The sequence below is a fragment of the Piliocolobus tephrosceles genome, chromosome 2, assembly GCF_002776525.5.
Source record: "Piliocolobus tephrosceles isolate RC106 chromosome 2, ASM277652v3, whole genome shotgun sequence".
Lineage (NCBI taxonomy): Eukaryota > Metazoa > Chordata > Mammalia > Primates > Cercopithecidae > Piliocolobus > Piliocolobus tephrosceles.
The window spans coordinates 176,803,751-176,875,839 of NC_045435.1; the positions used below are offsets into that span (position 1 = coordinate 176,803,751).

Genomic DNA, 72,089 nt, shown 5'->3' on the forward strand with positions numbered 1-72,089 from the left:
GGTTATTTATAGATTCAATGCCATCCCCATCAAGCTACCAATGAGTTTATTCACAGAATTGGAAAAAACTGCTTTAAAGTTCATATGGAACCAAAAAAGAGCCCGCATTGCCAAGACAATCCTAAGTCAAAAGGACAAAGCTGGAGGCATCACGCTACCTGACTTCAAAGTATACTACAAGGCTACAGTAACCAAAACAGCATGGTACTGGTACCAAAACAGAGATATAGACCAATGGAACAGAACAGAGTCCTCAGAAATAATATCACACATCTACAGCCATCTGATCTTTGACAAACCTGAGAGAAACAAGAAATGGGGAAAGGATTCCCTATTTAATAAATGGTGCTGGGAAAATTGGCTAGCCATAAGTAGAAAGCTGCAATTGGATCCTTTCCTTACTCCTTATATGAAGATTAATTCAAGATGGATTAGAGACTTAAATGTTAGACCTAATACCATAAAAACCCTAGAAGAAAACCTAGGTAGTACCATTCAGGACATAGGCATGGGCAAGGACTTCATGTCTAAAACACCAAAAGCAACAGCAGCAAAAGCCAAAATTGACAAATGGGATCTAATTAAACTAAAGAGCTTTTGCATAGCAAAAGAAACTACCATCAGAGTGAACAGGTAACCTACAGAATGGGAGAAAATATTTGCAACCTACTATTCTGACAAAGGGCTAATATCCAGAATCTACAAAGAACTCAAACAAATATACAAGAAAAAAACAAACAACCCCATCAAAAAGTGGGGAAAGGATATGAACAGACATTTCTCAAAAGAAGACATTCATACAGCCAACAGACACATGAAAAAATGCTCATCATCACTCGCCATCAGAGAAATGCAAATCAAAACCACAATGAGATACCATCTCACACCAGTTAGAATGGCAATCATTAAAAAGTCAGGAAACAACAGGTGCTGGAGAGGATGTGGAGAAGTAGGAACACTTTTACACTGTTGGTGGGATTGTAAACTAGTTCAACCATTACGGAAAACAGTATGGCAATTCCTCAAGGATCTAGAACTAGATGTACCATATGACCCAGCCATCCCACTACTGGGTATATACCCAAAGGATTATAAATCATGCTGCTATAAAGACACATGCACACGTATGTTTATTGCAGCACTATTCACAATAGCAAAGACTTGGAATCAACCCAAATGTCCATCAGTGACAGACTGGATTAAGAAAATGTGGCACATATACACCATGGAATACTATGCAGCCATAAAAAAGAATGAGTTTGCATCCTTTGTTGGGACATGGATGCAGCTGGAAGCCATCATTCTTAGCAAACTATCACAAGAAGAGAAAACCAAACACCGCATGTTCTCACTCATAGGTGGGAACTGAACAATGAGATCACTTGGACTCGGGAAGGGGAACATCACACACCGGGGCCTATCATGGGGAGGGGGTAGGGGGGAGGGACTGCATTGGGAGTTATACCTGATATAAATGATGAATTGATGGGTGCTGACGAGTTGATGGGTGCAGCACACCAACATGGCACAAGTATACACATGTAACAAGCCTGCACGTTATGCACATGTACCCTAGAACTTAAAGTATAATAAAAAAATAGTATTCAAGAAGTAATAAAGAGTTATTAAGCTCAAAAAAAAAAAAAAAAACAAACAAACAATAAGTACCACAAACTGGTGACTTAAACAACAGAAATTTATTCTTTCACAGTTCAGGTGGCCAGAAGTCCAAAATCAAGATGTGGGCAGGGTTGGTTCCTTCTGGAGGCTCTGAGGGCGAATCTGTTCCATGCCTCTGTCCTAGTTCCTGATGGTTGCAGACAATCTTTGGCATCCCTTGGCTTGTGTGTGCACTACTCCAATCACCTCTGTCATCACATGACCTTCTTCCCCATGTATCTCTATATCCAATCTCCTTTGCCTTTCTTTTATAAGGACACCAGTCATTGAATTCAGGGCTCATTCTGATTCAGTCATCTTAATTAATGACGGCCTCATCTTAATTAAATCTGCAGAAACCTTATTTCCATATAAGGTCACATTTGGGTTAGGACTTAAGCATATCTTTAGGGGCGGGGACACAATTTGACCCAGTACACCATGCCATGGCCTTGTAAATAATATCTTATTTGGCAATTTAGAGAAGCATTTAGCACAGTGCCTGGCTCATAGTAAGGATTCACAAAATGCTACTTCCCCTCTCTGAGAATATGATGCTTTAGAGAAGTGCTTCTTTGACCTGTTCAGTAGTCAGCATAACTATCAGATTGTGTGTCTCAATTACAGACAAAATACTATTATTTCATTAGAAATCTGTGGATTTCCTAAGTATTTTTTCATCTTATTTAGGAATGTAATAGAAAACTACAGTAAAATTTAAAGAAATGTCTGAGACTCAGCTATTCCTTCTAGTGGAAGTGGAGATGGCTTTAAAAACAATGTGTTACATAGCAGGGTGCAGTGGCTCACACCTATAATCCCAGCACTTTGGGAGGCTGAAGCAGGCGGATCACGAGGTCAGGAGATCGAGACCATCCTGGCTAACATGGTGAAACCCCATCTCTACTAAAAATACAAAAAATTAGCCGGGTGTGGTGGCGGGCACCTGTGGTCCCAGCTACTTGGGAGGCTGAGGCAGGAGAATCTCTTGAACCCTGGAGGCAGAGGTTGCAGTAAGCCGAGATCATGCCACTGCACTGCAGCCTGGGTGACAGAGCAAGACTCTGTCTCAAAAAACAAAAAATAAAAAAAAAAAGTGCTATGAATGTTTCTCACAGAGACAATCACTGTCATGTAAGCAAATACGGCCTTTCATGCCTGTCTGCTTATTGGTAAATATTGAATGGCAGCTAGTCAATGAGACCAATGGTGCTTCAATAATAGCCACAAAAACCTATTTAGGATAAACAATAGAAAAAGCATGTTTTAAAATGCTTATAAAGGGTTAAGAAATACAGCAGAAATATAAAAATTTAACAATTGCACTTGATATTGAGAAATATAAGCACTATTTCTTAAAATTTCAATTGCATTAATTCAGAACCTTGCACAGAATAAGAAAAGAGCAATATGCCAGATTCTTTGACTAAATCCTTCATTGTCACAGTCTTAAACTATTGCAAAGACCTGAAGATTTCAGAATAATGATGATATAGAGCAGTAACTTTCTATCACTGCACAAAATGTACAGAGCTATAAATCTTATTATAATACAACATAGAGTTTTAGAGATGCTTAAAATCCTTTTAAATACCAAGTCAGCTAGTTGGTGAAATGTAGCATCCGCAATTTACTGACGGACAAACTAAGGTGAATGACCTCACTATAATCATGGCAGAGGAAAGGGTAGATTTGCTTAGCTGATTATACTACAACAACTGATCTGGTCTACAACCTCCTCTGTAATATTTATTTTTTAATGAAAAATACAAAAGCTTGCAAACATCTTGTCTGCCTTATAAGTGTTTCCCCCAGGACTATTTAAAGATCAAAAAAGAAAATTTCAAACATGCAATCCGAGAAAAAAAAAAAAAAGCAAGGAAATAAACAGTCAAAAAAGTGTTCTGTCTACAGTAGGCAAACCACCAGCTAATACCTTCTTCTTCCATAGTCTTCAACTCTTTCCTTCCTTCATCAACTCAGTTATTCCAGGGATAGCTTAACATCTTAACATTATGGTCCTAGGACAGTCCACCTGCCTTCTCCTTTCTGATACCTTATTTGCAGGCTCATGAGCTGCCTCATTTTAACACAACCATTTATAATGCTTCCAAAATCCCCTGTCCCTTGCTTTCTGATCATCACTCCTGTGCCTGAGCTGTCCAGCACCAGGTATATACACGATCAATATTGATCAGTGCTGACAATTCCTGGCTCTCCCTGCTTGTCCCTTACTCTTGCTGGGAATACCACTTTAGGATACGCCTCATCCAGGGGAAATGTGTTCTGCCTCTCTCCTTGCCCTGCTCTTGATACAAACCAGCTAAAAGCAATTTAAGACAGTGGTGAGTTTACCAAGAATTCTAACAGAATTGTTTCCTGAAAGCCGGCCTGTTGAAAAATCTTGGAGGCTAAGGAAATGTGCCCAACACAAGAAGTTTTGTTTGTGTCACTACTTACTCTGATGCCCCCATCCCTATCTTTAAATATTAAATCTAGTGGCAGAAAGGAAGTTCTGCAGAAAAAAGTCTGTGTGGGCTTTTTCAAAGGACAAGTGTAGTGAACCTGCCTCGTACACATTCTTCTGGGATTTCAGTTCATAAGAATAATATCAATAATCACAAAACAACTGCAGAAATGACGAAATTCACCACCACACACACACAAAAGTGAGGCATGCAGAGGCATCACCTGCCTTTGTGAGTCCAGGAAAAAGTTTATTTTAGAGTAAAATTCACAAGCACCAATGCAGCTTTGGGGACAGCGGCCTACAGAGAGAGGTCCTGTGCCAGATGTTTGATAGCCTGTGTGAGAGAGTGGGCTCAGTCATGAGTGGAGCTGCTCTTCCTCGAATGTATGTCCTAGAATACTTCCAGCGGCTATGTCCCTTTGGTAATGGTAAACTCAAATTTAGCTTGGGAAACAAGGTTAGGACAAAGCTGAACCCCAAGATGTCAGAAAATCAGCGAGGATTAAGAGCATGTCAGCTGATGCTGAAGTCAAACTTTAGACCAAAGGAGTTGGTGTGAAGGAGTCAGTTTTATGAGGATAACAGGGAGACACTAGGGCTTGATGGCTCTGGGACCCTGGGGATGGAGGGGAACTCCACAACCCCCTGTGTGGGAGTGCCCTCTTGCTTACCCTCCTCTATCTCAAGCTCTGTTGGCTGAATTGAAAGGGAATGAGGTAATATCTGAAAGTGGGACAGGGGTGGGAATGAGAACGATGCTCGGAGAACGCCATCCAGACGTCTGTCCCCTCTCTGTAAAGTGACAAGGGTAGGCACAACATTTTCATATTGTTACCTGATAAGGATGGTAATAGAGACAGACAAGGCTTAGAAACTAAGGATTTCTCTCTCTTTCTCTCTAAATATATATATATACACACACACACACACACACACATATACACACACACACTGATCTGTCTATATATATACACACACACACACACACATACACACACACACTGATCTGTCTATATATATATATATATACACACACACACACACACACACACACACACAAATATATATATAGATAGGTCAGTGTGTTACGGTGTGGTCTCTCCACCCTACAGACATGAGGCCATAATGTTTGTTCCCACAGAACTTAGACTAAAAAGAGAAGGGATCAAATTTGCAACACTATGTGCACAGTGATCTGGGAAGTGTTGGCAAAAGCATATAGACCCTGGCATCAGGCCTGAATTTGAATCCAGCACCCATCACCAACTAACTAGATAATGTTGGGCAAGTTTCTTGTATGTGAAATAGAGGTAATATCATAGCACCCTTGTGTGTTAGTTTGCTGGGGCTGATGTAACAATAAGTACCACAAACCGGGTGACTTAAACAACAGAAATTTATTCTTTCACAGTTCAGGAGGCCAGAAGTCCAAAACCAAGATGTGGGCAGGGTTGGTTCCTTCTGGAGGTTCTGAAGGAGAATCTGTTCCATGGCTCTCTCAACAGAGGAGACAGTGGATTGCAGTGGCATGATCTCGGCTCACTGCAACCTCTCCTTTCCAGGTTCAAGCAGTTCTCCTGCCTCAGCCTCCTGAGTAGCTGGAACTACAGGCATGTGCCACCATGCCTGGCTAACTTTTTTTGTATTTTTAGTAGAGATGGAGTTTCGCTATATGGGCCAGGCTGGTCACTATATATACGCATATATACATATGTATATATTTTGAGATGGAGTCTTGCTTTGTCATCAGGCTAGAGTACAGCAGCATGATCTCAGTTCACTGCAGCCTTGGCTTCTTGGGTTCAAGTGATTCTCCTGCCTCAGCCACCTGAGTAGCTGGGATTACAGGTGTGAGCCACTGTGCCTGGCCTGTCTTAGTATATTTCTTTATGAAAAACCCTCCCTACCATGAATTCAGCAGCCCAGTGGATGGGATTTTGCTCATGTGTTTTTCACACCCAAATTCTTGGCATGTGAAGAATATGCTGCTCACCTATTGTCATAGACCATCTGTGTTGAGTTTTGCTACAGGTGAAGTGAGGAACCTGATAAGCCATTTATACTCTCAATCCCAGTTCTTCTTGATTTCAGGGACTTCATCAAAAAAAAAAAAAAAAAAAGGCCATTTTGCATAAATGTTTGTGAAATAGATTGAAGCAAATGGGTTAAATATTTACATCAAAACTACTAGTTAACATATTTCAGCTAACTAAACTTACTGACCATGTAGGTTTATAACTGTATATACGTTTATAACATTTTCTAACACCAAACAGCTAATATCTGTTTTGAATTAACATAGTACAGTAATGTTTAGCTCTCCTTTTACCAAGATTAATTGTTAATTATTCCAAGGCAATTATTTATGTGCTTGACAGTGGGTTTGCTGAGCCTGGGTCCTCGGTGTTGTGTGTTAGGATGTGTAAGAGGCAAATACGCTTGCATAAAGGCAAATTAATTATTTAGAGAGGAAAGCCTTAATCAAGGCAGTGGGCCACTACAAGAATTAGATTTCATAAAAGGAAGCTAGTAGCAGCACGATCCATGCTTATTCATTGTTCTTACTCCTCTCCAAATAATCAGAATTAGATGTCTAGCCTGAAAATATACACAAGAATGCATACACACCCACAAACACTTGTCTGGACTTGCTGCTTCTCTCTCTGCCCCATCCCTTTTTTATTGTTCTATCCAAAAGACTCAGAAACAGATCACTTACAGAATTTTAGAGCAAATAATCCACTTGGTCATTCCACCAGGCTCCAAAAGACAGACCTTTGAACAACGACAGCTGGAAAATCCTGAGGCATCAGACACAGCTAATAGAGGATTCTCCTCCTGTTTTCAGGAGTCTTTGAAAACCAAAAGGCATAGTCCACAGCAAAACATGTGACAAGACATTTATTTTCATCTATTTGCTGTAAGCCATTGAAAACTAGAAATATCAAATTAGATCAAATGTTTTAAAATAGGTTAAAATCGATCCTTTCCTTGCATTTTGGGTTCTGCCCAAATAGTCCTCAGATTGGAGCCTCTGCAGCCTAAATATATATTTCATCATAAGAGCAAAAGCAAAGCCCCTAATGGTGATAATTACTGTCACCAGAATAGAAGGCTAATTGTCAGAGGAGTTCTTTTCTCTCTGTGCGATGAAGGGCTAGACAGGAATGCCTGGCGTCTTTGGGCAGAGACATTTTTTTCCTTTCAGTTCTTTCAGGACGTTTAAAAATCATTTCATCTATAGACACAGAGTAATCAGATAAAAATCCAGCGAGAATTTTGTCAGACAAAGGCTTTATTAGGTGTTTTGTTTTGTTTGGTCCCCACCAACCCTCTTTGAGGAATAGAAAACGTGGAAACCACAAGGCACAGAGCCCTTGCGACTTTGGCCTGGACTGCTCGTGTTTATTCTTTTATTTTTAGGACTCTCATCCAAGGGTAAGCAGCACCTTTCTTAAAGAAACTCCAGACCCTTGACTGCCTTTCTCTTATCATTAGTCCTCACAACTTCCTGGAGAAGCTGGAAAGAGACAGCGCTCTGCATCCTCCTTTATAGATGGAGAAGCTGAGGTTTGGGAAGGTTAAGTGACTTGCCCAAGGTTATTTAGCAAATTAGGAGAGACCACTTGGGAATGGAGCTTTGGGTTCTTAGGTTCTGGGGCTGCAGTCAGGAAACCCCAGCCACAAAGAATCTCTTTTGTGCTTGATTTTGTTCACGTGCCTATTTATACAGAAAGAAAATAAATAAATGTTTCAGTTCATCTGCCCTCCCCCTTTATGCCACACCAACACACACATGCACACACATGTGCTCATATGCACACACACACACACACACACACGCATGCACATACACACCATTAGCCATGGGGGAAAGAGATATCCCTAAATTAGAACTTCCAAATAAACTCACTGATTTGCTGCAGTGATCTCAATGTATTCTATTGTTTTAGACCCTATTGCATGAAGGTGTCACTCGTACTCCCTGTCCTCACTCTGAGAACTGGGCTCATATATCTCATTATAGCCATATTTAAAGACTTGGTACAAGAACAACCACTCCAATGATATAGAATTTCTTTAAAAAAAAAAAAACTTTAAAGGGGATTTATTGCTGTTATCATAGTGGAGAATAAAGATGGTGTGTAATTCATGGAGAAGAAAAAAATTTCCTACAAATCAAGGTGCTTTTGCAGGCTGCATTGGATTCGCATTCAGGAATGAGACTTGATGATGCGAAGCCCTCATGCTCAGGAGTGAGTAGTGTCAAGGCAGGGAGAAGAAAGAGACCACATCTTAAGGAACACATTTTTCTACTCAGTCACAGGGCTGGGAATACAATAATGACACGCTCAAAGTTTTAAAGGTGAACTCACACAGAAACACTGACTGTAGGGAGAAGTGACCTGTCCTGAGGAAGGAGGGAAAGGAATATCAAAATCTGGTAGAAAATAAAAGAATACCATCTTCAGGGCAAGTAGTACCTTCTCGCTTGTGTAGATGCAGTTTGTAAGTACAATAGACCCTTTGGTAAAATGTTTGTACCGAAGAGGCCGAGTTATTTTCTTTTTGAATTGCAAGTTCTCCATCTAGTGGTCAGTTTCTTGAACAACAAGTTCATGGTGTTACTGATGTCATCCTTTGGATGCAAATTATTTAGTTCGACTTTTTTTTTTTTTTTTTTTTTTTTTTTTTTTTGACTAATGCCTGCATCAATCATAGCAAGCTATTGAGAATTTAACTTCCGGCAGGCACAGTTGGCAGTGGATTGCAAGAACTAAAAGTATTTGTATATTGGCAATTTAAATCACAGCATTTTCTACTGCTGAGATCAACTTCCCTGACTTATTATTTAAAATTTAATTATCTTGACATTGTTTCTGAGGTGAACAAAATAGTCCATAAGAAAATTTATGAAAATGTATGCTTAAATTCCACATGTATTCTACAACATGAGAAAATGAAAGTGAGTTAGGCGTTCATTGGGTATCTGGTCATTAAACAAAATGTCTATGAACCGTTTTTAAGTTTAATATTCTTGATGGGGCCTGCTGGGCAAGGAAAGGTGAGGAGTCTGCTGACCTCTAAAGAAACAAGGGGATCTGTCGTGGCTACATTGTTCACTGCAGTGGTCTCCAAGTGTGAGAATTATACTACTGAGTGTATTGGAGAAAAATTCTTCTCACTGATATAAAGATGACATTAGATAGCATTGGAATCAGGTCCAGAATCAGATTCGGTTTATTCCTCTTAGGTCTTTAACATCCCTGAAACCTGGCAATCATGCTTTCTAATAAAAAAGAATGGATTTCCAGCATGGTTTCTTTGCCCAGGCAACAATACAGTCACAATTTCATATACTATTTTGCATTGTCTTTAGTTAATAACTTCCTATGAATGGCCAGTGATACTGCCTTTTCACAAAGTCATGACATAAAATTTCCCTTTAAGATAAATTTATTCAACTAAAAATATGAGTCAATTTGAAGAAAAAAACATTGGATAAATAATTGTATAGAAAGTATATGGACACGGGGAACATCTCACAGATGCAGGCCAATAGCAACATGAGCTGAAAAAGATTCCACTTTGGGAACTTCGGGGCCTGTTCACTCCTCTGGATCTGCCACTCACCCTCTGTAATTACCCACGCGTGTTACTTAAATCTCTTTGGACCTCCATTTTTCTCATCCACAGAGTGTGGCTTTGGGTTTAGGTGAGCTCAAAACAACCAATCAGACTAGAGCTTCTTAGAGCAACTTTTAAAATAGAATTATTCTTTGCCTGAATTCAGAAGACAGGCATGGAGATGAGGAAGCAAATAGAACATCCTAAAGCAATCTTCGTCAAAGAATGAGTGGGACACATGGAAGACCCAAGGACACACGGCGGTAGTGAATCATGTCCAGCCTCTGAGCTGTACTTAACTACAAGCCCCAAATTACAGTCATGGTCTCTAAAATTCTAGCTCATGCATACTAAAGACCTACTAAATCAAAGAATTATCAAAATATATCATTTCTTATTATGGGATATCAGAAACAGAGTAGAATCCTGCTTCTTAAAGCCATGCAAAGGACAACCCAGTGGGCATACAATGTGACTTTGGCCCCCCTGAAGGCAGGCTTCTCCTGGAGCAGAAGCAATACTTGCTGGGGGAAAGCGGGGCATCAGGGAGCCTAGGGGCTGAGGCCTTCATAGCAGAGAAGCACCACATGTGCACAGAGCAGTGTCCACGTGGGTTCACATGGGCTGTGGGAGCTTGAGATGAAGTTCTACCTTCTTCTTCACTGAGCCCCGGCCTGGGCCTCATGCCCATGGTCTGTGTATGCTGTCTCATCTAGCCGTGACACCAACCCTGAAATACAAGTATGTTACCCAGCATTAATATAGGTACAAATTGGGGCTCAGAACGAGTGAGCTCCTTGCCAGAGGGCACTTGGCTTATAAGTGGCAACACTAAACTTGAGCCTGGGTCTCTGTGATCTTGGAAATGCAGATTCCACTGCCAGCTGGGACAGAAAGCCTGGGCTCCACATGGGAAGCCATGACCCCCTGTCCCCACCACCATAGACAAAAGCACTGGGGCACAGAAAGATTGGCCTTTCCCTTGTCTGGGATATGATTGATGAAGTTGATCAGCCCTGAGTCTCTAGTATTCATGCTGTGATACAGCACACACACACACACACACACATATGCACGCATGCACATACACACCAAAGTTACCAGTTCCAAACCTTTTGTTTTCTTCCTCTTAACCCTCCCCTACCCATTCACTCCGATCAGAACTGTGGCCAATCCTGTCCAGGCTTGAAGAACTGGATCACAGATGACCACATGGAGTGACTGCCCCCATCCCAAAGAAGAAGAAAGGATTCCCCCCATCTTCCTCCCCGTCTCCAACAGGAACCTACATGATGCTTCCTTCTCCTGTGGCAGACGACTCTCCTCTGTCCACACTAGACTTGATCTCTGAAATATAAAACTAAGTCACCAAATGAGAGAATAGCCAATTGCAAGAAAACACAATAAGCAGCTGTCTTGTGCCCTTCTGAAATGAGTCCCAATATACTCAGTAGGTACCATGTGTCAGGCACTGCAGTAGGCAGGGGGTGCAAAAGAAGAGGCGTAGGGCTCCACTCCTGCTCCCCTAGAAGGGAAGATGCAAAGTGGTATGACTTACTATAATCCATGGTGGAGTGAAGTGTCATGTCACCTCTTTGTGCATTGGTTTTTCTTTTCCATTGTCAAATGGAGATAATAACATCATGTACGTTATAGGGTGGTTTTGAGGAAAAAACCCATACACTTAACACGTGGCCTGGTATATAATAATACATGCTATTGACCAACATCCTCCTCATCATCAATACCATTGAGATACTGACCATGTTAGACTTTGGGTTACATTAGGGGTAAGCTTTGATGGCTGGATTTGGGCAGATAGAGAGGTTTGTAACAAGAGCAGTGTGGTGCTCTAGGTGAGGAAACTACTCTGAAATAATGTCAATGGGTGAAAAAGCTGAAAGAGAAAGGTTAAGTTTAGGGAACTCTTAGAAATGTGACTTGTTAGGAAAGCAGGCCTGTGAAGGGAGCAGTGAGCCAGTGTGATGAAGGACCTGTGACTCTGAGGTGAGGAGTTTGAATGGAAAAGCAGTGGAGACCCACCAAAAACATCTATTGATTAGGGTAAGATAAGGAGATAGGTATTTCCTCTGAGTAAAGAAAAGATAGATAGGGAAAAATCAAGGCAAGGGAGACCAGCCAAGTAGCAGTAAATCATCCAAATGACCGAAAGGTAAGCACTTTGACCTGGTGTATCCTGACCAGGGCAATCGGAGGTCCAGACACCATTCCTACCTGTTCTTTCTCCCCTGAAGTGTGGTTTTATTCAGACAGAGCAAGGGGAGTCACCATTGTTAGAAGCTGAACTCACATGCCCATTGCCCGGTACCCCATACAGGAGAAATTTAATGAAAACTCAAGTCCATTTCCTCTAAGGTTGTGACATCTAGTCTTTCCTGGAGCTTAAAAGGAAATCTGAGACAAAGTTCGGATGAAGGTTTGCAGAGCACCGCTGACCTCAGCTCCTGGTCTGAGGACAGCCTGTCTCAGAGACTTCTTTGCCTCTTCTTTCTAGGATTGTGATTGGTGGGTGCAGCCTGAGACGTGCTTGGCTGGAAAAGTCTCCTCTTGAGAGAATGAAGCTACTGTGGCTTCATAAGAGGTCAGTCCCAGAGCCGTCTCCCCTCCCATTTACCTTCATCCTCTCCTATGGTACTGGTGTTTTCCTTAGTCCCAAAAGGAGACAGGAGCTGTGAGATAGGGAGGTGAGTTTTTGTTTGTTTGTTTGTTTGTTTGTTTTATTTTGTTTGTTTGCTTGTTTTTGAGATGGAGTTTCACTCTTGTTGCCCAGCCTGGAGTGCAATGGCGTGATCTTGGCTCAATGCAACCTCCACTTCCCAGGTTCAAGAGATTCTCCTGCCTTGGCCTCTCAAGTAGCTGGGATTACAGGCACCCACCACCATGGTCAGCTAATTTTTGTATTTTTAGTAGAGGCAGGGTTTCGCCATGTGGGCCAGGCTGGTCTTGAACTCCTGACCTCAGGTGATCCACCTGCTGAGCTCGGCCTCCCAAAGTGCTGGGATTACAGGCATGAGTCTTTTGAGGGGATCCATCACAATGGTTGGGCAGAAGCTCATTGATTCTAACTTGGTTCATGAATGGCGTGGGGGTAGGAAACACAGCCAAAATAAAGGCTATGATTTGAACGTGTCCCCTCCAAAATTCAAGTGTTACAGTGTGATAGTATTAAGATGTGAGGCCTTAAAGAAGTGATTGGGGCATGAGGGCTCCTCCTGGTGAATGGGGTCAAGACCCTTATAAAAGTGGCTATGCACTCCGGCTCACTTGCTTGCTCTTCTGCTAGCCCCCTTCCAAAGGATACAGCCTCCACCAGACACCAAACCTGCCTTGATCTTGGACCCTCCAACCTCCAGAACTGTGGGAAGTAAATTTATGTCTGTTATAAATTACCTGGTCTGCGATACTCTCTAATAGCACATAGCACACAAAACAGACTAAGACATCATCCATATTCACATCTGTGTATTGGTTAATTTTTACTTGGAAAAGAGTTTTAGTTCACTCTGTTAATATAGAATGTGGAGATTCTAGGCCTAAAATATGGCAGTCAGTGTTTACCTCCTCACCCCCACCCTGGTTTTTGTTCAATACGATCAGCTAAGAAACCTGCAGCACCTCGTGGTATGGCAGTGGCCACTGGATGGAGCTGGGAATGAAGTGCTGGGTTCCCAGGCTCTGCTGACCCCTGCAGTGCCGCTGGGTGAGCCATCTCACCTCCCTCCTTTTCCTTTCCTCGTCTGCACAATGACGGGGCCCTCTTGCCATCTAAAACTCTGTTCTAGTCTTAGAAAAGGCAAGGGCCAGGCATAGTCATGTCAATTTTAGTTTTATTCCCAAACTGTTTTCCTCACTGATAAATTAGAACAGATTTGGGACTGTGAGAAAGAAAAACATGAATGGTGAGGATGAGGTGCCACCGTGCCAGGTGCTGTCCTCAGCACAAGTGAGTCTGGATGGCGCAGGTTTCCTGGCAACTGGGTGGCACAAGCCAGCTCCCAGAGGGTAGCTATTGGTCAGATGCCTTTTCTCTATGCTTGATGCTAAACTACAGAGAAAATAAGCCCCATGACTCTTTGGAAATTTATTTTCAAGGACAATGATGATCATGAACATCTTTATCAAATAAAGAAACCGTTTTTAAAAATCTCTGTCTTATTACACTTACATGACTATGTGGAGTTTTTACAGGGGCTGACAACAGAGGTGTCTGTCGCCCCTTAACTGGCCCCTTCTAAGACGCTGGGACCAGGGCCTCAGTGTTAGAATCTGTAGGAAATGTTGGAGTAGACAGTCCCTGAGGGACACTTTCTCAGAACATGGTATGTTTCTGAATGCACATTTAGATGTAGCCCACCCTCCACAGAAGCAAGAACACTGCTGGGCAGCCAGCTAGGCCCATTTACTACTAAAGAACTCATTTCTGCCTTTCTGCGAGGGTGATTCAAATTCACCCTTCCACAAGATAGTCACGGGTCTTCCACAGCCCACTTGTTTGCTGAAGATCTGCAGTCCTGCCTGACCCCACAGGTGAAGCAGTGGGGAGAATGTCCTGCAGTTCTTCCCATGTGACTTTGCAGCAGGCCTTTAACTTCCTGACCTGTGCTGTACTGGAGGTGGGGTCTACACTCTGAGCCTAAGTACTGGAAGTGGGGTCTAACAGGCCTAAGTGATGGCTGGGGAAATAGAGACTCCTGCCTGTGGGCTGTTTCTTCTGTCCCTCGGTGCATTGTTGCTCTTTGTAGTACCAGCGGGGAAGGAGCATATGCTTGGCCTGACACTGGCAGAAGAGAAGCCATGTCAGTCTGCCCAAGAACAGCCGGGCCCCGAACAAAGCTGGAGGTTCCTGTTATGCATGCTCCTTTGGGGCTGCTGATCTGCTTTTTAAAATAAACCTGTTTCCAAGTATCAGATCTGAGATGGTGCCAAGATTAGAAGAGCTTCCTTTCATTTTCCTTTTTCCCTCTGGGATGCCATCATGGAGTAAGAAGCTGTCGCCAGCCTCACCTGGATTATTCTCTAGAAGGAAAGACATCTGGTGCTATTTTTTTCCTTCAGGATAAATATTTTACTTAACTTATCAAAGCCAAATTTTTGGCCTCTTCCTCCCATGACTTTAATCCAGTGTCTGTCCTTTGTGCAAACCTGATTTTGGATTTAAAGTCCTGCAAAGCTTCTTTTGTGGTGGGTTCATGGGAGTCTTCAGAGGAGAGTGAGAGAAAGGAATAGGGGCTATTTGCTTCATATCGCCCCAGAAGGAAGCTTTGTCTCTACTCTCTTGAGAATCCTCACTATTGTTTTTATATTTGGGGTCCCAAACAGATGCTCCAGTACTTTCCTTTTATTGTTCACCCCCCTGCCACCCTTTATTGAGACTGCCATTGCATTAGATAATTGCATTTACCCTCCCCGAGCTCCCCCTTCGCAGATCTTCTTGGAAGGCTGAGCTCATGACTCATGCTTCTCTGATATAAAGTGACTCTCTGAATTCATCAATACCTGACACAGGGCTGCCCCTGTTCCCATTAGGCACTGCATCATTGACTGGTTGGTTAATTTCAGAATCTAGTTTAGGGTCATAGGAATGGTTGCGAATTTTTTTTGACATCAAGGCTCCTTGAGCTCATCAGTTTATCCAGGATTCAGGAACAACTCTCAGTATGAAGTATAGCCAGTCATTGGAAATTTCCAGGTAAATAGCACTAGAGTGGGGATGAACCACAGAAATGGCTGCTGCTTCTCCTAACCAACATGCCCACATCTTCACAGGGTCGGGCTGCCGCACATGCAGAGGACTGCCTTGGGGCCACTGGCCCCCTCTTTTCTTTCTAGAAATGTCTGTCTCTCTACTCTTAGCCAGAGCAACTGCCTCTAGAGAGCTCCTCACTTGTCTCAGCCCTCCCTCCTTTTTCCTCTTTTGCCTCTGAAGTTTCCAGGTTTCAAGACCAAAGCCCACAGCGATGACTTCCTCCTCTCTGTGGTTTCCCCAGCTCTTCTCATGACACAGGCGCCATGTCTGGAGTCTCCAATTCTCCTGCCTCTGCCACTGCCTCCCAACCCCTCATGCTTGGGGCCTCCACCTCTATACTAGTGCGTTCTCATGCTGCTAATAAAGACATATCCAAGACTGGGTAATTTACAAAGGAAAGAGGTCTAATTGACTCACAGTTCAGTATGGCTGGGGAGGCCTCAGGAAACTTACAATCATGGCAGAAGGGGAAGCAAACATGTCCTTCACATTGTGACAGGAAGGAGAAGTGGTGAGCAAAAGGGAGAAAAGCCCTTTACAAAACCATCAGATCTCATGAGAATGCATTCACTATCACAAGAGCAGCATAAGGGTAACCACCCCCATTATTAAACTACCTCCCACTGGGTCTCTTCCATGACACATGGGGATTATGGGAGCTACAATTCAAGATGAGATTTGGGTGGGGACACAGCCAAACCGTGCCAACCTCCAGGAGGAAGCATCTCATCCTCCAGCCCCACCAGCTAGAGTCTTTACCAGGAGAGGTCCCACGGCCTCAGCCCTTTCCTGTAAGAATTGGTGGCTGGATTGACTTTGTCGAAGGATAAAGTTTCATTTTTACAGGGTTCATGCAAGGAGCGATTCGGTCCTGCATTCTCAGGTCAAATGCAGGGTGTGTTTTCTCACAGAGACAATATTTTCAAAGGAATGTATGCTGTTTATTAATATGAGGAATACAGTTCACATGTATTCTGTATTTGTGGAATGGCCTAGGTAGCAATCCACTAGTGAACTAAAAACTGTCTGTAAATCAGTTTTGCATGTGGACCAAAAATCGTACTGATTGAGCCAAGCCTCTGCCTTATACCTGACATAAACAAGCAATGGCAGTGTTGGACGTGGGACGTGGGGTCAGACACCCCTCATTAGAAGCAGCTGTGCTACAACAGAAAGAATCCTGAGACTTGGGGCCAGAAATTGGGGTTCAACTACTCGTGTGTCCACTTTGGACAATGCTGTCTTCTGAAAGACTTCATTGTCCTCAAGGGTAAACAAGAGCGGTCATGAAGATGAAGTGACATGGTGATCAGGAAGAAGGTCGTACATGGTAGGTATTCAAGAAGTGTTAGTTAAATATGAATTCCAAAAAGAACCATTAGCAACACCGTGAGCTCCGAGGCTATTTGTAGATTCTGCAACTCTGTTTCCAAAGGCCAACAATTTTCCTTATTTGAAGCCTCATTCCCTTCCCTTTGCACAGCCACAGCCCCTCCTTACCTAACTGAGGAGTGTCAGGCTGAATTCGGCCTTCTACCCTTTGCTTTGTGTCAAACACTCTGGCATGCTAGAGACCAGAGTGGCCTCTGCCCACACTCACTCCCAACTCAGAGAGGGGACACAGGTAGCATTGCCAGACTTCACAAATAAAAATATGGGATACTTATTAAAATCTGAATTTCGGATGAACAACATATAATTGCATGCGTTGTTCTTATAATTAAAAATCACTCGTCGTTCATCTGAAATTCATATTTAATTGGGTAGCCTGTATTTTATCTGTCAACTCTAGGCATAGGGTGAGTTTCTGCTCCCTTCAAATGATCCCAACCCTTGGTCCCTTTAGAGTCCGAGGCCTGGGCCAGATCTGACGGTGGCTACTTGTCCTCCTTCTGCTCAGCCGACCCCCATCTAAGCCTTACTGTCCTTGAGCCCAGTGTGTCCACATCATGTGGACAGATGTCCTCAAGGTAGTGTCATCAGAGTCACTGAATGGCATAAGCCTCTCCAACCTGGAGTAGATTCAGGCCTTGGCTGTGTCCCTTCTACTATTTATTTAGGGGTCAGGACCCACTGACAGTCTGAGAGCTGCCTCACAGCCCTTGGAGCTTGTGTCATAGAGGGAGTTAGTTTCCCTCTCCCCAGGAACAGCCCTCGGTCAATGAAGGGTGGGAATTGGAGGATCAATACCACAGCTCTCACACCCCTGAGTAAGGACGGGGATAAATCAGAGGTGTGTACAATAATCTACACTGTCTTCTCCAGTTCCACAGTGGGACTGAGCCCCAGCTGCCCACAGTGGAAACTGCCTAACAATGAATGCACCCTTTATAGGCTTCTCTTTCTTCCCTTCTCTGACTCATTTTCTGACTCTCTTACCAATACTCCTTGCATTGCCTCCTAGATAAACTCCCCGCACCCAGATACATGACTCATGGTGGGCCTCTGGGGAGCTTAACCTAGAGCAAAGCTCTATGTCTTTTATCACACTACAGTTTCCTCAGCCACCTCAGCACCTGCAAGTCACCAAAGGTTAAAATCATAGGGTGCTTACCAGAAAATACAGACCCAGGAACCCAAGGATGATGTCAGGAGTCTTACAACATTGTTTGCTGAGATTTGTAAAGACCCCAGCAACAGAAAGAGAAGGCCCTTTCTAGCTTGGAAGATACTCCTGGGACAAGGGTTCAGCACTAGCATCTTAACAGGAGCTTCAGACAAGAAGAGCCAGTGTTCTGTGTTCACGGCAGGGGAGTGAGGTTCCATTTCCTGGTCCTGCCCTACAGAGAAGTAGCACAGCAGCTCCTCCACAGGTTATTACTGTCAAAGCAGACTTCCCTGCCTGGCTTCCCAGGCTCCCCAGGAGCTGATCTCTGAGGAAACAGAGGCCAACATCTGTGGGGTTTCAACTGGCCTAAGCCACTGGGAAGGGGAAGGGTTTAGGGCTCAGAGAACGCGTCTGTCTGCCTCCATGTACCTGAGTGATCTGGATAAAATGAGCCTCAGTTTCCTCATCTGTAAAATGAGAGTAATGATGCATCCTGGGGCTGTTGAGTGAATTACATAAAACAAGGTATGTTAGAGCCTAGCACTATGTAAGACATCCCACAAAAGTTAATTTCCTTCCCTGGTTTTATTGTACCTGTGAAACCGAGGCGGTAAGAACTCACACTCTTGTATGATGCTGTCTGTACTAACAGCTTTCACAAATCTTGTCTTCCCGGTCAGATTGGAAGCTACGCTGGAATCAGGCGAGCTCTTGTTAATTGATTCAACAGCCTTGACCTGCAAAGCTCTCTCTCCCACCTTGCCTTCCACTTGGTTATCAAGAAGGTTCTGCAAAGATTGCCATCAGCAAGGCTGTCCAGCCTGATTCTTGAGTGGATCATGCCAGTAATTTGCTGTGATGGATAGAGTGCCTTAAACTGCCTGTGTAATTGTGGTGAGCAGCCGCCACAGTGGTGGAGCGACTGCGTTTAAGAAATTCAACTTGCAGGGAACATGGTGCTGCCTAACCCACCGTCGTTCCGAAATTAGACCTTTCCTCCACTCCATCATTACATGGGTAAGCAGTCAGAACACTTCCTGAATACGAACCACAGATCAGAAGTGATTTATAGAAACATCCACATGTGTGTAGATGGTTGGCAGAAGGAGGGAGGGTGGGAGCCCAAGGTTGGCCCCAGACCAGCCACAGGCCTCCTCTACCGCAGCTCTAGCAAAACGACTGCTCTCAGTACTACAGGGACAAGGAAGGACTACAGTCTCCTGCAAAAAAGAAATGTGAGCTTCTTTTGGTTCATAGACTTGCCAGATCATAAGGCCCACTTGTAACGCATGTTAAAAATTCAGTCACCCTGGATCCTCTTTAAAGACACTGATTCCGTGGGTCTAGCTTGGGGCCTAGACATCTGTGTTTCTGAGAGCCCCCTCCATTAATGGTTCTCAGACTGTGCTGCACATTACAGCCTCCAGTGGGGCTTTAAAATATCCTGATGCCCAGGCCCCACCGCAGACCAATAAAATCAGAGTCGCTGGGGGCGGCACCTAGGCACTGGGGCTTTTTAAGGAGCTGTAGATGATGTTGATGTGCAGTCAAGTTTGAGAACCAATTCCCAATCTGTAAAAGCAAGCAAGTCTGGGAAATACAGGTTCCAGGGTAGAAGCCTATTTAGAAGAACCAAGTAATTATTTTATTTGGCATCATCAAACTGAAATTCAGAGCCCTTGCTGGTTTAGGCAAATAAAATAGGGTTATGGAGCCTCTTTTCAAGCAGTTGTTCTGAAATCAGTTTCTAACACAGTTGCCTGGACATCAACTCATATCAGCTGAGTCACACCTATGTTTTTTAAAGGTTCTTGGGTCATGCTCCTCTGGGTCTGAACCCACTGACTTCAGAGAATTTATAAAAGGTCAAATCCTTTAATTTATAATTATGTAGGATGCATATTTGAGCTCTGCCACAAGGAAATTTCATGGGACTGAGCATCTCTAGGCAAATTTTTACTTTTTTAAAAAACAGTTTTTAAAATAAAAGATGTCTGGTCTACAAGTGGACATTATAAAATACATTTGCAACCTGGTGTTCCCTTAACTCGCGAGCCCCTAAATAGAAGATATGGTAAGATAACTCAACTGTTCCTTTCCCCACATTCCTGCTACGTCTAGCCAAAAAAGGAAAAAAGCCCAAATATCCCTCCTGGCCTCAACCTTTGCAACAGCAAAGGTGGCTGAATCTGAAGCTCTGAGGTCCCCCGAGTCCCTCCGCAGTGTTCTTGCAGGCCAGCACCTTCCTGTGGGGGCGCCCCCTGGTGACAGCACGTGGGATAATTTCTGATTAGAAAAAGATCCCTGGGCTGGAAGGGCCTTTGTACAGCTTCCTGCAGTGGCCAGGATGGGCTAGGTCTGGGTTTATCTGAGTCAGGGCTTCTCTGAGGCATGCGTTTCTCAGCGAGTCTCCCGAATTTTATTTCCAATCCTGCCAAGAGCAGATTAAATGGCTACATGAATGGGAAAATGCAGGAGGCTTTGAAACAGATGGTTGGCTTGTGCAGGCTCAGTGACTTGCCAAGCAGTGGATTGTGTTGCCATATGAATGAAAATCCCACTGCGGCTGGGTTTTCATTTTTCCAACCTATGGATGACAGCGGCTCCCTTGTCCCCCTGGCAGTGAGGCCTGGAGCAGTTACCTGCTATTATTCGCCTCCCATCAGGGTTCAGCTTCTTGCCTCTCTGGATTTTCCTGGTTCCTTTCTCTGAAAGGGAGTGTCATTCTAGACTAATTTCCTGATGGTGTAAATGATTTAGCAGGGCTGATGAATATCAATAGAGCTGCAGATGGGTTTAAGGCGCCTAATGAATGTGACAGTCACTGGTGCCAAATATTTTTCCAACTTGCATTTAGGATGCAAACAAGCTTGAATTGTACCCACAAAGGGTACTTCTTTAATTATGCATTATAAATTCTAAAGTCAGTAGTCAAAAGTGTCAGCACAGTATGGCACAGATGAGAAACTGTGTACATGGACGTGTTCTCAATGCACATGAGCCAGAGAGACCCCGGTTCGAATCCCAGCTCTGCTACTAATGAGCTGTATGAATTTGGACACGTTATATAATTTCTCAAAGCCTGCTTGTAAGATGCAGATAAAAATCCTTGCCCCTGGGCATTTAAAAAATAATGAGCATGAGAAAATGTAGCATGGATGGCATTTGTAATTCAACAAATAGTCAGTAAGTACCTACTATGTAGAAAGGGCTGTACTAGGTGTGGGGAATTCAGAAGATTCTGGAAATTCACAGGTTAAGGAAATAACTGGAATGGTAGAATGCCAAGGGCAGGACAGAGGGAGGATGCACCAGGTGTAGGCAGTAGGAGGTGTTTTCTCTGTAAAGAACTTAAAAACAATAATAAAGCTGACTAAAATTTTATTTGCAGCCAGGTGCAATGTCTCACACCTGTTATCCCAACACTTTGGGAGGCCAAGGTAGTAGGCTTGCTTGAGCCCAGAAGTTCAAGACCAGCCTGGGCAACACTGCAAGACTCCCATCTCTACAAAAAAGTTTAAAAATGAGCTAGGTGTGATGCTGCTAAGGGAGGAGACCACCTCTCATATTGTCTTATGCCCAATTTCTGCCTCCAAAGAAGTAAAAGTAAAAACTAAAAGGCAGAAATGAAATCCACAAGCAGACAGCCTGGCACCACACCCTGGGCCTGGTAGTTAAAAAATGACCCCCACCTAATCGGTTATGTTATCTATAGATTACAGACATTGTATAGAAAAGCACTGCGAAAATCCCTATCCTGTTTTGTTCCGATCTAATTACTCATGCATGCAGCCCCCAGTCACGTACCCGCTGCTTGCTCAATCAATCACGACCCCCTCATATGCACCCCCTTAGAGTTGTGAGCCCTTAAAAGGGACAGGAATTGCTCACTTGGGGAGCTCGGCTCTTGAGATAGGAGCCTTGACGATGCCCCCGGCCAAATAAACCCCTTCCTTCTTTAACTCGGTGTCTGAGGAGTTTTGTCTGCGCCTCGTCCTGCTACAGTGCGTGACTGTGGTCCTAGCTGTACGGGAGGCTGAGGTGGGAGAATGGATTGAGTACAGGAGATGGAGGCTGCAGCGAATCGTGATCATGCCACTGCACTTTAGCCTGGGTAACAGAGTGAGACACTGTCTCAAAAAAAAAAAAAAAAAGTTGATTTGCTTTTTATTATCAACATAAGCCAACAATTCTAAACAATGTCAGTGATCAAGTTTCTTTCTCCCCAAAATCTCTTGGTTTCAGTTCCAGGGAACTGTTGTGGTTACTATCGAGTTTTAATAGAATATATGTAAGCTATGTATTCTTGTTGTTTATTATTTGTCCTTTAATAAACATTGTATTCTTTATTAAGGAAGTCAATTTGAAGAATGCCCAGTTATTCAAGGTGCCTTCCCCACTCCACTCCTCAGCACGAGTGGACTCAGCCTCAGGAGTTTTGTATAAAGCAAGTGTATAATGGTTCAAAATTGCTGGACCTATTGGTTCCCCTGAAGGTTTTGTCTCCAGCCCTGTGGCATCATCTATTCCTGTGTTTAAATGGTAGAATCAAAAATGATGGTAGCTCAGTGATTGTAGAAACAAGGACACAAAGATCTTGAGTTATACCAGTTCTGTCATTTCTGTGTAATCACTCAGAGGTTTTATGTTTCAAATTTAGAAGAAGGAAACTCTGAACTTCAAGATATAATATTTTAGTTTGGCAAGTGCAAATTTTAGTTCATACATGAAATGTTTTACTGAAGTTGAATATATTTAAAATTGAATGTTGCTTTTCTAATAAAATTGTTATTTGTTTTCAAAACGAAGGAACAATTTGAGAAAAAAAAGATTATTACTAATCCTTATGTGATGATTACCGAAAATAATTTTATCACAGAGAGGAAGAGATGTTAAAAAATGATCCATTCCAGGCATCAAATACGCTAGGTATGTCACTGCAATGCATTACACAGTAAGTTTTTAAAACATTGATATTGACATCAGTGGTGGCCTTTCTCTTCTAACATGGCACTTCTCTGAGATGAAAGATAGGAGTTCACAGTGAAAGAACTAGGTGTCTGCAGTCTTTTGAAAATTTGATTCTGCAGTTTTAAAAAATAATAGTAACTACTATCACTGAGCCCTTCCTATATGTCAGGTATGGAGCTGACATGTTACAAACATTGTTTAGTACTTTATCCAGCACTGTGAAGTGGATATTATTATACCTATTTAAGTGACGAAGAAACTGAGGTTGGGAGAAGTGTGCTGCAGGTCACAGACCTTGTGAGTGACAGAGCTGGGCTGACACTGTGGATTACCTGATTCTAAGGTGGTTTTCTTAACCACTACGCCATCGGGAGAAGGAGAAGCTGATGCTGATTTCAGTTCCTGAGTAGATTGCAGGACCAGCTTGAGGCCTGCGAGATTCTAGACTTTATTTTTCTAACAACCATGCAATTAGATAACACTGACACTCGCAAATCAAATCAGGCAGGTCTGAAATCCTGCAAACATCAAGGATTTACAGGAGATGAAGCTGAAGCCCAGAAGGAATCATTGCACCAATGCTCACACAGCTACTACTGGATCAAGAAATCAGGTTTTTTTTTTTTCTTTTCTTTCTCTCTCTTTTTTTTTTTCTTTGGCAGAGGGTGGGGGCAGATGCTCAGTGTCTTGCTCTGTCACACGGGCTGGAGTGCAGTAGCAGGATCATAGCTCACTGCAGTCTTGAACTCCTGAGCTCAAGAGATCCTCCCACTTGAGCCTCCTGCAGGAATGCACCACCATGCATGCCTGGCTAATTTGTGTGTGTGTGTGTGTGTGTGCGTGTGTATTTGTAGAAATGGGGGATCTCACTATATTGCAAAGCTGGTCTTGAACTCCTGGCCTCAAGTGATCCTTCCACCTTGCTGGGATCACAGAAGAGAGCCATCATGCCTGGCCAGTAAATCAAGTTTCTATCTGCCTATACCATGCGGCCTCTGGGCCTAAATTATACACAATCAGCTGTTTTACTTTTCCAACTATCCCACATTCTTATCTGCATAGGTTTTGGCTTGGAAGGAGGGAGATTTGGGTTGTATGAATTTAGCCTTGAGGCAGCAGGCTGATGGTGTCACTGACAGAAAGGAGAACTGCGTGGGCGGAAGTTGCTGTAAGTCCTCTGTCCGGGGATGATTTTGGAAACTGGTTTTCCTCCTTGGGCTACAAATACTCAACTTCTCAGATGCTGCTGAATATTGACTATGTGATAACGTGCTTACACTCTTGATAAAGTCTCATCTTTCAGTGCTCCCCAGGAGATTGTGTAGAACCACGCTCCTTCTTGACTCATTCTGTCAAAAAACGCCTCTGGAATTTTATTATAGCCTAGTTCATCTTCTTGGCTTCAAAAGATTTCTATTATTTTCCCACAAGTCTGTCTCCTGATCTAAAGAATATGAACCCCCAGCTTAATCATTTTACAATTGTAATTCATATGACTATGGCTAAATTCAGGTTGCTGGACTTCCCCCCAGATGTTCAGATTCAACGGGTCTGGGTGGAAGTCTTGGATCTGCATTTTCCATGAAGGTGAGTCGCAGGTCCCTCACTTTATAGGCCCCACTTTGAGATGCTCATAAGCAATGGTATGTTCTTAAGTTCTTTCCAGTCCCTTGCGAATGACAAGCCCTTGGTAGGTGTCTGCTGACTGAAAATTAAGGCCACTTCTATCCTCTACTGCAAATACACACTATTGGGAAGATTTCATTACTACTTCAGGCAAGGTTTATTTTAATGATCAGTGGTGTTGATTGTAACATCATCTTTCTCAGACCTGTTAGTATTTTTTATTTAGTGTTGTTTTGTTTAAGGATCCAAAAGTTGTGTACGAAAGGGGAAGCTGCTGAATCAGCAATCAGACTTAGAAAAGCATCAGCAACATTTCGTAAACATTTCATGTTAACTGTTAAGAAATAGGTTGAAAGGTAGTCCAAGAAATAATAATCAATGTGTAAGTAGTGCTAACAAGAAAAAGATTAAACTTAAAATAAAACATTGGGTTTTCCTTTCCTGATAATATAGAAGGCATTTAATATTTACAGTCAAAAGAATTGATTAGAGGGATTCATATAAACCAAATTCAAAGAAAACCCAACAGTCATTTTTGCAATGAGATCTCCCAAGTATAATGTAGGTGGCAGAAATCGGAATATGATAGAGTCTAGGAAATCTAGGATAGTCTCTTAAAATATAAAACAAAATCCCAGAGTTATCCTGCTAGTTTTTGTGACAATCATTATTTTTACAATTACACAAAAAAGGGTTTTTTTTTTAATGTGGAAAACAATAGGAAGCATATGTTTCTCTTGTCTGTCAATAGTTTGGGAAACAAAAATTAACAGAAGACTTTGCTGATTTGCTCTCAGTCATTACAGGGCATCAGACAAGATATTTACCAATTATTGTAGCATCTCCTGGTATTAGTGGACTGTTGGAGGTTTTTATCCATTATTTTCAAGGAATTCCACCTGGGAATTCATTCATCCTGTGCTATTTCATAATCAAATTGCTATACAAATAGAAGCACTTGGAAGTTCGTTGAGCAGAAGTAAATTGATTTCCCTTTTTACACAAATCTCATCTAAAAGCCAAGGTAAATCATTCTAAACTACCATCCATGTGGTTCTAATTACAAAATAAGAATAATTAAAAAGTCAAAATGCTCAAGAGCCCTCTTTCCCATGTTCTTCCAACCATGCCCTGCCCAAAGCTTTCTGAACTTAACATCTAAATTACTTAGCTGTGTTACTGACCTCTGATATGTCAGAGAAATATTTTGCTGGTCACCTGCTAGACTCTATCTCAATTTAAGGCTGCTGAAATGAGGAGTCAGGTTAGGACCAAATGCATATTTTGAAAAGAAAAGCTCTAAATCCCCTTTCTTTTCTTGAATAGAAAAGCTCTAAAAGAGCAAAGACAATATTTCATTTTAATTTCCCTTGATGTTAAAGAATATTCTCAAGAGATGCTGATCTAAAAATAGAGTGACTATCAGTTATCCATAACTTAAACTGACTTATATTTTTTCATCATGAACTCCAGATTCAGGACATAATCTCCACGGCCCCTCATTTCACTGGATCAGATTTCCTATCAAGTGAGGGAAATAACTTTCTTCATAAGAAGCACTGCCTACTTTAATTTTTTCCCAAAAGTAATGCTGGATGTAAAGATCTCTGTTACCCATGTCTTCAGGAAAAAGGAAAATGAAACAAGAACATTATCTCGTGTTTACATTTCATGATGACTTGATATTCAATTTACTCACATTTACAGGCAAAACAACCTTTTGACAATTCATTCATCTAAATTAATGAATTGTTCTTACCCTAGATGTATATAATATTGCTCTTTAAACATTTGCCTGACCAAAGATAAAGTGATTCCAAAGATTGTGCTTTTATTTGGGCTTTAAAATGAGCTGCAAATGGATGTGGAGTTTTCTCTGGGTCTTGTGGGATGTTTCACTCTTCTTCCAAGCCATGTAACTCAATCTAGCTCTTCCCTGGCGTTTGCAGGTGGCAAGAGCTGTGCTGGAGGTTGACGCCTTGCTTGAAGACACTTGCAGGTGCCACTTGTCTGAAAAGTTCTGACCTATAGTTGGTAAAAATCACAGCAGGCTGAAGGCCAGGGGATTTCTCCTGGGCTTTCCACTTTACCTTTGTGATTTTGTCTAAGTCATTTAGCTTACTAGAGCCTCAATGTCCTCATTTGTAAAATAAGGAGATATGCCCATTCCTTTAAGCACTACTTTTCTAGATTGTGTGACATATTATCTGCAAAGTGCTTCTATTAGTCAAGAGAGAGATACAAACTCCCACATAACAGGGCCTCTGTGGTTTATAATGATACTAGCTAATATTTATTGAGGCCCTACCATGTGTCATGCAAAATGCTAAGCACTTTACATTTACCGCACTACTGGAAAATAGAAAGATAAATTTTTTAAAAATTCTACACATTTTGGTATAGAATGTCCAAGAAGCCTTCACTGCTTTTATATATGCCACTTGACTCAGCTAATATACAAATCATAGTTAAGTTATGGTCATATATATTTGTGCATTCATTTAATAAAATGCTGAGTCTCAAGTCAAAATAAATCTTCTCTTAGAAGTATTTATAGGCCGGGCGCGGTGGCTCAAGCCTGTAATCCCAGCACTTTGGGAGGCCGAGACGGGGAGATCACGAGGTCAGGAGATCGAGACCATCCTGGCTAACATGGTGAAACCCCGTCTCTACTAAAAAAATACAAAAAACTAGTCGGGCGAGGTGGCGGGCGCCTGTAGTCCCAGCTACTTGGGAGGCTGAGGCAGGAGAATGGCGTAAACCCGGGAGGTGGAGCTTGCAGTGAGCTGAGATCCGGCCACCGCACTCCAGCCTGGGCGACAGAGCGAGACTCCGTCTCAAAAAAAAAAAAAAAAAAAAATTTATAGTAGTATGGCATAAACAACTGTAATACCCATATATGCTAATTTCACTTATCTAAAAGAATATGGGATATATACAAGGCATAGGACCGCCCAAAGTGACAATCTGACTTTCTCTCTGGTGATGGAGTCTTTGAATAACTGAGGCTGGAATATCCTGGGGAAAGAAGGGAACATTGAAAATAAAATATTGCTCAATGTTTAAATTTCAATTTCAACAAATGCTGACTTCCATCCCAAAACAAAATACCAACTTGCAAAAGTCTTGCCAATAGTCCATGAAAATTTTGTGAACTAGATTTGCTAGTTCCAAACAAGGCTTTTTGGCATCGCATCTCTACTCACTTAAAAAAGGTAGTTGATACAGCAAGAGCTGGATGAGACGAGATAACTTTGTATATTCAAGGTATGTTTATGGCAGTCAACATGCTGCTAATGAAAACTTTTTAATCATTGAAAAGTAAATTGAATACCAAGTTATAATGAATTATAAACACATGATGATAATTATGAACCAAAATTCTTTCATCATAAATTTTAAAATGTGCTGTAGATGCAGTACGTTTAAAAAAAAACTTTAACATTCAAACCAAATTGTAATTAGCTTTCATACTAAAAAACAAAACAAAACAAAAAGTGAACATTATGAAGCTCAGTTTCTTAGTCTTGAAAGAATGTTAAATTTTATACTTAGGCCATTTTAAATCATCAGTTTTGATTTAGTTTCAATATTTTACTAAACACAAAACAATGCACATGTACAGGCATGTGCCTGTGTCCCTGGCTCCTGCCCTAAACATTAAGTTTTACTACCTAGTTTCCGAGCTGCATAAATAAAATGCAGAACAATGAAAAGGGGGAGTAAAGTTACTTTTATTCTTTGCATACATCTTAAACATTTGAAAATATAAAGAATAAATTTTAAACTTGTCAGTTCAGAATTAGGCCAGAGAGGCTCAGGAGCAATGATAGGGTAGTGGAAGGAAAGACATGAAGACATGAAGGTAGAATCGTGTCCTTTCATAGTGACCCAACACAGCTGTGTCTCCACCTTCTTTAAGCCCTGGCAGACATGTTACCTTGTGGAGATATAGTACCAAGTGAAAGTGGTTAGGATGTTTTCTTGCTCCTTTTCCTCCAGGCCTCATCTACATAATTCACTGACCATTCATATGACAAAATTACGTGAACTACTCTGAGGAAAATACCTATTTGTTAATATGCAAGTGTGTCCCACTAGACAGAGGGATGCAGCTCACCTACTAAAAAATGGGCAGACACAAAGTGAGCTTTCCAAAGAATTCCTGTATCAGACCAACGAAGGGTGTGGTTTCAGGAATCTAGGGAAGGGCTCTTGCTCTAAGGACGGCCATGGTTAATGTTGGCATGCCAACCACTTTAACACCTTTGGACAAAGACTTGCCATTTTTCTACAGTATTTTAAAAAATATAGAGCAAAAGTCTACCCAGACTCCTGGGAGAAGCTATTCATTCTTTTTTTAAATTTTATTTTAACAAATATTGATTGACTGCCTACCATGCTTCTATAGGCTATCCTGGTATCCAACAAATGGACTAAATCTCAGCCTCCATAAATCTTATGTAACAGTGGAGGAGACAAGTAGGTCATGACCAATGCATTTATGTGAATAGATTTTACCAATTTCTTCTATAGTAGTATCACCCCGAGTACCAAGACAGAATTGGGCACTTTAAACCTGAGAAACTGACTATGTCCATGTCCTAATTCCTCAGCCTTTCTGTGGCTTTTTCATGTCCCCATTAATGGCACAATTCTGAATTTGTGTTTTTGCCACTAAGATACGTTAGAAACATATTTAAGCTTTTGTGGCAGAATAACAGAGTGAAGTATTAATCAATGTTTTCCCCCAGTCTTTGGTATTTCCTTTTTTCACTAGTGGAGAAAAACTTAAATTCATACTGTTCTTTAAAAGTATTTCTGTTAAGTCTCAGAGTTTTTCCAACATGATTACAACGAGAAAGCTAAATGATGGGCTGGATGGTTTTTAACTAAATGAAGTCAAGACCTTTGTGTAAGAGTAAAATAACAGAATGAAGTTAGAGAGGACACAGAGCTGGTGTGTACATTACACGTTTAGGTGAGTGACTTGATTTCTAGCAATAAACATTCTATCAAATTCAATTTCCTTTCAAAAACTTATAGTGAGTAAATGCAATTTCCCATTCCAAGCAAGCATGTCTCTAAGATTAAACTTATAGTCCATAGAAGATAACAATAAAAGTTTAAAGTCAGTACTTCTCCAAGGAAATTACTGCAAACCAGTTAGGGAATAATTTTATGAAAAGAAACAGAAGAAATATAAACATGAAGAAAAGAGACCTTCATCCGAATCTTGCTGTTTATATTCTTAGCATGTTTAAAATAATCTTCTTGTATTTTTCTATTATGTATTAAGGATTTCTGGCTGAGTCAGTGCTTCATATTCACCAATTCCTATGCCAATAATCTCCCATTCTTCAAAATTAGTAATGAAACTGAGTACTGAAGTTTGTGATCCTCTAGCTTTGGTCACAATTTCAGCCAAGGCTAAATCAAATGCATTTCAAAGAAGGTTTAACCTTCTAGTCCCATTACTCCTTAGTGTTACCCACACACTTTCAGCTGAGTGCCTTACTGCCTTCAGAAACAAGTGATGGTACCTAAAAGAGAAAACCAAAGCATGTTCTCTGATTTTTCAAAACTCTAACCTTTGAAGGAAAACTGAAAAGATACGTGTGCATAAACAATGTGACAAATCTGTGAGGATGCTTGATTGTGTAAGTGCAAGGCTTGCTGCCCCAGAGATTAGGAAATATTCCGCACAGCAAAGGAAGGAGCAGCAAGGAGTCAGTAAATACTGGGGGACTTAACAGAGGGCCCCCAGTTTGCAATTGCAAACACACAGAGGCTTAGAGACCTGGTAAAAGAGGAAACCCATCTCTGTTTCCTGGCAAGAGCCTGGGGAGTAGCAAGATCTCAGGGTACTGCCTCTTGTATCAACATAAATTTGCCAGAGGCAACCACATAGTTTAGCCCTGCACAGGACAGAGTGGGAGGAGCAGGCTCATCCTCTTGTGTCTTGGAAATGCATGGAAATTAGTGAAGACCCAAAGACTTGCACTGGGGTGTGAGGTATGACATAGCAATAAGGACCAAATGGGAATGAGGACATTTCAGTGGATGCCAGCAGAAAATATGATAATCCAGATGAGATGGACACCCTCCTGTGCACCCCCCACCTCCCAGACTTACTATGATTTAAATTCCCAGTAACTTACTGCAATCCCTAGGAAATAGGTAGAATATACTCATTATTGACTAAAATTAAGATTTTATCACCTACTTCTATGGGAGCTTGAAATAGAAATTGACTTATAGAAAAATAAATGTCCATTTCTTCCACACGTAAGTGTATGGACAATATTCCCGCCTACTACATTTTTGTAAGGAGTTTAGAATTTTGGCTTAATTGGGATTAGTTGGGGTGGTTCTGGGCAGGGACTTGTATTGGCAAACAGATTTTATATCTTTCATTCAGGTTGGTTGTTTGTTGTTTAGAGGTTGAAGGAATCAAGAGTAAGAGAAGGCTTTAATTTACAGCTGAAAGCAGAAGTGGCCATTTGTAAGTCACTAGTTTGAATCCTGGATTGGCAAAGACTTTTTCCAAGATAAGCCAAAAAAGTGTTTAAAATTAGAATCATAAGAATTAAAATATAAAATTATTTGGTATCAAATATAATATTGCTCTCAGAAGTGTTATAAAAGTCTAAAAAGTTGCAAGTCATCAGTGATTTCTCAGCCCTAAGTATATGGCAAAGTCATCAGTAGAATTTTTTTGTAAGTAGATATAGCCAGGTCTTATCCCAGACCTGCTGAACCATAATTTCTCCTGATAGGGCATTTTCTGGGCCGTTATTTAAAAAATGTCACAAGGCTGTACAATAGTTAGTGACAATGGATGTCTGAGAAACTTCTTCTAATGCAACTGACTACAAGTTTTATCAAAAACTGTGGAAATGGCCATTACTGTTTTCATTCAAAAATATTTATTAAGTATCAATAATTTCACAGGCCCTCTAGGAGAGCCTTCTGCTTTCAACTCTAATTTAAAGAGGATCTTCTCCTCTTCTTGATCTCCTTGAGCTCTAAACAACAAAAAACAAAAGACATAAAATCTGTTTGCCAAAACAAGTCCCTGCCAGAACCATCCCCAAATAACCTCAATTAAACTGAAATTCTAAATTCCTTATAAAAATGTAGCAGGTGGGAATATTGTCCATAAACTTAGATGTGCAAGAAATGGAACTTTATTTTCTACCTTGCATGCAAGATAAAACACTGTTTCAACTTTAACACCTCAATATGAGAAACGTCACATCAACCCACAGGTGAACTGAAGCCTAGTTCTTCACTCACAGGCTTGGCTGGGACTTTTGAAAGAAGCACAGAGCCAAGCATACTTCCTTAATTCTGCCACTCACATTGTCCCCTCCCTGCTCAACTAAGAAGCAAATAATGTTAAGTAGTCTGTTAAGCCTCTCTTTCAAGGGGAGGGCAGGATGTAAGTTTAGTAAGGCAGTCATGCTTTCTTATGGTTCTGCCGTAGCAAGTTCTAACCTTCTCCCACCCATCACCTTGCAGCATCATCAGCCACACCAGGGAGCCAGACAAAGTCACATTGCTGACAGCCATAAAGGACTTCAGCACGTAGCAGACAGCCTTCCCTGACAGCTCTATATGAGACAATGTCTCCAAAATGCTGCTTTGATTGTATCTCTCCATAGCCTTCAGTGACTCCCCACTGCCCACAGGTGGCCCTCAAGGCCCTGCAGATCTGTCCTACCTCTTCTAGCCTATTCTTCCATTCCTTTCCTACATTGACTCTCTCCTCCAGCCAAATGGTCTGTTTTTTATATTTTGAATACTGGCCCACTTCTCAGTCTTTGTTCTGACTCTTCCATCTGCGTCTAATTTCCTTCCTCTCATCTTGGGCAACTGATAAATTACCCATCTTTTAAATCCCACATCAAATACTCCCCGCTCCTTGAAGGCTTCTGTAGTCTTTTGTTAGAGATGCTGTAACAAAGTACCATAGACTGGGTGGCTTAAACAATAGAAATTAATTTTTCGTAGTTCTGGAAGCCGAAAAACTTGGTTTCGTAGTTCTGGAAACCAAGATCAAGGTGTCGGCAGGCAAGTTTGGTTCCTTCTAAGGGCTGCGAGGGAAGCTCTGTTTCAGGCTTCTCTCCTTGCCTTGCAGATGGCCATTTTCTCTCTGTGTTTCACTCGGTCTTCCGTTTGTCAATGTCTGTGTGCAAATTTTATCTTCTTATAAGAAGACCAGTCATATTGTATGAGCACCGCTCTCCCCTCCACCCCCGACAAATAACCTCATTTTAATTGAACTACCTCCCTAAAAATCCTATCTCCAACTGTGGTTACAATGTGAGGTACTAGGGGTTAGAACTTCAATACATGAACTTTTGGAGGGACACAATTCAATCCAAAACAGCTTGCTTCTGGTTGCTCATTTCAGCCACAGGGATTTCTCCTCCTCTGTGCCGACAGCCTCTACTGCACACAATACTTAGCAGCAATTGTACTTCTATCTTTGCTCCCCAATTAGGGACTAGCACATTGCAGAGTAGAAGCTGCTTAATAGGCCTCCACTTACAAATTCTGCAGATGAATTGTCCCCTCATGCCCTCTGCAATTCTACCTTTTGCTTGCCCCTAGTGCCCCAAGGGCCAGCAGAGAGCAGGCTTTCTGGAGCTTGTGTGCTTCTCCTCTGGCCAATTGAGCTGTAAGTTTACCAAGACTCAGTTGTGCTTGATCTGAACCCTGTGTATACCCTGTTGGACTTAATATATTTAAATAATGTAACTAAAAATTGTGTGATGCAATGAAATATGAGTGTAAAGGGAGAGACTGTTTATGAAAAATTAAGATGGTTCCTCTGAAAAGGCTTGACAAAAGGGAGCTCCTAAAAGTATTCCTGAATTATGAGTAAGTGAAACAACTGTAAAGTCAGAAGAAAATAATAATTACAATCTAGAGGCATCTCTTCTCAGATTATGAGTGTCTTTAAGTTCCTACTCTAACAAAACCATAACTTTAAAGAAATCAAAAACTAGAAATTGTAAATGATGTATTGTAAATGTGGTTTATGAAAGACAACTCCAATATCAGACCTAGATTCCAAGAAAAGACTTCGCCTTCCTACATCAAATTATCTTGAATGAATATACAATTTATTATTTTAAGTTAAAATAAATGTTTATAGTATATATTATGTATTAGGATTTTTAAAATTGACTCTTCAGCTTATTTAACTTTTCAATTAATCATCCAACTACCCATCCCTCTTGCATAAGCTAACAGGAACACGCCTGAAAAAGCTGCCGTGCCAATGAAGGATTGTACCAAGGTGTGATTTTCATAAGCAAAGAAGGCACAAGAGCTGCCTTTAGGACTTGCTAAGCTCTGGGCAGCATCTGACAGACTTGAGGATTAATACAGTTTCTTTCCAAACAAAGAGTTCAGGGCAACTGCCTGTGAAACACAGTCATAACAGAGCCATACTTTCTGGATAAGTGCTTATAGTTACATCACAGCTCCCTCACCTCACTGACCCGGAGAGGAATGTCTGCACTGGGGTCTCCTCCCAGCCATGCCTACCTGCACAGGTTGAAGTCCACTCTGCAGTGTTTCATCCAACATTTGCAAAGGACCTACTCTCCATCAGCCACCTGCACTTTGAAAATGCTTGCAATCTTTTCCAGAATGAGTGGAATCCACAGTTCAGTGATATGTTTTATTTATATCTATAGGAAACAAGACATTTTATAATTACCTGCAACAGAAAGTATGTGCAACACCATTCAACCAGAGTCTGCTTTAAGAGACCAGGGTGTCATAAAAAACACATCTGAGTGATTTTTTTGTACATTTTTAAAAAAAGAAAAACCACCATTGAATAAAGTTAGAAACGGAGATAGTAATTTCTACAGATTTTCAGATCAACTACAATTTTTCAGTTGCAGAAAACCTTAACGATAAACATGTTCTTTATTCTGTCACCAATGCCTGTGGTTGGGGCAGAATGTTAGAGAATGAATGTGTTGCAGGGAGAAAAGGCATGAACTCATCCCTTCACCAAGAAAAGGATCAACACAGCAACATTCCTCACCACACCATGGACAGAGGCTGCAGTGCAGGCTTTAGGATTCATCCTCATTAGCAGGTAATGGTTCCCCTTCCAGCACCGCAACCAAACTGGGTCATCGTATCCTCTGCCTGTAGTACGGAATGAACTGTGCACTCACCTGGTGTGTTCTTCTTAAGGGAAAAAATTAAAGAGCTTATTAATTCTGACATGACTTACAAAATTATGTTGCAAATCATCAGCTCTTTCCCCCTCATATTAAATCTGAGATACAGGAAATTGATCCAATTCCCGTAGTTCTCTCACCCCATTACTTATCTATAAGCTTATTTCCTTTTGTTCTTCTCCAAGTTCTTTTTCACTCTCGTTTCCCTTTCCTGATCTTTGCCTTCCTTGCATGTTCCCTGGCTTGCTTGTTTTCCTTTAAGTCCTACACCAAAGAATTAAAACAAAAAATTAAAAAAAAAAAAAAAAAAAAAAAAAAAAACCTCTTGAGTTGAATATAGAGAACAGACAAAGAATTCTAAAGCCAGAAAGACTATTTAAAAAAGATACAATTCAGTTATTTCCATTATTGACTAGCAAATTGAGGTGTAAAGAGGCCAAAGCTGGTTCTAGCAGTATTCTTTGGCTCTATTTGTTCATGTTTATTGCTCTCCAGTTGCTACTAGTACAGGGACTTGGTAAAGCATAGACCAGGCTGTGCTCTCTTTGAATTCACCGAGTGCCTTTCCTCCAAAAAACAGCAAGTCTCAGGTGTCATGTGTAAAACTGCTTTGTCAACTAAAAAACTTTTTTAGAACACTGTTATCACCATAAACTGGGATGACATTTGCATCTCAGTTTTCTGAAGTCACATCTAGGCAAAGTTAAGGGCTTGTGAATATGAAAACTTTATTTAATAAGATTTCTGGTGTGCATTCTCACTGAAAGGAGTTCAATCAACACCTCCATAGGTCGCACACTTTAAAAATTCTCACACTTATCAAAAAGCCCCAGAACTTTTAGGAGGAAAAAAACAAGGTGGGTATCACGTGCTTGGATGAAGTGTTACTCCTGTCAGCTCCCTGGATCACTCATGAATCCATTGTTTTGGGGGAAACAGACTTACTTTTTTCACTTTAAACTAGAAGAAAACTCACCTTTTGAATACTCTGAACATCTTCCCTCTCCCTTTTGTTTATTTATTTTGTTTTTGATTCACATTAAGCCAAGCCACTCCCTGGCCTTGTCTCAATTTTGACATACTCTGCCTTTGGGTCCAGAAATTTCTAGAATTAATGTTATGGCTGTGCAGTGTTCTCCAGATATAACATTCCACATAAGCAATGAAAAATACTATATGGAGCTCCTCAGTCTTTTCTATCTGACAGTCACCAAAGGGATACTGCCTACACTGCTTTCCTTTATTTAAAATGAAAGGTAAATTTTGCTATTAAGAAATGGAGTGGAATTGGGCTGGGCATAGTAGCTCATGCCTGTAATCCCAGCACTTAGGGAGGCCGAGGTAGGTGGACCACCTGAGGTTAGAAGTTTGAGACCAGACTGACCAACATGGTGAAACCCCATCTCTACTAAAAGTACAAAAATTAGTGTGGGCATGGTGGCGGGTACCTATAATCCCAGCTACTTGGGAGGCTGAAGCAGGGAATCACTTAATCATTTGAACCTGGGAGGTGGAGGTTGCAGTGAACCGAGATCGCACCATTACACTCCAGCCTGGGCAACAGAGCAAGACTCCGTCAAGAAAGAAAGAAAAAGAAAGAGAAAGAAAGAAAGAAAGAAAGAGAGTGAGGGAGGGAGGGAGGGAGGGAGGAAGAAAGGAAGGAAGGAAGAGAGAGAGAGAAAGAATGAAAGAAAGAGAAAAGAAAGAAAGAAAGAGAGAGAGAAAGAAAGAAGGAGAGAGAAAGAAAGAAAGAGAGAAAGAAGGAAAGAGAGAAAGAGAGAAGAGAGAAAGAAAGGAAGGAAAAGAGAGAAAAGACAGGAAGAAAGAGAGTGGAATTGTACTAACCTCTCCTGTCTCTCATCTGATCACATAGACACTGAAGAGTTTCTATGCGACTGTCATCTAATGTTAGTTTAGATTTAGACGATTCATTGAGAGGAGGCAATGAGAGTGAAGACAGTCTTGGTTATCTTTCAAGCTGGCTGAGCTCAACTTAGTACTTCCGGGATCTGAAATCCCTCTGCCATTTTTTAGCAGAGCCACAACATCCTGGTATAACATGAGCATAACATAGGCTACAGAGATTCCACCTGACGCTAGGGTAGGATCCCACAGGATGAAGGGAAGAGATCTGACCTAAAGATGAGGGGAAAATTGAGTGAATATTTTTAACCTTAGCCACTGAATCAGGAACCAAAGCAGAAAGCAGGGGGAAAATGAATCCAAATAATATCATTCATTCTCAATTTAAAATAAATTTCAGAGTTTGCTAAGAACAGAAATTGTCACCAAGAGTGTTGGAGTCAGGCTAGCTGTAGTTTGTGACTGGTCTGACAAAGGCTAACTCTTACCCAGCTGTCCAATAAAAACACTTAGCAAGTATCATTTCCATAAGGCTTTGTCTACTTGAAACACAAGCCAATTGTTTGGGTCCAACTTATGAAGCAAGGTCTTACAAAGGTTATGGGGTGAGGAGGCCTGATGACAACTAAATTGCTTTAAATGGAGCTCAAAATACCACCTTAAATATTCTCCTCTCCCAAGAAATGCTTAGTCATAAATCAAGTAGTTCAAAACATATTAAAAATGACAAATAGAGCAAGCACTTACATCTCATTTTTTTTCTTTTAATTCACTGATGCATCAAAGATTTCTGAAGGATATTATTACGCACAAAAAAGATGAAGTACACCAGGAATGCAAGATTCCAGGGATAAAAGAGGAGATTAAAAATCAAATGGTGGCCCAGACTTAATGCTAAAAATTATTCTGAAAATAGACATGTGCACTTTAAGACAGGGAGATGAGGACTATCTGCTCTGAACTTGTAAGGAGTGGCGAATCTCACAATAATTGGACACATGTTTCTCATCTTTGAAAAACTTATGAATCCATTTTAATGTATTAAAGTTCATAGGCACTATTTGTCTACAAGTAAGCTTTCTTCTCTCTCTTCCCACCAAGCATTCCTTAATGGGGTTTTGATTTCAATGGGGGAAAAAAGTAAAAACGTTCCAAAACTCACTAATGTTTTCTGAATTGCCAGTAGGCTAACTTTAGAAGGAGTTTTTAAAAAATGTGCTAAATGAAACTTTCTGTGCAAGAATCCCTGATATGCCAGTACTTCTAGAAAATAAGTTATTTTTTAATGTGTCCCTTCTGCTGTATGTAGAAATAAATTCTCGGTAATAAGAATTATTAAGTGCCTAACCCAAGATTCAAATTTGTCCTTACCTGGAATAAATCAGAAAGTGGCTCAGGTAGAAAAATCTAGCCTGGCAAATCATAACACACCTCCTTAAAAGACACTGTTTCTGAGCACTTGGATGACCCAGTGTGAAAGGAAGAGCGAACTCTCCGGAACAGCTCTGATTTCTCTCTTCCTTATGATTATAAATACCTAGAGAATTCAACCAATTCCCAAGGCAGTGAGCCTGCCTTTTCTTTATAGCCTTTTTTCAGTCTACTTGGAAACATCTGTTTTTAATTGAATTTGGATTTGAAACTAATTTCAGGAGAGATTGGATTCAGGCTCCAATCAAGTTGGAACAGAGAGATTATTGCTTATACACATATCCTAAAATTCAGGGAGGCTTGAGGCCAAGGATACCACACTTCCTGAATGCAGGCATAAGGCACATACATTTAGAAATGAAAAAGGAATGGTCTAATTATCTTGGGAAAACCTCTTTAAGACCCATGATTCTGGGTTTTAGGTTTCAGCTTTTAGACAGGATTCAATTTTGGGAAAGGTCAGATAGAGGACATTGCCCTCCCATGCACTCCCTATCTGGAGCAGAAGATTAAGCATTCCTATAATCTAGTTAAAATAAAAACAGAATTTTGGGTTGTTCACTGAAAAGATCATAAATCGACCCTTTCTGCTAATTTGTTGTATTATTATTATCATTTGTATAAATTTAAGGGGTAGTCGTGTTGCATGAATATATTGCGTAGTGGTGAAGTTGGGTTTTGAAAGAAATGGAAACACTATCACCTAACCACAATTTTTCTCTGCTAGTCTCTCAATGGCAAGAAGCCCCTGTCTTCCATTCATGCTCGCCTTCCCCCGATTCCCATCTTACTAGAAGGTTGAAGAAGGGGAAATGATTCAAGATTTCCCCTTTGTTCTGTTCTGGGACTCCCTACTGAACACAGGTGCTCAGGAGTCATCCAGACCTTGTTGCTAACTCAGTGTATTCCTAACTGTCTGCCTCAAAGTATTCTATTTTAAATGAGGCTCTTATTTTTCTGCTTCTCAGAAACATCTTTGGTGAACTCATTAGTGATCTGTCACAAAGTACTGAAAATCATGAAGAGCTGCTAAAGTGCAAGTGGCCATTTTCATTTTCTTTAATGACTGAGTCCAAAAAATAAAAGTAGAATTCATGCCAAGAATTATTCAGTGATTATTTGATTCTTTGACAATCCATAAAATAAACCTTGGATTCCTCACTTCACAATCAGACTGACAGCTTATGCCAATTTTATCAAGCCTATCATAAATATACACCCCTATGTTTCTTGAAACTCGAAGTACCAATGAGCAAGAGAACACAGAGATATTTCCGTTTAACTATATAACTATGATAAATTTTAGTAATGTATTAGTCAGGGTTCTCTGGAGGGACAGAACTAATAGGATATATATATATATTATATATGAAAATATAGAATACATGAAACATATAATATATTTTTATTTATATTTCATATATAATGTATATGAAAAATAAAAAATATATAATATATATATTATATCTATAAAGGGGAGTTTACTAAGTATTAACTCACATCATCACAAGGTCCCCCAACGGACTGTCTGCAAACTGAGGAGCAAGGAAACCAGTTCGAGTTTCAGATCTGAAGAACTTGGAGTCCAATGTTCAAGAGCAGGAAGCATCCAGCACAGGAGAAGGATGTAGGCTGGGAGGCTAGGCCAGTCTCTCCTTTCACATTTTTCTCCTTGCTTATATTCTAGCTGCACTGGCAGCTGATTAGATTGTGCCCACCCAGATTAAAAGGCAGGTCTGCCTTTCGCAGCCCACAGACTCAAATGTTGATCTCCTTTGGCAACACCCTCACAGACACACCCAGGATCAATACTTTGCATCCTTCAATCCAATCAAGTTGACACTCAGTATTAATCATCACAAGTAAGTTTAGATATTGAGAATAGCACCCTTGTATTTGTTTCCCACATACAAATGATAAATGTAGTTTTAAACATTATTGCCAATTTTCATTAAATTCATTAACCAATTATTCTAAATGTATTATTTACCATAAACTATTAATTCATGAGACTTACTTTTATCAACAAAAGGCAAGGCATCAGTTGTCATTTATTAATTCAAAGTGTTCTCTGTAGAGATTTTCAGAGATGGCATGGTTTTTTCTTAATATCTGCTATTATAATTTTAATAAAATTTAATATCTAAGATGTGTTAATTTCAACACTTCTAATCTTGGCCCCACTTTTTTTTTTTTATCAGAAGAACCAAAGAAACCAAGAAATCTTCATCTGAATTTGATCCTCTGCTAGAATAATAATAATCTAGTATACTTTGGGAAAGAGAAGACTTTCTTTATAAATGAATATTTCAAATACAATAATGAAATGGCTATAGCATTAGCTATTTACACTTCTTAGAAGATATATATATTTTTAGGTGATATATTAAGTATCTATACATGTTTATTCTCTAATGGCAATCTGATGGCAAAGACACAAAAAAGTTAAGGAATAAGACTCCAAATGTTGCAATAAGCCAAGGAAGATGATGCACAAAGTAAGTACTCTTGTGACACTTAGCAGCTGGTACCTTTAAAACCACACCGTACGTGCAGTTCCCAATCATGGTCAATACAAACAGCAGAAATGAAGTTCCTCAGAAGATCTTCAGAACTAACAACAGAAGCAAAGATGACAGTAGTTGTTATTTTCTCTTCCCTATACAATACACAGCTTCACAAATCACCCAAGTTTTAAATTGTATTTCATTATCATAAATATCTTCTGATTGTTGAAAAAGAAAGTTTCCTGTACAAATGTTGGAAGATGTGGAAAACATGAAGGCTAAAACAATATCACCCATAATCTTAATACTCATAAAATATTCTAATTCATTTCTTTCTTTTTATGCAAGGTACATGACTATACACAGTATACATAATATTTTGTAATATCCTTTTCTCCAGTATTATATGTTATAATAATTTTTGCATGTCATTAAAAATTATTTATCAACATTTTAAAATTGCTTCAGAATATTCCACTGTATTCAGCATTTGAGTGTCCCCAATCTTATAGATGGCATTTTTACAAATTCCTCAGTACTTACATATTTTTCCATCTTTCTGGTAATTTCCTTAGAATTGATATCTAGATGTGAAATTCATACTTCTGAGGATGTTGACACAAACTGTCAAAATGTCTTCCAGAAAGACTTTTAGACATCTATTCAGCAGTGTATGCATGTGCAAACAAACCCTATTCTTATCAGCTATGATTCCTATAATTTCTTTATTTTGCTAATTTGGTGGACTAAAAAGTTGTTATTTTATTTCACATTTATCTAATTCCTAGAGAAGTTAAATTATTTTTCATTTTTTTTTTTTGTTTTTTGGTTTTTGATTTTTTAGAGAGAAAGTCTCGCTCTGTTGCCCATGTTGGAGTGCAGTGGCGCAATCTCGGCTCACTGCCACCTCCATCTCCTGGGTTCAAGCATTCTTCTGCCTCATCCTCCCAAGTATCTGGGACTACAGGCGCACGCCGCCATGCACACCGTCACATCTGCCTAATTTTTTTTCTTTGTATTTTAGTAGAGATGGGGTTTCACCATGTTGCCCAAGCTGGTCTCGAACTCCTGAGCTCAGGCAATCCACCTGCCTTGGCCTCCCAAAATGTTAGGATTAAAGGCGTGAGCCACTGCCATTTCTTCTTTTTGAATTATCCATTTTTGAGTCCTATGTAAATTTTTATATAGGACTGTTTTTTCCTTTTGATTTACGGAAATTCTTACTAAAATTCTGTTCTTTGCCATATGTGCTTCCTATCTATTTTGTATGTTTTGGTTTTACACCTATATTTGATGTACAGACATATTAAATATTTATAGTTAGTTCTATACATTTTTTCCCTTATCCATTTCTTTTAAGATTCAAAATTACTAAGATTTAAACATTTAAAATATTATCTATATGTGATAATGATAACAATTATTATCCTTTTAATCATGCAGTCCAGTACTGGATTGGGAGTTAGTAAATGCTAATTCACTGTGAAGCTGCCTCTTGGGATCATTTTTAAGGCAATTCTGAGGGAGAGACTATAATATTCTCCCCTGAAAAAAGTACTGCTTGCATGAAGCTTCTTTATTCAATGTCTGTAGTGTACCCTCTTGCAATACTTCATTTCAAAATGTTGACAAACATGTGAGACTATTTTGACCAGATGGAAACTCAAATGAATGAATTAGATAAAATTACTCTTTTACTCCCATTAAACATTCAGAAATTCAGTTCGAGTTTTCAGTTTCCAGGACCTGTGGTGAATAAAAGAATATACCATTGGAAATTCGAATAAACCATGGGTGGTTGAAAATTCAGAGAGATAAAGTACACATGTACACGTTCGGTCCCTTCTAGGTTGCTACAGTGAAGTATATTGGTTGCAAAGTGCAAGGGAATCATGACTTTTTCACAAGTTGAACACAACCACAACATCCATGCCAAGTGCTTTGTATAATTTATTGTGATTTCATTACACTGGCACTAATATGCAAACCCAGGAAAAGAAATTTAGACAACAATTCCAGCTGATCTAAATTCTGCTCCCTAAACTTAAAGGAGCTTAATAAACAAGCAACAAAAAATTGATCAAGAATAGATTCTTGTGACTGTGACTTCCATATTGTTGGTCCGAAAAGCACTACTCAGAATTCCAAGATCTCTTCTAAAGGTAGACACAAAGTCATAAGAAGCACTTTGATTCATCATAATGAACAAAGCAAATAACGTACTTACATTTCTATATAGTTGGGGAAATCGAGATCCCAAGTAGAATACACAAAATACATAGCCGCAAATAAAGCCTAACATTTCAACTATGCCAACAGTGTCCTAAAAGCAGTAACACAAAAAGGGTGATAGTATTAAGGAGCAATCTAAACATACATTAGAATCTCAATATTTCAAGGGAAATGGAGGTTCATTGGATAAAACTAGGGTGGAAGTATTTATTCTCTGCAGCCTTGTTATTTTGGAGGCCAATGAATATTAATCATCTTTCTAGGATGGGTGGTATTCCCTAATCAAGTAGTAACATCATTTATTCATGCATGTGGATATGCTAAGTTGTTTTAAATAATGGCAATTAAGATTTGGAAAAAATAACTTCAGGATAAGTGTATCTATGGGGTTTCCATCTGGATTTCTGGTTCAACCCCACAGAACCCTTTCTCTGCTTGGAATATATAAAAGTACCTGCCTGTAGATGGGCCAAGTGGGCAGGTTCACCAGAAGAATGGGTCTCTCCAGTCTGGGACAAGCCTTTCTGCCCACCAGCCTGCATCCCAAAAGGAGAGAAGGTGCTTTCGGGATTTTCAGGATCTTACTGAGCCCTGGTCAATTCTAATATATTAAAATCACTACCTGCGAAATCCCGAAGGACTGAAGTTTCTTAGAAGTTTTTCTAAAAGTTAACAAAAATTCTTTCTTGTATTTTTTATTGAGAGAACATGGAGAGAGGTGGGGATGGTGCCCTGGCATTCTGTCATTTCATTTTTGAAATAAAATACTTCCTGGACTAACCTCAGCACTTCTACAATATTTTTGTGGAGTTTATAAAATTAACAACAATGAAAAATTCTGCAAAAATATTTCTAAAGTGACCAAAAAATGGATCCATAACAAAGAGTTGATGGGTTTTTCATATAAAGATTATCTTTTTTGCTTCTGTTGAAGTCTCAGGTTGATTCTTCATCAAAAATAGACTTGGTATTGTCACTGACAGCACAATGCACACTGGCACCCAAGTCACATATAAATTCTGCAGGCTTCTACCCCCTAGTGCTTAAAAACAACCAGGGCAGTGGTGGACAACTGCCACAAGCTGCTGAAATGATGTCCAATGGCACACATATTTACTGCAGCTAAATACCACTTATCTGGTATTTAATCTCCAGAATACTTGAGTTTTCAGAATGGTTACACAATAAATGTCATCCAGAAAAAATATGCTATTTAGTTAGAACTCAAGATCACTAAGTGCATCTGAGAATAGGAAAACCACAGAAAGCAACTGATGGACGGTTGTGATTGGCTGGATCAATTGTAGGAAAGGAAAGTGCTACTTTAATTGCCCAGCTACACATTTACAAGCTCAGTGCATCCATTCTAGTGCTGACAGGCCTTGGGAGGGAACAGCAGACAAGAAAGAAGAACACTGGAGAAATGAAGTAGGACGATAGCACAGAATAGGATCAGAGGAGATTAAAAGTGGTGTCAGTGGCAACAGTAGCCAACAGAAATTAAAGGCAGCAACAGGGAGTGTGATTCAGGCCGCTGAGAGAAGGAGAGAGGAAGCAAAAAGCCCTGAGCTTGAGACAGATAAAAAGCAAAGAGACTATGAAAAACCCAGGCACCACTGGAACATGCCAAGCAGGTTTCCAGAGATGTAGAAGAGGAGTCATTTAATTGACAAACTCTTACTAAACACCTACATTCTTAGCAACCAAGAATTCAAAACTAAATAATTTATGCCCCTACTCCAAGAGACTGTAAATTAAGTCATTACATCCTATGGATCTTATCTCCTAAATCTGCATCTAGGTGACTCAGAGTTTAAATCAGCAGAGCCAGGTCAAGGTACATTTTGGAAAGCTCTCTGAGGAAAAATCAAAAAGCACTTGATCCATAACTGTTAACTATACAGAGCAGTGATTCATTCTCCATGGGCAGTGGCTGGCTATATTCTTACTCTATCAGTTAATGATTAAAGCATGAGAACTTCCAGGAGTAATGGTCAAATTGAACACTCTTGTTCAGGAAGCTAGGAAATACTGGGATGTAGAATCTTAGTAAAAGTGAAAGACAAAACCAAAAACCACAAGCAAACAAACATACAAATACCTATGTTTAAGTAGAAAACATGTTTCCTTATAAGCCAGACAATCATCTACCATGGGTTGGTAGGGGCAGGGTAGGTCCATGCAGCTTTAACCTCTATATTCTATTTTTAATTTTTTAGTTATGTTGCATCTGTACGAGGGTTAATATCAGCAGACATCAGACACACAGATATCTGACTGCAACATTCTGGCTAAATCATTCCCACTTGTTTAACATAAAAACTGATGAAGCATTTATTTTAAAACATTTGTAGAGTTATAACTGCAAAGGTACAGCTCATGGCTTCTCATATATTACAACCACATGTTAAGACAATAGAATTCAATAAAAAATTACCTTCAGACACATTTTGTATTTGAGGGATTCGCTTTATCCCTCAACATTCCAGGTTGGATAGCCCATTGAGCACATGTTCCTTGGTGAAACTTAATTTTTTTTTGAACTCTGCATTGACCCTAAGTTTAACAGTATTCCAAATTCAGTCTACTTTGCCCACAGAAGATATTGCAGCTAAGCAAAACTCTGTTCCAGAAACCTCATAAACTGTGTGAGTTGCTCAATTTATCCCTGAGGGAGTAAATTGAAGAGAGCTGGCCTGTCATACTGTTTTAGACTGTTTGCCACAGAAATTCAGGGTTAGTTCCAGATTGATTAAACTAGTTATGGTGGTGGCTATATATATATATATATATATATATAGTTTGGTGGGGAGAGGGAGCGACACAGGGGAGGAAACTGATTGGGTGTCCTTTAAGTACCAAATGCTTTACTGGAGATTTCCATATCTTTTACAATTCATTCATTCCACCACTATTCGCCGAATGTCGGCTATGTACTCAGTCTTGAACAAGACTGAGACAGTCCCTGTTCTTATAGAGCTTATGATTCACATAACACCAATTACACTGTAAATCAGCTTGATACATACCTGATATCACCTTAGGTTGATTTTGAAATCTAATTCCTCTACCAGCTGGCTATGTGACCTCAGTCCAGTTTGTTGATGCCTCAATTTCCTCAATTGTATAAAGGAGTTTGCCATGGAAAATAAGTGAGTTCAATGAGCACATATAAAAGGTCTTTCACCATGCCTGGTACACAACTGGGGGTCATCTTCCTGCCTTCCTCACTTTAGTATCCAGTGGGATTTGTATTTGATTTGTAGATTTGAGTAGCTGTTCTCACCCTTGTAATAGTTACAACCACCAGGGGGCAGTAGAAAAATATGCTTCACACGTCCCAAGGGGAAAAATGGGGCCACTCTCATAAGTACATAGCTAAAAGTAAATTTCATTGTTGGGCTGGCTCATAAACACACACGTGAAGAAACAAACAGTCGTTTAAAAACACAGCAGTCAAAGCAAAAATAAAAATAATAGTGTTCAGTTATTCAGTGAATCTATACTGCAGGCCTATTCTGTGCCAGCCTCTGAACATTAAAATAGTGCCTGTCCCATTGGGTGATATGAAGATTAAATAAGTTTCAACAGGACTGACAAATGGTAGGCACTTAAAAACTATTTGTGGCTATCATCTTGTGGAGAATATGTTCTTAGATTAGCCACAAGAGAAAAGTGGTACTGCTTATCACCTGGAGAAACCTCTAAAAGCATTTGACTATTCCTGCCAATCTCTCTTTTACCTTTTTCTGATTAATCATTTCTGTTTATTTTCCTATAACATAGATGTGTTAATGTGTCCAATGGCACAGACCAATTGGAAAAAAAAGGTAATAACATGGAATCTAAATGTGCCACATCTAAAAATTCTCAAAGGATTCACTTGGATGGTTGAGAGAAATGTTATGTCTTATCAAAATATGCCTTACTCGTTAGAAATAACTCAAAGATGCTCTATTGGTTTTTAAATGAGAAAACGTTCTATTACAAATAGAAGTACTGGAATGAACTATTACCAATCTTACATTTTGTTCTTATGATTCTTTAACCTGTAATACATGAATTGTGAGAGTATAATTATATCCGTGTTCATGTCGAAGATGGCTGTCAAAATCTGGAGTGGTAAATAAGGATGGACATCTATAAATATAAAATCCCAGGCCACCATTATCGAATATATATAGTACAGTGTATGAAGGTGACAAGGTCATTTACATGATTAAATACATTAACAAAGTTTTCTAAAAGCTTACAAATATTCCACTTTATTTTTTCATTTGAATACTATCATAGAAATATTTGCCTATAGCCACTGACTATATTTTTAATCATGACTCTCATTGTAGACTATGTGTCAGCATCAGTGGATTATTGTTCAGTCTTAGTATAGAAAAGAATAAGAATCCCCTAATGGCAACATATCATGTTCAGCTACCTTGAGGCAAGAAAATATTAAAACTGTATGAAGAAAAGGAATTAAAACTGGATGTAGACTTTAAAAATATATCTGAAAACAGACAGGCCTCTATTCTACTATTTAAAAAAATGCCACATTAAGAGGATTGTCAGATACAGAACACTTATGCAATATTTAGAGCTGTCTATACTAAAAAATTATTTGTTGTTTATCTGAAATCCAAATTTTACTGAGTGTCCTGTATTTTGTTTGTTAAATTTGTCAACTCTACACATGAAGCTCTCCATGCACACATAACCCAGAACCTTCACTCTTTTGAAGATAAATCTGGAGAAAGTTTTACCTGAATAGGCAGCTGGTTACTCAGGTAGCAGCTTTTGAAATTTGTCAGGTCTCCACCTATCCAGCAAAGCAGAAAACCCAGAGAGACTGCTTCATCCACTCTTCCATTTCTGTAGGCTACAAAGAGCTGACTGGAAAGTGACAATTGACAAATAAACACGTGGAGCACAGAACTTAATGAGACAACTCAACACCAGATAAAAACAATACCGATGATGCACAGCAATAAAACATCTCATTCACTTCCAGTTAAGCCTCTAGGACTCTTTTTAACCTGTCTTCATTCACAGCACACAGCAAACATATCTAAAACCTAAAAGAAGCTCAGTGACAATACTAAAACATTAATGCCTCTTATCTCTGCCTTTTCTTTTATCTTTCCCATTGGAATTTATATATATGTCCTAAGCACATGTTTATTCTTTCTTGGCCTCATAATGGGGGAAGATATTAAGTCATGTAATTAGAAATACTAGGTATATCACTAAAATGTAAGAGTAGAGGTTCAAAATGTTTATCAGTGATTACATTTTCAGCCAGTACCTATGTTTTCTTTTAAATTTACTTCTAATCAAGTTGCCCACGTGCAGGTGGACAGGTGGACAAATAGCAAAGTCAATGTGAAAATCTATTTGACTCCCTATGATGCCACCTCTTATGTGGAAAAGTTTTTAAAAATCTTGGGTCCTGGGATCCAAAAGACCTGAAGACATGGCTTGTCACCTGTGGGACATCAGACAATTACTTAATCTCTCAGAATCTTACTTTCCATATCATAAAGTAAGATTAAGTTTCTAAACCAGAAGTGTTTATTGCAGGAAGTTGACCAAGGTTTGAAATGGGTGGCCCCACTTGAGGCTAAATGATGTCCATAAGCCACCAGTGGTAGAACTGGGAATCAGCCTAAATCTGCTGACTCCAATTTTATAATCTTTCACTAACACATATACTACCTAAAAGTTAATATTTCCGGAATTCACATAGGAGACCATAATCCCACTCACATCAACGCCGAGTTATTCCTCCATTAAGCGGTGGTGAATGGTATATATATCAATGTGGTTTTCAAAAGACTTTTTGTTATGTCTCAGATTTCCAAAGCATCTGAGGACTGACTGTATTCTCTACCTTTTCCCAGTATTTTATAAACAGATGACCTATCTAGGCACACATATTTTACAAATTCCTTTGAAGCAGATCTCTTTTGCTTGATTTTTTTTTTTTTTCTAGGGTAGATATAGTTGGTACCTGACTTCTAATTATAAATAAACTTAGCAAAAATGGAAAACTTTCCCCTGTAGGACTAAACTGCTTGGATTTTTTTTTGAAAATTATCCCCATGCCCACAAGAAAAGAATAGCATAATGTAATATCTCACCAAAGACTATTTAAATTTTTGCTCTTATCAAAGAACATATTGAAAAGGAATTCAACATAGGACGGTGAAGAGGTAAGGTATATATGCTTTATTGCCTTTCTGATTACTAAATATAAAAGATATTTATATCTTAACCAAGAAAAAAGTAGTCAGTATAACGTATTAACAACCTGTTATATTCTAAAACGTTTTAGAGTGATGCTTTTTAGCACCTTCAAAATATAAAATACAAAGAGAACATTTGTTCAACAGCAAGCCCAAGTAGTTTGAAAAAATACTTAATATAAAAATATTTAAATTTTTTTTAAGAAATTATGAACAAGAATGTTACATTATAGATTTGAAATCCAAGATTCTTAACTTACGGGAGAGCAACAGACAGAAAACAGGCAATAGAAACCAGTTCTATACTCATGCTCCAGTATTGCCAGGAGTTGGACACACATCTTGCAGGAGATGCCAAATCCATAAGGTCCCAGTCACACAAATCTTCCCATCCTCTACTGAGGAGACACACAGTTGCAACTGTGATTCTATAATTAAAGTCTGGATGGTTGATGTTGCTGGTTCTTGGAAAGTGCAATTTAATGTCAGAATGAATATTTCTTTTTAAAATAATACTTTGATTCATACTGAAGTTTGGCTACAAATTGTCTTAAAATCTGTAAAAATTAAATATAAATAAATAAATATTGTGTAATATTTTTTCTTAGAAAACATTGTTGAAAGAAATTAAAGAAGACTTAAATAAATGGGAAGACATTCCATATTCATGGATTGGGAGACTTAATATTGTAAAGATGGCAAAACTACCCAAAGTAATCTACAGATTTAATGCAGTTCTTATCAAAATTCCAACTGCCTCTTTTACAAAACTGCACAAGCTGATCCTAAAATTCATACAGAATTGCTAAGAATATCAAATAGTCTAAACAACTCTGAATGAAGATAATAAAGTTAGAGAACTAATACTTTTTAATTTCAAAATGTGTGAAAAGACAGTAATCAAAACAGTGTGGTAATGGCATTAGAAAAGACATATAGATAAATAGAATAGAATGGAGCATCCAAAAATAAAAATATACATCTATGGTCAATTGATTTTGACAAGGGAGCCAAGACCATTCAATAAGGAAAGAATACTTTTTCAACAAATAGCAGTGGGACAACTGGATAACTACATGCAAAAGAATGAAGTTGAACTCTTACCTCACACCATATACAAAAATTAACTCAAAATAGATAAAAAGCTTAAATTTGAGAATCTATATAACTCTGTAAAATCTAGAAAACATAGGGGTAAATATGTACGAGCTTGGATTTGGCAACAGATTCTTAGACATGACCCCAAAAGCACAAGCAACAAAATAAAATATAAATTAGACTTCATCAAAATTTAGAAACTTTTGTGCATCAGAGAACATTATAAAGAAAAGTGAAGAGCCAACCCAGAGAATGAATAAGACCTAGTATTTGATATACAACAGGGTGGCTATAGTCAACAATAATTTAATTGTACATTTTGTAATAACTGAAAGAGTATAATTGGATTGTTTATAACATAAATGATAAATGCTTGAAGATATGGATACCTCATTTTTCATGATGTGATTATTATTTATTGCATACCTGTATCAAAATACCTCATGTACCCCATAAAAATATACATCAATTATGTACATCAATTAAGTAAAAAATAATACAAATTAAAATTTTTTTAAAAGATCACAATGGGACACATATAATATAACTGTCAAAAATCAAAGACAAAAAATGAGTTTTGAAAGCAGCAAGAGAAAAGAGTCATGTCCAAGGGAGCCCCCAAGACTATCAGTGGATTTCTCAACAGAAACCTTGCAGGCCAGAAGGAAGTGGGATGATATATTCAAAGTACCAAAAGGTTAAAACTTCTGACTAAGAATAGTCTATCTGACAAGGTGTCCTTCAGAAATGAAGGAGAAAGAAGACTTTCCCAGATAAACCAAAGCTGAAGTAATTCATCATCATTAGACCTGCCTCACAAGAAACACTACGGAGAGTCCTTCAAGTCGAAATAAAAGGATGCTAGAAAGCAACATGAAAGAATATGGAAGTATAATACTCATAGGAAAAAGGTAAATATATAGACAAATGCAGAATACTGAAATACCATAATGATGGTGATAAATAACACTTAACTCTGGTATTTAATTTAAAAATAAATATAACTATAAAATGTTAATAGATATACAATATAAAAAGATGTGATTTGGGAAATCAATAATCTAAAGTGTGTGGGGTAGTAGAAGAAAGAAAATACAGTGTTTATATGCAATTGATGTTAAGGTTGTCATCAACATAAAATAGATTGTCATAAATATAAGATAGTTTATGTAAGTCCCATGGTAACCACAAAGAAAACATCTATAAAAAATACAGAAGAGAAAATAATCAAAATGTGCCACTCAAAAAATAAAATCAATGAAAGACAAAGGAAGATAGGAGAAAAGGGACAAAAATGTAAAATAATTAATATAATGTTAATAATAAGTACTTTACTATCAGTAATTGCTTTAAATATAAATGGATTAAACTCCTCAAATAAGCCATAAAGTGGCTGAATGGATTTGGAGAAAATATTCAACTGTATGCTGTCTATACGAGACTAACTTCAGATTTAAGGACACGCATAGACTGAAAATAAAAGGATGGGAAAAGATATTCTGTTTAAATGGTAATTGAAAAAGACCAGATGTGGCCATAGTTATGTCAGACAAAATAGGATTTAAGTCAAAAACTGTCATAAGAGACAAAGAAAAACAATATATAACGACAAAAGATGAATTAATCAAGAAAATAGAACAATTATAAGTTTGTATGCGCCCAAATCAGAGCATCCAAATATATGAAGCAAACACTGACAGAACTGAAGGGAGAAATACTTGTGCGATAATAGTAGGAGATTTCAATACCCCACTTTCAATAATGGATAGAGCAAACCTGATAAAAGATTAATAAGGGACGAGAAAACTTGAACAAGGCTGCAGACCAACTGAACCTAACAGATATATATAGAACATTCCACCCAAGAGAAACAGAATCCATGTTCTTTTCAAGAGCACACAGAACATTCTCCAGGATGAATCACCTCAGATCACAAGCAAGCCTTAACAAATTTAAGACTGTAATCATACCAAGTATTATTCCCAACTACAGTGAAATGTAACTAGAATACAATAGCAAAAGAAAGAACTGAAAAATTCACAAATATGTGGTAACTAACATAATGCTGAATAACAATTGAGTCAAAGAATAAACCGAAGGGAAATTAGAAATTACCTTGAGACAAATGAAAATGGAAACACAACATGCCAAAATTTATGGGATGCAGTAAAATCAGTACTAAGAAAGAACTTTATAGCAGTACATACCTACATTTAAAAAATCTCAAATAAACAGCTTAACTTTACACCTCAAAAAAAAAAAAATTAGAAAAAGAAGAACAAATAATGCCCCAAGTTAGCAGAAGGATGAAAATAATAACAATTAGGGAAAAATAAATAAAATAAGAGAATAGAGTAACAGTAAGAAAAAATCAACAAAACTAAGGATTTCTTAAAAAGATTAACAAAATTGACAAACTCTTACTTAGCAAGACTACAAAAAATGAGAAAACTTAAATAAATGAACTCAAAAATAAAAGACATTGCAACTGATGTCACAGAGATAAAAAGGATTATGAAACACTACCATAAACAATTATATGTGAACAAATTGTTTAACTTAGAAGAAATAGGCAAATTCCTAGAAATATGCAACCTACCAAGACTGAATCTTGTTCAAATATAATACATGACTATACCTACAATGAGTAGGTAGATTGTATCAGTAATCAAAAACTTGCCAACAAAGAAAAGCCCAAGACTAGAAGCATTCACTGGAGAATTTTATCAAACATTTTAAAAGTTAATGCCAATCCTTCTCAAACTTTTGTGGAAAAAGAGTGCTATCCCAAGTGAAATAAGGCAGTCACAGTAGCACAAATGCTGCATGATTCTACTTATATGAGGTATCTAAAGTAGTTAAACTCATAGAAGCAAATTATAAAATGGTGGTTACAAGGGTGTGAGGAGAGGGAATTGGAAAATTGCTGTGCAATGGATATAGAGTTTCGGCAATGCAAGATGGAAAAGTTCTAGAGATATGCTTTACAACAATGCACATATAGTTAACAATACTTTACACTTAAAAATGTATTAGGAGGGCTAATATATGTGAGGCGTTTTTTTTGTTTGTTTGTTTGTTTGTTTTTTTTACAACAAAAAGAAGTAAATAAAATACTGTGAGAGTGAGAAACAGAAATTACAGTTCAGAGTTCTTAAGAGGAGGAAGCTCCAAAAAAGAACTCCAGAAATCTGCACATAGGTCACCTGTGCCTTTGGCTGAATAGGAAGGCAAAGTAGGGCAAAACTCCTTTAAGTCAGGCCAAAAACAAATACCAAGGAGAGAAAAGCTACCAGGGTACTATTAACTGAAAAATACTGCAGCTCACACAAGACTAAGAGATATTTGAATTCTGAACAGGCAGGGGAAAGAGATTATTTAGAAGACAAGGAACATTCGTAGAGCACCCAAAAAGACTGCCTTCAGAGTAAGGGTAGAGGCTATGCTAGACCCACTCTAATACAGTTTAAAAACAAGCCTTAGAATAATCAAACTTATTTTCAAATAAAGTAGCTGCTTGCCCAAATAAACACCAATACTCTTTAAAGTTTTCAAGGAAGACCGTCACAATGTTGAGCATAATGTCCAGCATCCAACTGAATATTGAAGACATTCAAAGAAGCAGGAAAATGTGTCCAATAATGAAGAAAAACAAATTAGTCAATAGAAACAGACACCAAAATGATAGAGATGTTGAAATTAGCAAGCATTTAATTGTTATAGATATACTCCATATGTTGAAGAAGCTAAAAGAAAACATGAACATTGATATGATTTGGCTCTGTGTCCCCACCCAAATCTCATCTTGAACTGTACTCCCGTAATTCCCATATGTTGTGGGAAGGACCTGGTGGGAGATAATTTGAGTCATGGAGGCGGTTTCCTCCATACTGTTCTCACCGTAGTGAATAAGTCTCAAGAGATCTGATGGTTTTATCAGGGGTTTCCACTTTTGCATCTTACTCATTTTCTCTTGCTGCTGCCACGTAAGAAGTGCCTTTCACCTCCCACCATGATTCTGAGGCCTTTTCAGTCATGTGAAACTGTAAGTACAATTAAACCTCTTTTTCTTCCCAGTCTCAGGTACGTATTTATCAGCAGTGTGAAATCGGACTAACACAGGAAATTGGTACCAGTAGAATGGGACATGGCTGAAAATATACCCAAAAATGTGGAAGCAACTTTGGAACTGGGTAACAGGCAGAGATTGGAACAGTTTGGAGGGGTCAGAAGAAAACAGGAAGATATGGGAAAGTTTGGAGCATCCTAGAGACTTGTTGAATAGTTTTGACCAAAATGCTGATAGTGATATGGGCAATAAGGTCCAGGTTGAGGTGGTTTCAGATGCAGATGAGGGACTTATTGGGAACTGGAGCAAAGGTGACTCTAGTTATGTTTTAGCAAAGAGACTGGCAGCATTTTGCTCCTGCCCTAGAGATTTATGGAGCTTTGAACTTGAGAAAGATGATTTAGGGCATCTGGAGGAAGAAATTTCTAAGCAGCAAAGTGTTCAAGTGGTGACTTAGGTGCTGTTAAAGGCATTCAGTTTTATAAGGGAAGCAGAGCATAAAAGTTCAGAAAATGTGCAGCCTGACAATGTGATATAAAAGAAAAATCCAGCTGGGCATGGTGGCTCACACCTGTAATCCCTGCACTTTGGGAGGCAAAGACAGGTGAATCACGTGAGGTCAGGAGTTTGAGACCAGCCTGGCCAACATGATGAAACCCTGTCTCTACTAAAAATACAAAAAATTAGCCAGGTGGTGTGGTAGTGGGTGCCTGTAATACCAGCTACTCAGGAGGCTGAGGCAGGAGAATCCCTTGAACCTGGGAGGCAGAGGTTGCAGTGAGCTAAGATCATGCCACCATTGAACTCCAGCCTGGGCAATAAGTGTGAAACTCAGTCTCAGAAAAAAAGAAAGAAAGAAAAAAGAAAAATCCATTTTCTAAGGAGAAATTCAAGCCGGCTTTGGAAATTTGCATAAGTAATGAGCCAAATGTTAATCCCCAAGACAGTGGGAAAAATGTCTTCAGGGCATATCAGAGATCTTCACAACAGCACCTCCCATCACAGGCCCAGAGGCCTAGGAGAAAATGGTTTCGTGGGCTGCGGCCAGGGTCCGCATGATGTGTGTGGCCTAGGGACTTGGCACCCTGCATCCCAGGCACTCCAGCCATGGCTGGAAGGGGCCAACGCAGAGGTCAGGCTGTGGCTTCAGTGGGTGGAAGCCCCAAGCTTTGGCAGCTTCCACATAGTATTGAACCTCCGAGTGCACAGAAGTCAAGAATTGGGGTTTGGCCGGGCGCGGTGGCTCAAGCCTGTAATCCCAGCACTTTGGGAGGCCGAGACGGGCGGATCACGAGGTCAGGAGATCGAGACCATCCTGGCTAACACGGTGAAACCCCGTCTCTACTAAAAAATACAAAAAAACTAGCCGGGCGAGGTGGCGGGCGCCTGTAGTCCCAGCTACTCGGGAGGCTGAGGCAGGAGAATGGCATAAACCTGGGAGGCGGAGCTTGTAGTGAGCTGAGATCCGGCCACTGCACTCCAGCCCGGGTGACAGAGCGAGACTCCGTCTCAAAAAAAAAAAAAAAAAAAAAAAAGAACTGGGGTTTGGGAACCTCCACATAGAGTTCAGAACATGGAAACGCCGGGATGCCCAGGCAGAAATTTGTTTCAGGGGCAGGACGTTCAGGGAGAACCTCTGCTAGGGCAGTGCAGAAGGGAAATGTGGGGTCAGAGCCCCCACACAGAGTCCCTGTTGGGGTACTGCCTAGTGGCCTGTGAGAAAAGGGTCACCATCCTCCAGATCCCAGAATATTAGATCCACTGACAGCTTGCACCGTTTGCCTGGAAAAGCCACAGACATTCAACACCAGCCTGTGAAAATAGCTGGGAGGAAGGCTGTACCCTGCAAAGCCACAAGGGCAGAGCTGCTCAAGACCATGGGAATCCACCTTTTGCATCAGCGTGACCTGGATGTGAGACATGGAGTCAAAGGATATCATTTTGGAGCTTTAATATTTGCCTGCCCCACTGGATTTTGGACTTGCATGGGCCCTGTAACCACTTTGTTTTGGCCAATTTCTCCCATTTGGAACAGCTGTATTTACCCAATACCTGTATCCCCATTGTATCTAGGAAGTAACTAGCTTGCTTTTAATTTTACAGACTCATAGGTGGAGGGGACTTGCTTTAGATGAAACTTTGAACTGTGGACTTTTAGGTTAATGCTGAAATGAGTTAAGACTTTGGGAGATTGTTGGGAAGGCATGACTGGTATTGAAATGTGAAGACGTGAGATTTGGATGGGGCTAGGGTGGAATGATATGGTTTAGCTCTGTGTCCCCACCTAAATCTCATCTTGAATTGTACTCCATAATTCCCACTTGTTGTGAGAGGAAGCCAGTGAGAGATTTGAATCATGGGGGCAGTTTCTCCCATACTGTTCTTGTGGTAGTGAATAAGTCTTGTGAGATCTGATGGTTTTACTGGGGGTTTCTGCTTTTGCATCTTCCTTGTTTTCTCATGCTGCTGCCATGTAAGAAGTGCCTTTCACCTTCCACATGAGTCTGAGGCCTCCCCAGCCATGTGGAACCGTAAGTACAATTAAACCTCTTTTTCTTCCCAGCCTTGGGTATGTCTTTATCAGCAACATGAAAAAGGACTAATACAAACATAGTAAAAACAAAGTTAAAAGTAAGATTTTGTAAAAAATGTACCATAAAATGCAAATCATAAGAAAACTAAGTTGGCTATAATACTCAGAAAAAGTAGACTTCAGAACAATAAATATTACTAAAGAAAAAAGAGACATTTTATAATGATAAAGAAGTCAACTCCTCAAGAAGACATAGCAATACTAAATGTCTATGCACCTAATACAGAAACTTGAAATATATGAAGCAAAACTGAAAGAATTAAAAGGGAAATAAGACAAATCCAGTACTATATTCAGGATTTCAATTCTTCTCTCTCAGTGATGGATAGAACAGTGCTGTTTGCTAACTTCTTATTGACTCAGCGAGAATTGCTATGTCTTCTTAACAAACAGTAGTGTAGAGAAGGCACAAAAAACCCTATCAACCAGCTTGATCTAACTGACATTTATAGAACACTACACTCATTGTCATATTCAGAGGACACATTTATTTCAAGTAAATGGAACATTCATCAAGAAAAATCACATGATAGGGCATAAGACTAGTTTTACAGATTATGTTTTTTGGTCACAATAAAAATAAATGAGAAACAAATAACGAAAGATAGTTGGGACATCTGCTTTCAACAGTGGTAAGTTGGGATTACATTTGCCATCATGCCTGAAATCACAAAATGGACAAAATACATGAAACAATGATTTAGGGGCATTGGACATCAGGCAATGAAGAACAGAGAACCCTGAGAAACCTCAAACAAAGGAGGTGAATGAACTCTATTATTACCCTAACTTATTGCCTGGAGAGAATCTTAAGGTTGTGTTACAAATACTGGAAAGCCAGGATGAGTCAGGAGATCACCCTAGGGAGAAAGAATTGGGAGTTCAGGAAGGCCACAGAGCTAGAGTTTGCAGAATAGAGTACCAGCAAGGATAGAACTGCACAAAGAGAGAACTCTGGACAATCCCTCTCAAATCATCAACTAAATACTTATCAGTGTATCCATGTAAATAAACTACCTAAGATCAAGAGGAAAAACATCCTGGTTGGGGGCAGAGCAAGATGGCCGAATAGGAACAGCTCCAGTCTCCATCACCCAGCGCGAGCGACACAGAAGACCGGTGATTTCTGCATTTTCAACTGAGGTACTGGGGTCATCTCACTCGGGAGTGCCGGACAGTCCGTGCGGGTCAGCTGCTGCAGCCTGACCAGCGAGAGCTGAAGCAGGGCGAGGCATCGCCTCACCTGGGAAGCGTGAGGGGGAAGGGAGTCCCTTTTCCTAGCCAGGGGAACTGAGACACACAACACCTGGAAAAGCGGGTAACTCCCACCCCAATACTGTGCTGTAACACCGGCACACCGGAGAATATATCCCACACCTGGCCGGGAGGGTCCCACGCCCACGGAGCCTCCCTCCTTGCTAACACAGCAGTCTGCAGCAATCTAACGGCAAGGCAGCAGCGAGGCTGGGGGAGGGGCGCCCACCATCGCTGAGGCTTAAGTAGGTAAATAAAGCCGCTGGGAAGCTCGAACTGGGTGGAGCTCACAGCAGCTCAAGGAAACCTGCCTGTCTCTGTAGACTTCGCCTCTGGGGACAGGGCTCAGCTAAAGGAGCAGAAACCTGTGCAGACACGAACGACTCTGTCTGACAGCTTTGAAGAGAGCAGTGGATCTCCCAACATGGAGGTTGAGATCTGAGAAGGGGCAGTCTGCCTGCTCAAGTGGGTCCCTGACCCCTGAGTAGCCTAACTGGGAGACATCCCCCACTAGGGGCAGTCTGACACCCCACACCTCACAGGGTGGAGTACACCCCTGAGAGGAAGCTTCCAAAGCAAGAATCAGACAGGTGCACTCGCTGTTCAGCAATATTCTATCTTCTGCAACCTCTGCTGCTGATACCCAGGCAAACAGAGTCTGGAGTGGACCTCAAGCAATCTCCAACAGACCCATAGCTGAGGGTCCTGACTGTCAGAAGGAAAACTATCAAACAGGAAGGACACCTATATCAAAACCCCATCAGTACGTCACCATCATCAAACACCAGAGACAGATAAAACCACAAAGATGGGGAAAAAGCGGGCAGAAAAGCTGGAAATTCAAAAAATAAGAGCGCATCTCCTCCTGCAAAGGAGCACAGCCCATCGCCAGCAACGGATCAAAGCTGGTCAGAGAATGATTTTGATGAGATGAGAGAAGAAGGCTTCAGTCCATCAAACCTCTCAGAGCTAAAGGAGGAATTACGTACCCAGCGCAAAGAAACTAAAAATCTTGAAAAAAGAGTGGAAGAATTGACAGCTAGACTAATTAATGCAGAGAAGGTCATAAACGAAATGACAGAGATGAAAACCATGACAAGAGAAATACGTGACAAATGCACAAGCTTCAGTAACCGACTCGATCAACTGGAAGAAAGAGTATCAGCGATGGAGGATCAAATGAATGAAATGAAGCAAGAAGAGAAACCAAAAGAAAAAAGAAGAAAAAGAAATGAACAAAGCCTGCAAGAAGTATGGGATTATGTAAAAAGACCAAATCTACGTCTGATTGGGGTGCCTGAAAGTGAGGGGGAAAATGGAACCAAGTTGGAAAACACTCTACAGGATATCATCCAGGAGAACTTCCCCAACCTAGCAGGGCAGGCCAACATTCAAATTCAGGAAATACAGAGAACACCACAAAGATACTCCTCCAGAAGAGCAACTCCAAGACACATAATTGCCAGATTCACCAAAGTTGAAATGAAGGAAAAAATCTTAAGGGCAGCCAGAGAGAAAGGTCGGGTTACCCACAAAGGGAAGCCCATCAGACTGACAGCAGATCTCTCGGCAGAAACTCTACAAGCCAGAAGAGAGTGGGGGCCAATATTCAACATTCTTTAAGAAAAGAATTTTAAACCCAGAATTTCATATCCAGCCAAACTAAGTTTCATAAGTGAAGGAGAAATAAAATTCTTTACAGATAAGCAAATGCTTAGAGATTTTGTCACCACCAGGCCTGCCTTACAAAAGACCCTGAAGGAAGCCCTAAACATGGAAAGGAACAACCGGTACCAGTCATTGCAAACACATGCCAAAATGTAAAGACCATCGAGCCTAGGAAGAAACTGCATCAACTAATGAGCAAAATAACCAGTTAATATCATAATGGCAGGATCAAGTTCACACATAACAATATTAACCTTAAATGTAAATGGACTAAATGCTCCAATTAAAAGACACAGACTGGCAAACTGGATGAAGACTCAAGACCCATCAGTCTGCTGTATTCAGGAGACCCATCTCAGATGCAGAGACATACATACGCTCAAAATAAAGGGATGGAGGAAGATCTACCAAGCAAATGGAGAACAAAAAAAAGCAGGGGTTGCAATCCTAGTCTCTGATAAAACAGACTTTAAACCATCAAAGATCAAAAGAGACAAAGAAGGCCATTACATAATGGTAAAGGGATCAATTCAACAGGAAGAGCTAACTATCCTAAATATATATGCACCCAATAGGAGCACTCAGATTCATAAAGCAAGTCCTTAGAGACTTACAAAGAGACTTAGACTCCCATACAATAATAATGGGAGACTTCAACACTCCACTGTCAACATTAGACAGATCAACGAGACACAAAGTTAACAAGGATATCCAGGAATTGAACTCATCTCTGCACCAAGCGGACCTAATAGACATCTATAGAACTCTCCACCCCAAGTCAACAGAATATACATTCTTCTCAGCACCACATCACACTTATTCCAAAATTGACCACATAATTGGAAGTAAAGCACTCCTCAGCAAATGTAAAAGAACAGAAATTATAACAAACTGTCTCTCTGACCACAGTGCAATCAAACTAGAACTCAGGACTAAGAAACTCAATCAAAACCACTCAACTACATGGAAACTGAACAACCTGCTCCTGAATGACTACTGGGTACATAACGAAATGAAAGCAGAAATAAAGATGTTCTTTGAAACCAATGAGAACAAAGATACAACACACCAGAATCTCTGGGACACATTTAAAGCAGTGTGTAGAGGGAAATTGATAGCACTAAGTGCCCACAAGAGAAAGCAGGAAAGATCTACAATTGACACTCTAACATCACAATTAAACGAACTAGAGAGGCAAGAGCAAACACATTCAAAAGCTAGCAGAAGGCAAGAAATAACTAAGATCAGAGCAGAACTGAAGGAGATAGAGACACAAAAAGCCCTCCAAAAAATCAATGAATCCAGGAGTTGGTTTTTTGAAAAGATCAACAAAATTGACAGACCGCTAGCAAGGCTAATAAAGAAGAAAAGAGAGAGGAATCAAATAGATGCAATAAAAAATGATAAAGGGGATATCACCACCGACCCCACAGAAATACAAACTACCATCAGAGAATACTATAAACACCTCTATGCAAATCAACTAGAAAATCTAGAAGAAATGGATAATTTCCTGGACACTTACACTCTTCCAAGACTAAACCAGGAAGAAGTTGAATCCCTGAATAGACCAATAGCAGGCTCCGAAATTGAGGCAACAATTAATAGCCTACCCACCAAAAAAAGCCCAGGACCAGATGGATTCACAGCTGAATTCTACCAGAGGTACAAGGAGGAGCTGGTACCATTCCTTCTGAAACTATTCCAATCAATAGAAAAAGAGGGAATCCTCCCTAACTCATTTGATGAGGCCAACATCATCCTGATACCAAAGCCTGGCAGAGACACAACAAAAAAAGAGAATTTTAGACCAATCTCCCTGATGAACATCGATGCAAAAATCCTCAATAAAATACTGGCAAACCGGATTCAGCAGCACATCAAAAAGCTTATCCACCATGATCAAGTGAGCTTCATCCCTGGGATGCAAGGCTGGTTCAACATTCACAAATCAATCAACGTAATCCAGCATATAAACAGAACCAAAGACAAGAACCACATGATTATCTCAATAGATGCAGAAAAGGCTTTTGACAAAATTCAACAGCCCTTCATGCTAAAACCGCTCAACAAATTCGGTATTGATGGAACGTACCTCAAAATAGTAAGAGCTATTTATGACAAACCCACAGCTAATATCATACTGAATGGGCAAAAACTGGAAAAATTCCCTTTGAAAACTGGCACAAGACAGGGATGCCCTCTCTCACCACTCCTATTCAACATAGTGTTGGAAGTTCTGGCTAGGGCAATCAGGCAAGAGAAAGAAATCAAGGGTATTCAGTTAGGAAAAGAAGCAGTCAGATTGTCCCTGTTTGCAGATGACATGATTGTATATTTAGAAAACCCCATCATCTCAGCCCAAAATCTTCTTAAGCTGATAAGCAACTTCAGCAAAGTCTTAGGATACAAAATTAATGTGCAAAAATCACAAGCATTCTTATACACCAGTAACAGACAAGCAGAGAGCCAAATCAGGAATGAACTTCCATTCACAATTGCTTCAAAGAGAATAAAATACCTAGGAATCCAACTTACAAGGGATGTAAAGGACCTCTTCAAGGAGAACTACAAACCACTGCTCAGTGAAATCAAAGAGGACACAAACAAATGGAAGAACATACCATGCTCATGGATAGGAAGAATCAATATCGTGAAAATGGCCATACTGCCCAAGGTTATTTATAGATTCAATGCCATCCCCATCAAGCTACCAATGAGTTTCTTCACAGAATTGGAAAAAACTGCTTTAAAGTTCATGTGGAACCAAAAAAGAGCCCGCATTGCCAAGACAATCCTAAGTCAAAAGGACAAAGCCAGAGGCGTCACGCTACCTGACTTCAAACTATACTACAAGGCTACAGTAACCAAAACAGCATGGGACTGGTACCAAAACAGAGATATAGACCAATGGAACAGAACGGAGCCCTCAGAAATAAATGGCACACATCTACAACTATCTGATCTTTGACAAACCTGACAAAAACAAGAAATGGGGAAAGGATTCCCTATTTAATAAATGGTGCTGGGAAAATTGGCTAGCCATAAGTAGAAAGCTGAAACTGGATCCTTTCCTTACTCCTTATACGAAGATTAATTCAAGATGGATTAGAGATTTAAATGTTAGACCTAATACCATAAAAACCCTAGAAGAAAATCTAGGTAGTACCATTCAGGACATAGGCATGGGCAAGGACTTCATGTCTAAAACACCAAAAGCAACGGCAGCAAAAGCCAAAATTGACAAATGGGATCTAATTAAACTAAAGAGCTTTTGCACAGCAAAAGAAACTACCATCAGAGTGAACAGGTAACCTACAGAATGGGAGAAAATTTTTGCAATCTACTCATCTGACAAAGGGCTAATTTCCAGAATCTACAAAGAACTCAAACAAATATACAAGAAAAAAACAAACAACCCCATCAAAAAGTGGGGAAAGGATATGAACAGACATTTCTCAAAAGAAGACATTCATACAGCCAACAGACACATGAAAAAATGCTCATCATCACTGGCCATCAGAGAAATGCAAATCAAAACCACAATGAGATACCATCTCACACCAGTTAGAATGGCAATCATTAAAAAATCAGGAAACAACAGGTGTTGGAGAGGATGTGGAGAAATAGGAACACTTTTACACTGTTGGTGGGATTGTAAACTAGTTCAACCATTATGGAAAACAGTATGGCAATTCCTCAAGGATCTAGAACTAGATGTACCATATGACCCAGCCATCCCACTACTGGGTATATACCCAAAGGATTATAAATTATACTACTACAAAGACACATGCACACGTATGTTTATTGCGGCACTATTCACAATAGCAAAGACTTGGAATCAACCCAAATGTCCATCTGTGACAGACTGGATTAAGAAAATGTGGCACATATACACCATGGAATACTATGCAGCCATAAAAAAGGATGAGTTTGCGTCCTTTGTAGGGACATGGATGCAGCTGGAAACCATCATTCTTAGCAAACTATCACAAGAAGAGAAAACCAAACACCGCATGTTCTCACTCATAGGTAGGAACTGAACAATGAGCTCACTTGGACTCGGGAAGGGGAACATCACACAATGGGGCCTATCATGGGGAGGGGGGAGGGGGGAGGGATTGCATTGGGGAGTTATACCTGATATAAATGATGAACTGATGGGTGCTGACGAGTTGATGGGTGCAGCACACCAACATGGCACATGTATACATATGTAACAAACCTGCACGTTATGCACATGTACCCTAGAACTTAAAGTATAATAAAAAAATTAAAAATAAATAAATAAATAAATAAAAAGAAAACCCAATAAGCGCTCCACAGCCCCGCATGCTGCACGCATCTGCGGGCCGCGCCCAAGGCCACAGCCCTCAAGTTCGTCGCTGGGCCACGCAGCCGCTGGCTTCTTCACCCTTACCGCGCGGCCCACGGATGCGGGGAAGAGGGCAAGTCAGGGCAGGGAATGGTGCGACAACGGGACCGAACAGTGACCCCTGCAGGCGGCTGGACGATAACTTGGCCTAGGACCGGTTCCCCGCCACTGCAAGCTGTGTTCCATCTGTGATCACACCCTGCAGCAGTCAAAGTACTCCCACTCACACACGGGCTGCACAGGCACAGTTGCAGTACACCGAACTCACACACACTACACGCAATAGTTGTATGCACAAGCTCACACAATCACATGCGTGCCTGCGAGCACGCACACACGCATATACACACGCACACACTTTGTACTGCATACAATAGAAAACTAGGCTTTCTGTTGTAGGCTGAATAATGCCCTCGCCCTCTATCCCCTATCCCAAGATAATCAGGTACTATGACTGCAACCTGTGAAAAGTTACTTTCTATTCTAGGTAAGGAAAAAAGAAAAAGACTTTGCAGATGTGATTAAAGATTTGGGGATGGGAGGCTTCTGCGTTAGCAGTAGGACCCAATGCAATCACAAGCATCCTTAGAAAGAAAGGCAGAGGGCCCTTCCATGCTTCCACATATAAGAGGAGAAGGCAATGTGAGCAAGAAGCAGAGACTGAAGTGATGTGGCCACAAGCCAAGGGATGCCAGCAGCCACAAGAAGCTGGAAGAGGCTAGCAGGTAACAGCCCCGTCGGGAGGAGTGTGGCACTTCAATATCTTAATTTCAGTTCAGTAAAACTCGTTGGAGTCTTCCGGCCTGCAGGACTGTGGGAGAATGTTTTAAGTCACCAAGTAGTAATTTATTTCAGCAGTCATAGGAAACTAATACTTTCCTATTCACACTTTCCAGCCACAGCTCAGCATGCTGCAGTCTTTGGGATTGAAATTAGGATCATGCCATTTAACATGAGCCAAGTTACTGAAACTTTAGCAGTCTCAGTTTCATCATCCTTATTAACCTAGATAGAAATGCCTACCAAATAGGCAGATTATTGTGAGGACTCACTCGTGCATGCCTTCATGCTTCCATTTCCAACTAATAAATCACCTCCCACCAAGTGCCAGACACAACACCAGAGGCTGGGTTAAATGAGACACCCTTTTGTAAGTACAGAACATAACAAAAGCTCTTGGAACCACACCTGTCTGGCACACAGTAAACACTCCACAGATGTTGCAATGATCATCAATAGAGTCTTGACAGTGAGCCTCACTTCAGTCACACTAGCACTTTATGGAGAGAGAACCCAAAAAAGAACAGGAATGAAAAAAACTGGAAGAGACTTCTTATTCTCAGAACACGATAGTGTTCTGTCCATCCTTCTTAAGCCCCAGTTGCCTTCTTTCTTTCCTTCCAGCAGTGCTACATGTGCTTCCATTCAAGACTGGAAACATCCAGGGGACAGGGTCTGAGCTTCAGTCTCTATGTCTCTCTCTGCTTAATGAGGCTCACTCTTATTCCTTACCATAACCCTGGCCTGTATCTACACAGAACTAAATCTTTTCCAGGTAGGCTTTCTCTTCCCTCTGAAGCTCCCTGATCTGCTTCAGTCATTCCATCTCTCAGTTGAACAGTTTTCATAATGTAACTTCCCCTAATCCAGCTTATAATTTTCAGGGTACAACCCCAGAGTCTACACTCCAACTAAACCACTCTATTAGTTTGTTCCCAGCAAACTTTTCTCCACACTGACATTTAGGGACATTTCAGAAGGGACAGCCTTAGTCTAGTGTCACATAGGGATACCACTGGCTTTTTGGATGGGACAATTCTTCACAGAATCACACTGTCTTAGGCATTATAGGGCATTTAGCAACCCTGACTTTGATCACTAAATTAGAGTAGTACCCCAGTGTGTGTGACAATTAAAACTAACCACACATTTCCAGGCAAAGATTGGGGAGGAGAGGCCGCATGGATGGGACAGTCCTTATGAACTTGTATTTTTCAGTTTAATTTGATCTCCACATTATCTTCCTGTTACATCTAGTAGTGCCTGATTTAGCAACAGGTATCCATAATGATCAACAAAGTAAACACCGAAGAAAATGCAGTGATTTTAAAGGCAGATAATGTTTCCAAGGAATACAACATCCTCCACCACTCTGCTTTTAGGCCAGTTGCTTGAATTCTCTATGCATCAATGTCTTCAACCTTGAAATGGAAGTGATATAAATACTCAAGGACAAATGGTTTTTGTTCCCCATCCACAGTGTAGAACTATTCTGTAAAGTGGTTGCCTAACAAGGAACTACATTTCCTGCCTCCCTTGGCATGTATGTGGGACTATGTGATTATTTCAATGAAATGTAAGCAGCAGTGATGTGTGTTGCTTTCTGTTAATGTGGTATGGAAGTCGGCACACCTCCTCCACCTGTTCTTCCCTCATTTGCTAGCTTGATATCAGTGCCCACTACATGCCAGGAAGCTACACATTAGAAATGAGGGCACAAAAAGATATAGAAGGATCCTGGGCCCTCTGGATCTCCATTTGGGGAAAACCTGCCTGCCTGCAGGAATACTCATACTGAACATGGAGCAACAGAAAATAAATTGATTAATTTAAAACCTCCCATTGTGTTGAAGCCACTGGACATTGGACATTTTGTAATTTGTTAGAGCAGAAAGCATTGCCTTACCTCATTCAAATATTTACCTCTTGTGATGTATTAAAGAATGTAAACCACTAAGAAAAGCCCCTGGTATATAAAACACACTCATTAAATGCTAGCTATAGTAATTATTATTGTCTCTCTAAATTATTTAGTTTCTATAGCTCTTATGGTCAATATCACATTTTGGTAGTTATTACATATGATATTATCATTTATGTTTTTAATTGTTTAATGTCTATGGCTCTATTCACTCAAAAATTATAACTGAGCACCCACTACATATCAGGTACTGGGGAAACAAGGATGAGAAAAGCACGGTCCTTGCTCCCAAGTTCTTTACAGTAGTAAAAGTTTCATACCTTAGATGCCTCCTGTGTCTCCCCTGTTGATCTACCTGGAGCCAAGCATAAGGTGGATACTCAAAAATGTACCTGCAAGAGTATACCTGCAGATATATTTGGAAAACAGAGTCACCACCACACAAACCAAATTTGTATGTGTTCACCCAAGGTGCCTCAATCCTCGCTCTTAAGTGCTGAAATAATCCCAGGTAAAAAATCTCATCACTACAGTTGCACCAAGAATTTCAAATTGGTGACTCCCCAGCAGGTAGAGGAACCTCCAGTCATTCTGGACATCAGGTGTAATCATGTGTTTTCTTCCTCAGAAGAATATGCCACCATTTGTCTCTTTTCTGCAAAGATACAGGGCATTAAATCATAAAGGAAAGAAAAGAAAAGAAGAAGAATGGATTTAAGAATCACTTAGTAGTTTCCTTAGGACTTAGCACATAGAAAACACAAGATGAAAGAAAGTGAAGACATAATCACTTTTAATAGTCCCTTGGAAAACCTCCATCCCCAAATGTCCTTCATCCTTGCTGCTATTTGTCAGAGGTCTGCAAAGCTGAGTAGGAGTGTTTTATGCTAATTGGCTTTATCTGACATCCCTTTATCATTTGAAATTAATAGACAGCCTCATAGATACAAGGTTAATGGAATGTCTTCTCCACCTCAGATTTGCAACTTGGCATTTTCCCCCAAACACCACTTTCATCTTTATATAAGTGATTGTGTCTATAAAGTCTTCTAAGAAAGGCATGCTGTCTAATCCCATCAGCCCATTTGTGAAACATTCCAGAGGGGAAATTGTTTACTGTCATTGTAGAAGCTATTCTGTTCTTGGCATGCTCCTCAACACCAACCATGTTTGACATCTTCTTAGCATGGTGGGGAGATGGCAGCCCGATGTGCCAAGCACCAAGCACCAGCTAGCCACATAACAAAACTCCTGCTTTGCCAGCCCTTTGGAATACTGCCTTATGAACAAAGGAAAGCTTAATGTGAAGTAGAACCACACTCCACCTCTAGGCACAGAGATGATAGAGGCCTTCTGCCTTCTCCTTCTACTACTTCCTTTCTAGAAACATGGACTGAGGTGACATTTGGAAAAGAAGTATGAATGTGTTATAAAACTGGAAAGACTTTTGGCTGAAGAAAGCCTTCTCTGCAACTTCTGAATATCTTTGAGGGGCAAGGGTAGGCTAGAGGAGAGGGAGTAAATAGAGTGACTATTTTGTCTTTCAAGGAAGAGTCAAGTCTGGGCATAGTGGCTCACCCCTGTTATCCCAGCACTTTAGGGGGCTGAGGCAGGCAGATCACTTGAGACCAGTTCAAGACCAGCCTGGCCGACATGGCGAAACTCCCTCTCTACCAAAAATACAAATATTAGCTGGGTGCCTGTAATCCCAGCTACTCAGGTGGCTGAGGCACAAGAATCACTTGAACCTGGGAGGTGGAGGTTGCAGTGAGCCGAGATTGCACCACTGAACCCAAGCCTGAGTGACACAGTGAGACTCTGTCTAAAACAGAAAAGAAAATTTAAAAAGCCAAGAGAATCAGCAGTTTATTCAGCTCAGATCACCAGAGGCCAAGGAATTTTGAGAAGGGCAGATAGAACGCAGAGTTCATAATGATAATTCCATATGCTTTATACTCCAAGAACTCCAGAGGCCTTTTCTGTTTAAACATCTTAAACAATATTGTACCAGTATTTAAGATACACAAAAAGGCATAAAGAATAAAACAAAACAAAATGCAGTAGAGGTTGTATATACATCTCCCATCTTCTCCCTCTGTATTCTAGCCCACAAGTAACCACCGTCCTAAATTTGTAGTTTGCGGTTGTGTGCTTTCCCATGCCTTTGCCGCATCCTGATTGCTTTACCTGTTTTTAGATGTTATTTACATCTGTATTTTATGCACATCTGTATCAGATGTAAATAGAAACAAATAGATATAACAGAAAACAACAAAAGGACAGTAATCTAAGCAAAATTCAAGTTTATACCTCTATCACATTAAAGAAATCTGAAGTTAGGCCAACCAGAGCTTTTATGGTGCCATTTAGGAATCCAGGTACCTATTTTCTATATCATCCTAGCTTATAGTTTCCATTTTTAAAGTAACCTTCTAGTGTAAAGTAGGCTGCTAGAATTTCAGTCATTATATCCATATTGTGAGCTAGAAGAAGGGAAAAATGTAGAAGGGCAAAAGAAAGGGTCATTAGGAGCTGAGCAAAATCCCTTTATGAAGTTCTTGAAAGTCATAATCATCACTTCCACTTGCAGTGCATTTTCTAAAACAAACTCACATAACCACACCAAGCTGCAAGATCCCTTTCATTATGGGAAGCAATTTTCCAAGTAATGTTGATATTTTATTACAAAGTGGAAAGTCGAGAATGTCTGTGAACAGCTATGGTCTGCAAATATTTGCACTCTTTGTATGTTTGCTTTTGCTTAATCGCATTTGTGAGATTCATCCACATTGAAAGTTATAGCTCTGGTTCATTAAATTTCCTGCTGTATACTATTTTATTGTGTGAATATCTACGATTTATTTACCTAGTCTCCTGTTTATGGTTTTTATTTTTGTTTTTTTTCTGGGATGGTTGAGAGGAAGTGTTTAAAGAAATGATGCTATGAACATTCTTATGCATTTTCTGGTTCATATATACATGTGTGTTTCTTCAGGGATCTTAATACAAAGTAGAAATACTGGGCCACGGGTATATATCACTTCAATTTTACTAATTTTTGCAAAGGTGATAAATTTTTTCTATCAAAATTTTCTAAAGGTGATAGCACCATTGCACTCTACCAGCAGTCAGTGGTGTCCTTTGTACTCAAACTCCTAAACAATATTTGGTATTTGGATACTTTTTGGGTGTCCAAATGACAGAGCCTACTCAAATGAGAAGGAACCAGAAAACCAACCCTGGTAACATGACAAAACAAAGTTCTTTAACACCTCCAAAAAATCATTCTAGCTCACCAGTAAGGGATGCAAACCAAGAAGAAATCCCTGATTTATCTGAAAAAGAATTCAGGAGATTAGTTATTAAGCTAATCACGGAGGCACCAGAGAAAGGTAAAGTCCAAAGCAAGGAAATCCAAAAAATGATACAAGAAGTGAAGGGAGAAATAGTCAAGGAAATAGATAGCATAAATAAAAAACAATCAAAACAGGAAACAATGGACACACTTATATAAATGCAAAATGCTCTGGAAAGTCTCAGCAATAGAATTTAACAAGTAGAAGAAAGAAATTGAGAGCTCGAAGACAAGGTCTTGGAATTAACCCAATACAACAATCACAAAGAAAAAAGAATAAGAAAATATGAACAAAACTTACAAGAAGTCTGGGATTATGTTAAATGACCAAACCTAACAATAATCGGTGTTCCTGAGGAAGAAGAGAAATCTAAAAGTTTGGAAAACGTTTTTGGGAGAATAATCAAGGAAAACTTCCCTGACCTTGCTAGAGACCTAGATATCCAATACAAGAAGCACAGAGAAAACCTGGGAAATTCACTGCAGAAAGATCATCACCTAGATACATTGTCATCAGGTTATCTAAAGTTAAGACAAAGGAAAGAATCTTAAGAGCTGTGAGACAAAAGCACCAGGTAACCTGTAAAGGAAAATCAGATTAACAGCAGATTTCTCAGCAGAAGCCATACAAGCTAGAAGGGATTGGGGCCCTATCTTCAGTCTCCTCAAGCAAAGTAACTATCAGCCAAGAATTTTGTAGCCAGCAAAACTAAGCTTCATATACGAAGGAAAGATACAGTCTTTTTCAGACAAACAAATGCTCAGAGAATTCGCCACTGACAAGCCACCACTGCAAGAACTGCTAAAAGGAGCTCGAAATCTTGACCCAAATCCTGGAAACACATCAAACAGAACCTCTTTAAAGCATAAATCTCACAGGACCTATAAAACAAAAATACATTTTAAAAACCAAAAACAAAAAGCAAAAAAACAAGGTATACAGGCAACAAATAGCACAATGAATGGAATGGTACCTCACATCTCAAAACCAACACTGAATTTAAGTCACCTAAATGCTCCACTTAAAAGATACAGAATTTCAGAATGGATAAGAATTCACCAATCAACTATCTGCTGCCTTCAAGAGACTCACCTAACATATGAGGACTTGTATAAACTTGTAAAACAATTCAATGGAAGAATCCTTGAAAGTATTCTGCTCATAGAGAAGGCAGTATAATAAACTCATTTCTACAAAGGTTATAAACAATCGTATTCTTATATTTTGTTGTAAGGAGTTCAAAGAACTCAGCAACATGGCTATCATCATCTATGAAGAATCAACCATAATTGTGTGTCTATTGTGAAGGCTCGAAATGGAATAATTAAGTGAACTGTAGAGGATCAAGCACTCAGCAGGAGGGTAAAGAATAGAACTCGTCCCTCCTAATTTGCAATCTGGACTGTCTACCTAACTACAGTTTTCTGACAATGCTGAACATGTTTTCATTCATTTATTATTATTAATTTTTAATTTACAAATACCTATTATACACCAACAATGTACCAGGCACAATACTAGTGTAAGGGAGAGATATTTTGAACCTTTAACTTATCTTATTTATATATATATTCCCATCTCCTTTTTAAGTTCTTTCCCCCAATTCAACTAATTATGTTTTTTGGGTTCATAGATTTGGGGAAATGATGTGAAAACAGCAAGCAGAGGAAAAACCTTCTCTTTGCTTTTGTGTTTCAAAAAATTAGGCCCTTGGAGGAACACACAGACTTAACATAGAATAAAATGTTTTAGTAAGGAACCTTAAAGATAAGAGCAAGGCTCCTATCTGTCCCCTCCACTCTTCCTTCTAGGAA

The 72,089-nt window shown here is 39.9% G+C and overlaps 1 protein-coding gene across 1 annotated transcript; it reads right to left on the reverse strand.

The window, feature by feature from the left end:
* Positions 1-26,479: 26,479 nt before the first annotated feature.
* Positions 26,480-49,468, reverse strand: SLC66A1L (solute carrier family 66 member 1 like). The gene is made up of 5 exons (XM_023223402.1): positions 49,419-49,468; positions 47,677-47,806; positions 46,942-47,030; positions 27,537-27,687; positions 26,480-27,226 (listed from the first exon to the last, which is right to left on the reverse strand). Exons 1-4 carry the CDS (start codon positions 49,466-49,468, stop codon positions 27,582-27,584), a joined length of 375 nt encoding a protein of 124 aa, XP_023079170.1. The 3' UTR covers positions 26,480-27,226; positions 27,537-27,581.
* Positions 49,469-72,089: the final 22,621 nt, after the last annotated feature.

Excerpts from the sequence above, each read along its gene's own strand:
- SLC66A1L (XM_023223402.1), bottom strand. The coding sequence starts at position 49,468 with ATGAGTATAGAACTGGTTTCTATTGCCTGTTTTCTGTCTGTTGCTCTC. Across the intron at positions 47,031-47,676 it reads GTAACCAGCTGCCTATTCAG|ATTTTGACAGCCATCTTCGA; the intron begins GTAAAACTTTCT and ends TTACCACTCCAG. Across the intron at positions 27,688-46,941 it reads AAGAATCATAAGAACAAAAT|GATATTCCAGCCTCAGTTAT; the intron begins GTAAGATTGGTA and ends TTCTTTCCCCAG.